This window comes from Neofelis nebulosa, chromosome 6 (assembly GCF_028018385.1).
Source record: "Neofelis nebulosa isolate mNeoNeb1 chromosome 6, mNeoNeb1.pri, whole genome shotgun sequence".
NCBI lineage: Eukaryota > Metazoa > Chordata > Mammalia > Carnivora > Felidae > Neofelis > Neofelis nebulosa.
The window spans coordinates 43,247,319-43,316,165 of record NC_080787.1 but is presented as its reverse complement, the minus strand read 5'-3'; the positions used below and the strand labels follow the sequence as shown (position 1 = coordinate 43,316,165).

The following is a 68,847-nucleotide window of genomic DNA, read 5'->3' as shown; positions in this document are numbered from 1 at the left end:
CTTTATATCACACTCCGGTGTGCTGGTGAACATTCTCCTCAGGTCACAAGTTAAAGCTAGCATCCCCCTCTCCTCTGGGTGCTGCATGCTGTCCTTGATGGATGAGAGAGGAAGGACAAGGTGCCCATTAATGACACTAATATTTCCTCGGGCGTGGGGAGCAGGGTGTCCTTGCTAAACCCGCGCCGGGTCAGGCTAAGGGGCAGAACTGGGTGTCCGGGCGCCCCACCCCCACCCCAGGGCATCTGATTGTATGAATTTACAAACGCCCAGGCCGGGATTTCTTCAGAGGCCTGGGAAGGAAGGGCCATTTCTGGTGCGGTTGCCCAGGCTGGAGGGAGAGACGAGACAGACGGCGTGACAACAGAGGAGGCTGTGGAATGTCGCTCTCGATCTCTGGTCCAACCTTCTCTGGAGGCTGCAGACAGCGATGGCCACGTCCCTCAAAAGCTCAAAGGCAACAGCGATGCAGGTGCAAATTCCTTTCTGCCCCATGGCGATGCACTTGGTGCTGTTGGAAAGGCCGCACCAGGCACCCTTTGCGGCTGCTTTCGCTCACAGATATAAGGTGGTAGAAATGTGCAGCTTTTCGGCAACACTGTTCCAGGCGCCTTTCTGGAGCTTCCCGCCCGTTGACAAGCAGGTTTGGCCGCAGCGGTGGCCTCTTCCTGATCCCTGGATGGCAGCCGTGGGGAGTGGGCTTGAACCCTGAGAGCCAGTGGGGCCTCAGCAGGGAGGAGCGCCCCGGGGGGTCCCCAGTGGCCACCTCCTCTTCTGGGAGATGCTCTTCTCCCTGCTTGGCAACATTACACAATGCCGGCAGGAGCCGTGCCTACTGTTTGACCTCTCCTCCTGGATGGCTTGTCTCCCCTCTGCACATTCCCGCTCCTCTCTCTTTAAAGCCTCTCCCCTAGAGAGCTGTCAGCTCCCAGAACGGTGGCCTCTATGCAGATGAGAAGGCAGTCTCTGGCGTTGCCGGAGCAGTGGACAGAGCATCCGGAGGTTGACAGCGTCGCCCTGGAGCTGCCATTCACCCCCGGAACAATTGGGAACATGTCATTTCTTCTTTGTGGGCCTCCGTTTTCTAACCTGTAAAATGATAGACGCGAAATGAGAGGTCCCTCCCAGCTTGAACCTACCATGATTCATTCCACAAACCTGTAATCGAGGGCTTGCTGTCAGACAGGTACCGGGCTAGGTGCTGGGGCAACAAGATGAGTGGGGCCTGTCCCTGTCCCTACAGAAGTCACCTAGAAGACAGGCAGACGGAGAGGCATGGAATGCAACACAGAGGGCTATGGGCTGCAGTTGAAAGAATCAGCGGGTCGTAGCAAACTTGTTAAGAAAAGCAGCAGCCTCCTGGCCTCTCGGCCTTCCCTTCCCACTCCCCAGGCATGGCCGCTCTGAATTTTCTAGAGGATTCCTTTGAGTCATCATACCTGTAGAAAAGAGACGTGCATGGCTACTTCTGGGTTTTTCAGTGTTAAGTACCAGTTAAGTTCTTCTCACTCTATAAGGTATAGATTTAAATTCTCTTTCAGCTGCTTTTCCCCAGTGGGAGAGCAGTGCGGAAGCAGGGGCGGCGAGGAGGGACACAGAATCCGAAGCAGGCTCCAGGCTCTGAGCTGTCAGCACGGAGCCCGACACGGGGCTCGAACCCACGAACTGCAAGATCATGACCTGAGCCGAAGTTGGATGCTTAACCAACTGAGCCACCCAGGCGCCCCAGGTTTGCTTAGTTTTCTTTATCCATGTGAGTGATTCACCCCCCAAATCTTTCCCAGTAGCATAGATTTTATCACAATATGCTTAAATTTCAGGCATCCTGTGCATTTTATCTTCTTGAAGAAATCTCTGCCTGAGAGAGCCCTTTGACTCTTCCTGGCAGACCCGGCTGTCCTCTGCTCCTGGGATGGGTCCCTAACCGCTCTCTGCTGCTGAACTTCTGTTCCTTTTCCTTGCTTTTGGTGGAACACACCCTCTCCCCTCCCACCGTGTCACCGGTAAACCGGAGTTGCTGCTTTTGGATAATTTGCATGTCTTGACACATTTTTATCCTACAGTTAATTAATAGTCTGGCAGGGTATGGAATTTTAGGTTGGAAATAATTTTCTCTTAGAACTTCAAAGGCAACAGATGCTCCATTGGCTTCTATTGCTGAACAACCAATGCCATTTTGAGTCCTGGTCCTTTAACGTGGCTCGGTTTTCTCTCTAAAAGTTTGTAAGATCTTCCCTTTGTCTCCTGCGTTCTGACATTCCATGGCCATGTGCTTTGGTGAGGGCACATTTTTACGCACTGTTGGGCCTATTCAGCTTGAAACTCACGCCATTCAATCCTGGGAAATGCTCTTCACTTACCTGTTCAGGGATTTTCTCTCCTCTGCTTTCTCAGTTTCTCTCTTTCCAGATTTCCTTTTGGTTAGATGATGGTCCATCTGAACCAGTCTTCTAGTTTCATCCTCTTCTCTGTTTTCCTTTGTTGTTTTGTTTGTTGTAGTTTGGAGAGGATATCTTTAACTTCCAGCTTTCCCGTTTGTTTCCATTTCTGTTATATATATAATTTCTTCCTTCCTTCCTTCCTTCCTTCCTTCCTTCCTTCCTTCCTTCCTTCTCTCCCTCCCTCCCTCCCTCCCTCCTTCCTTCTTTCCTTCCTTCCTTCCTTCCTCTTTCTTTCTTTCTTTCTTTCTTTCTTTCTTTCTTTCTTTCTTTCTTTCTTTCTAGAGATAGCATGAGTGGGGTTGGGGGCAGAGAGAGAGGGGGACAGAGGATCCGAAGCAGGCTCCACGATGACAGCAGCAAGCCCAAGGTGGGGCTTGAACTCATGAAACTTGAGATCACGACCTGAGCTGAAGTCAGTCACTCAACCGACTGAGCCACCCAGGTGCCCCTCTGTTATATTTTAATTTCTAAGACCTCATTTTGTTCTCTGAACATTTACTTTTATAGCATTTCTTAAAAAAATTTCATGGGTATATTATCATATTTCTCTTAGAATAAATGACTTTAAAGTTTTTTCCTTCTCTCTGCATAGCAGAGTCCTCCAAGTTGCTTTTGTTTGTTTTTTTTTAAATGTATATTTATTTATTTTTGAGAGAGAGAGAGGGCTTGAGTGCACAAGCAGGGGAGGGACAGAGAGAGAGGGGAAGAGAATTCCAGGCAGGTTCTACACTCTCAGTGCAGAGCCCAACGCAGGGCTCCATCTCACAAATCATGAAATCATGACCTGAGCCAAAATCAAGAGTCTGACACTTAACCGCCTGAGCCACCCACGCACCCCTGTCTGCTTGTTTTGATCTCCCCCATTCCCCCCGTCTCTTTTTCCTATTAGATACTTTCCTCGTAGGTCTATTGATCCTTGGATTTCTACTGAAGAATGGGACTCTCAAAGCTCTGTGCAGGGGGGTGGGCCTCTCCTGCCCTGTTCTTTAGAAATCTTGATGTCAGAGTCTTATACTTAATCCACCTGTGGTGTCCCTGCCTCAACTACATAAGTGTCCCCCGGTGCAAAGACCCCCCTGCCCCCCAACACACACAACCTCCCCACCATCAACATCTGGGCGCGTCTCAGCTCTCCTGGCTGCTGGCTCAGGACTCAGATTCCTGTGCCACCCTCTCCCCAACCTCGAAAAGTTGTTGCTGTCCTCTTCTGCTTGTTCTATTTGTTTCTACAAGTCCACGCCTTAAAAAAAAAAAAAAAAAAAAAAAAAGGCCCCCTACCAGAGTTTAGCCGGGCTTCGAGCTGACTTGAAGGGAAATGCATGAGCCCAATCTACCACCTTTCATTACAAGTTGCTCCCAGTGGATTTTCCGTTGTTATGTCAAAGCCAGCGTAACTGGGACCCATCCGTCACCTTCCGCCCCGGATAAACTCCTCCTCCGTCTTTCCTGATTTCCGCCCGGTGCCTCTGCTACCCTCTCTCGCCTGAGGGGGACCCCGCAGGGCCTCTTTCACACCTTTGTCTCCTGCCTCCAGCTTGAGGAGCATCCCACCTTCTTCCTACTTCCTTTCCAGAGGAAGCCAGCCACCCCCCAGATCGTCTGTCTCACACCCAGGCCTGAAGGAACAAAACAAAACAAAACAAAACAAAACAAAACAAAACAAAACAAACAACCTGCCATGCCTTGTCACTCTCTGCCCCAACAGATTGTGTCTAGAGCCGAAAGTCCATGCTTCTGAGTTGCTCAGGCAAGTTTCCACAATATGACTCCAGTTCGCCTCTCTGGGCTTAATATTCCGGCCACTTCTGCTGGGCGTGGTCACTCGGAACACACTGGCCCTGCTTTGACTCTCTTCACTTGGTCTGTGTACCTCTCAAGGCCCAGCTTAAACCCTGCCGCCGACACACCGCTCCCCAAGGAAGCGCGCCCACCCTTTCTGGGTCCCCAGACTCAAAACAGAATGTTGTGTTTGCTTACATGTCTGTCTCTCTCTTGGGGGTTCTTGCAGAGGGGAGGGAATGGGTCTCGTCTTCCAGGGCCCGGCTTGGTGCCTTGTGTGCAATAAGTTCTCAGTAAGCATTGACTGAATGATTGACTTTATAACTGGACTTCATTAGTTATCCATGCCTGTCTATGCTGCGGGCTTCACGGTCACTGTGAAATATTTTTAAAATAAAATATTTTAAAATATTTTTAAAATATTTTGTTTTTTATAGTTTTTTTTAAGTGTATTTATTTATTTTGAGAAAGAGAGAAAGAGCAAGTCGGGGAGGGCCAGCGAGGGAGAGAAAGAGAGAGAGAGAGAGAGAGAGAGAGAGAGAGAGAGAGAGAGAGAGAATCCCAAGCACGCTCTGCACCATCAGCATGGAGCCTGACGTGAGGCTCGAACCCACAGACTGTGAGATCATGGCCTGAGCTGAAGTCAGACGCTCGAATGACCGAGCCACCCAGGCGCCCCACCACCGTATTAATAATAATTTTATTAATTTCGATTTTTAGTAATTGAACTCCTTGAAAGTCTCCTAAGAAGGACTGTCTCCATATCAAGGATTGCTGACAGCAAGGGGGAGAAGAGTATGTTGTTTCACACGTTGCCTTATCTCGATTTCTTATTTTACTTCTTCATCTATCGGTGTTCTGTCAGCCTCCTGAGGGCAGGGCCTGTGCCTGGCTATTCAGCACCCAGCACTGGGCATAGAGGCACTCAGTAAAGATTTGTAGACTGACTGTGTGTGCTCCGGGTACGGGAAGAGAAAAGTGGGCCAGTTTGGGGTGAGTCTCTGGTATGGAGGCAAAATCAGGTAAGCCCCGCCAGGCCTGGGTCTGCCCCGGGGGTGGTAACGGCCTGTGGGAGAGGACGTCTGGGAACAGCCGGTCACAGCCATGTGTTCTTTGGGAAGCGGGGAGCAAGCGGAGGATGAGGAAGGTGTTAGATGGTGACAGAGAGAAAGGGGGGTGAGTGGCAGTTGGGTGAGGGTGGCGAGTGCAATGGCGGGAGGGCTGAAGTAGGTGGGAAGGCCTCCCTCCCATGGCTGCCTGGCCCCAGCCCTCCCTCCCACCGGCCTTCCTCCAGTTCCTCAGGACCTCACACCTTATAGTGTGCGTGGGGGAGCCACCCAGTCTTCCCTTCTCCCCCTGCGTGTCCTCAGTCCGGACCCAGACCTCAGCTCCAGGATGGGATGGGATGGGATTCCCACCCCCACTCCTTCCCCGGGCCGGATGTGAGCGCCATGATGGTTTCCAGACTCCCGTCTTCCTGAGCATCTGGGCCTGAGTCCTGGGAGAGCTAACGAAGACGGACAGTGAGCATCGGCTAGTCTGATGGAGGAGGGAAGGTGCACCCTCACACATACTCATAGGAATATCCAGCTTGATCCTCTCCTGCCCTCTCCCCCACTTAAAAATACAAAACAATTGAGGCGCCTGGGTGGCTCAGTCAGTTAAGCATCTGACTTCAGCTCAGGTCATGATCTGGCGGCTTGTGAGTTTGAGGCCCGCGTCGGGCTCTGTGCTGACAGCTCGGAGCCTTGAGCCTGCTTCCGATTCCGTGTCTCCCTCCCTCTCCGTTCTTACCCTGCTCGCACTCTGTCTCTCTCTCTCTCTCTCTCTCTCTCTCTCTCAAAAATAAGTAAACATTTTTAAAAATTTTAAAAATACAAAACAATACAGGGACCCCTGGATGGCTCAGTTGCCTGAGAGTCCAACTCTCGATTTCGGCTCGGGTCATGATCTCACAGCTTGTGAGATCAAGCCCTGTGTCGGGTTCTGCACTCACAGCACAGAGCCTCCTTGGGATTCTCTCTCTCTCAACCTCTCCTCTCTGCACCCCCCAAATAAAAATAAAAAACATTAAAAGATACATAACAATACACGAGATCATTACAGTTGAGAAAATCAATAAGAAAACCTTTTCCTGGCATTCCATGCTGTGTCCCCCTCCCCTCCGCCTCCGGGCGTCCCCTCTCTCCCCTGGCCACCAAACTCATCGAAAGAGAGACCTCACCTCTGCCTTCATCTCCACTCCACACACTGACTACTTAGCTCATCCCTGTCCTTGGAAACTGCTGTCCTAGGGGGCCAGAGGCTTCCCGTTGCCAAGTCCATGGTGGTGGTGGGAGGGGATCTCCCAGGCCTTGTAGTCCATGAGTCCCATCATTGCCTCGGGACTGCCCTCCCTCCTGCCTCTTCTTCCTCCTCGGCCCCGACCATCTCTGCCTTCTTTCACAGCCGTGCCTCTTGCCCTAGTGCCCCCAGCTCTAGAATGAATTATCAGTATACTTGAAGCCCCCTGAGTGCCCCTTCCCATCGCATTCCCCACCTTCCCCAGAGAGGCAGTGACCTGAACTTGTTATCCGTCTGTCCTACAAATTACTTAAATGTTTGCTACATGCACATACACCCTTACATGACATATGGCATTATTATGCCTGTTTTCAAACACTATGTAAAGGGCAATACTCTCTCCATAGCTTTCTTCCCCTTCCTTTTTTCCCTCTCAAATGTACCCCACGGATACAGGCAGGTCTTACGCATTCCCTTTCTCTGCAGTTTAATATTCTACGTGAGAATGTGCCACACTTGGAATAGACCTTTAGGACATACCCAGTTGAGGCCATTCTGGACCTTTCTTTCAGGCAACAACCCAGTCCCGTCTTCTGTTCTGCTGTTGTTCAAAAAGCCTCCTGCTGGCATTCTCCAGAGCACCCTCCCTATTTGGGACTTTGCCGCCTGCCACCTGCCAATACGGGTGGCCACCCGGTTGGCCCCCGAGCCCCAACATTTCACCCAGCCTATCCTCCCCACACCTACTTTCTCTCCAAACGGGACACGGATCCGTCACTACTTTGCTCTAAGCTCCTCCTGGGCACGCTGCCCCATGCCCCTGGCTTGGACCCCCAGCTTGGCCTGTGGGACCCCCTCACTGCCTGGCTCTCCCACCTTTCTAGTGTCATCTTCCAGTACCGCAGCCCCTGGGGTTTTCCGTCCTTTCCCCGAACATCCGAACCGGTCCCACCTCTGCCTTGACTCACGTATTGGCCTACGTGGCAAGCTCTCCCGTTGTCTTTCCTTCCAGGCTCCTTGTAAGCCTCATCTTCTCCAAGAGCCCTTTCCTGAACGCCCTTCGAAGACCAAGCACGTAGTGCTGGAACCACTTGGAAGCCTAGCCCGCTATGTGTTTATTTAAATACGAGACTGTCCCCCTCTGATGGGAGCTCCTCAGTGACGCGGGCCACCCCTTGAAGCTTCTTCGGCAACCTCAGCAGCGTCAGCACTTGCGGGATACGAACAGGTGCAAGCTTGGTGCGCATGCTTCGTATCCGCTGTTCCTCTTAATTCTCTCCTTAACCTTCTGCGAGGTCAGGGCTCCTCACCACGTTAGAGATAAGGAAATCCTGCTGCAATTCACCTGCCCGCGGCCTCGCCCACTGCCGCAGGATGTGGATGTGCCTCGGCAATGATAGTGGCGGGCTGGGCTGCTGGCGGCCCCCTGGACTCCCTGCCCCTGCACCTCCTGCCCCGATTGAACCCTTTGTCTCCTGCCACGAGAACCTTCCCCGAGCTCCAGCAAAGCTCCGCCGCAGACCTAAAACGTCGCTCCTCTCCCCTACATTTCCTCTCCCTACATCCCAGCCTCTCTGCCAGGGCCTCCTCCAGGAGCACTCTGATCCCCCTCACCCCCCATGGTGATTGGCATCCCAGACTACATTTTATTAACAGCTATTATGTGTCGCGGGCCTAATATGCGCCACTTTTCCTACACAGGAACAGCAAGCCAGAGATGATTATCTGGCTCCAGTCTTACAGATGAGGAAATGGAAGCCCGGCGAGGTCACGAAGTTTCCCAAAGCCACAGAGCCAGCAAGTAGCGGACGCGAGATTTAGACCCTCGTTGGGCTGACCCCCGCAGGACCTGAGTTTTCTTCCTTGGAACACCGGGCGCTCAGCCCATCTCCGTCAGGTTCTCAGCCAGAGAACCAGCTCTCTGAGAGCAGAGACCCCTCCTGGAGTTCTCTGGTGTCCACCCACCCTTACCCACCCCACACGCTTGGCCCGTCCTAAAGCCCAGGCAGTGGCCTGAGGTAGACAGTCTGAGCTCCCGGTTCAAGAGCGGGAGGGGCACTGACCCCTAGTGCAGCTACAGGCCTTCTAGTTCGGGCCGGAAGTTCCGGAGTGCCCATCCCACCTCTGCACTACCCCGCCCCCATCCCCAACGGCCCCCACCCCCCTGGCCCCGGCCCCTCCTGGCTAGGACACAGGGCCTTTCAGCCCTGGTTGCCGCCATGACCACCTTCTCGGGAGGGGCTGTTTTTCTAAACTTTTGATCCCAGGAGGGAGGCAGACTGCAGGTGTGGAGAGGTCCTGGGCCTGTGTGATGGGACGTCTCTGTGACTACCGTGTGGTATGTGTCCCTGCCCTGGGTGTCCACAGGCTTAATTGCAGGCTTTAGGGGTGGAAGGGACCTCTCGGTGTAAACATAGCTCGAGTAGAGAGGGGCACGTGTGTGTGCCCGTGTGTGTCTGCACACGTGCTCAGGTGTATGCTTGTGTGTGGTCGTCGTGAATCCCCCACCTCAGACAAGGGCCTCTTTGTGTTCCCTGCTCAGACTCTCTGCTCCTTCAGAAGGCCCCCGGTTGCTTATTTTTATAGGGCGTTCCAGTCCTTCTCTCTCCCGTTCCCTCTGTCCCACAGTGGCTATTCCAACAAGCCCCGACTTACCTCATTCTGCCGAGAGAAGAACGGCAGCTGAGGGGCTCTTACCTCAGTTTCCCCCTTGGGAGTCTCCAAGAAGGTGGCGGGGGGGGGGGGGGGAGAAGGCAAAGCAAATAGTGTCACTAAAACGCTGAGACTAAGCCACCGAGCCTCCCACCACAGTATTCCTCGTTCTCAATGCTTTGTCTGTTAATCTCTTTGATTCCTGGGTCTCAATGTCCTCATCGGTAAAATGGGGGTAATCATGGCATGTAACTCAGAGGTGTTGCGGGGGGATTACAGGAAACATAAAGTGTCTAGAATTGTGTCTGGCACACGAGAGCCCATTAAATGTTAGCAATTACCATTAAACATCTTTATTGAGCCTGTCTGCCCGGTATACTAGTCTTTAGAGATGACTTCCTTCTAGATCACTATTTCTCTTGCCTTCTCCCATTTCTGTTCAGGAGACTGCGTAGGTCACCAAGTTGGAGAGGTCCGCGAAGTCCCCACTCAGCGGACGGAACCCTTTTCTGCCCTGGGCCAGAGGGGTGAAGGGTTGTTGTTCTCACCCTAGATAGAGCCCGTCCTCCCCACCTCCTCAGACCCGCAAGTTTGCCCAAAGGAGGAGCCCAAGGTCGGCTTTGGCTAAAGCGCCCTCTGCTGGTTGCTGGCAAAAGACCTTGAGCAGGGGTGGACACTTCATGGTAGAGGCAGAGAAGAGCTTTCTGAATGCGAGGGGGACTTCTGTCCAGTGCAGAGCCCAGAGCCCTACCTTCTCATCTCCAAAATATCTGGCTTGGGGTAGCCCTTTTTTGTTTGTTTGTTTGCCAGCCTGAGAACGGGCTCAGCAGATAGCCTCCCCTCTCCCCACCAGGGCAGAAATGCTAAGACCAGGATAAGCTGCCAGCCAGCTCTGACCACCTGCTCCCATCTCCCCAAACAGGAGGAAGGAGAGACAAGACCACACACACAGGGCATCCTGACAGCAAAGCACAATGAAGGGCTTAGGGGGTTGGTTCTTCTTTTGAAGAAGGTAATGGGAGAGGGCCCCACATGGAACCTGGGAGACTAGAGAGAAAATGGGTTATTGGGTTGTAAGCCCAGTGCACTCAGAAGGTGGTGGCCCACAGCTGTCTCCTGTTGCTCATATTGTAAGCCCCTCTCCTCCTCAAAGCCCGAGATAGATCCTCCCTCCATGTCCAAGTGCACTGGCCAGACCTTTGCTGTACCTCTGTGGGGGGGGGGGGGGGCGGTGGGAGGGAGGAATTAAAAACAAAAAAGCAGAAGAACACAAGTTAGACTGCGGGAAGGACTGTCCTGAGAGCGAGGCTGGGTGTAGTCTTGTCGCTTTAGTCTCTGGGGCTAGTTTGGAAGACAGAGACCTTGGTCTCCCAGGGTGGACTAAGGGAGCTGGGAGCTTGGTGCAGACACCCCAGGATTCTCTGGGGCTTTGTAGGGGGTTGGTGGGTCCCTGAGGGGAAGCGGCCGCAGTGAAATCGTAGGGGATTGTTTTATTACATTGCAGGGGATGCTGCTGTCCCCAGACTACACACGCAGCCACTTCTCCTGGGCTGGCAGCCTCCACAGAGGGCAGGGAGGGCCACACGATGGCACATCGCACTGCTGCTTCTTGATACGGTGCTGGTGGGCGAGTCTGTGGGTGGAGGGTTCGGGGGGGTGGATTCAGACTCCAGGCCGAGCTCCCCTGGCCTGACCTGCCCAGGCCATCTTGAGATGCCGGGAGGAGGTACTGGGAATTCACCCCCAGGCTCTATGCAAGTGTCCAGGGGATTAGGGCAGGGGGAGGAGGTGGCCTGGACAGCAGTGAGAGAGAGAAAACAGGGGGAGAAAGAGGCAGAAGGTGACAGACAGTGGTCAAAAGCACTAGGAAAGGACAAGGCAGTCCTGAGACAGAGAAGTCAGCGAAGACTCCCATTTCCAGATCCTGTATCCTTTCCCGCCCCACTTGCTCCCCCACCCCCAGCTTCGTTTTTGGAAAGTTCTAGCAGTTTGGTGGCAAGGGCAACAGATTCCAACAGGGTTGCTTTCTCCACACCTACTCCTCTACCTCCCGGCTTCCCCCCCGCCCCGCCCCCGCCAGGTACACACATTCTGGGGGCTCCTGCCCCAGGACAGAGGTCTGGGGGCCTTGCCCTCAAGAAGGAAGCGTTTGGAAGGTGCTCGAGGTGGTGGAAGAAGGGAACTGGTAGAGGACCCCGGTGGGTGCTGGGCACTGAGAAGGCCAGAGGGGGTCCCCCGTTGGGGAAGGACCAGAAGTGCTACGGGATGGAAGGCCAAGGGAGGTGTCAGGACACACGTTCGGGTTCACAGCTTCGATTTCCTTCCCTCCCTCCTCTAACCATCGAGGGCACCCCTACCTGTGGGTCAGGCTAACCCCCTTTCCTGGCAGAGCCAACCAGCACTACAACACGGACAGGGCACACAGCGGCAGGCCTGCACCCACTAACAGCCACCCCCCCCATGCATGTGTACACCCAGGCCCCTATCCAGGCCCCCACGGAGGCCGAGTGATGGGCCCAGAAGGGCACCTGGGCCTGCAAGCACAGGTCTCCAGGGGTGGTGGTCCTGCAGCAAGGATCATCTCCATCCCCGGAAGAAATCTCCCTGCTGAACCTACCCTTGAAGGAAGGGGTGGGGGCGGGCAGGAAGGAACAGTGACTTTGGGAGAAAAAATGGTGGGGAGACCTGGTTTGAAAGAAAATACCAGAGAACACCACCAGGGTGACAGTGGAAGAGGCAGGTGGGAGCTGCTGATAGGTTCCCTGCCCCGCCCCCCCCACAGCCCCCCCACCCCCATGTCCTGGTCTGCTCATGCACTCCCAGAAAGCACCCCTAAGGAGCCCCCATTGTCCACAGGGCCTCCTTCCCCCAGCCCCTCAGAGCAATCTTTCCACTTCAGTGCCTTTCCCCCCTCACCCTGGTGACACACGCAGGGCCCGGTGAATAGAGGACGTTTAATATTTCTGTGCTGGTCAAACAGAACACAGGTGGGGAGTACATAGGGGAGGGGGCGGAGGGCCCCCTGCCTCTCAGGAGGGGTGGCTTGTGAAGGGGTGTATGTGGGGGGTTCTTGGGAAATAGTCCAAGGAGGTCTTCTCAGCAAAGGGGCCTGGCCTGGGGTATCACGAGCATCCAACACACCCAGTCCATGGCCTGAGTCGGGGTCCCCCATAGGGGGTCTGTGGAGTCTCACTTCTTTTCCAGCTCCTTTGCTGGAATCCACACTCCCAGTGTGATGGGGGACTTGGTCCTAGCGAGGGGTCTGGAGAGCCCCCAGGAAGCAGCCCAGGGTTGGGACTGGGGCTCAAGGCCCACTGCCCGAGGAGAGGAGAGCCCCTCGGGATGCTGAGGGCAGCACACCTCCTTCCCTCTGCCCTCGGACCTTCCTCCTGGCTGGCCAAGAGCAGAAGTGGGGGTGAGCAGGGCCCCCAGCCTCTACTGAGTCCCAGGGTCCTCAGGGTGGGGTGGAGGAAGGGTGGAGAGAGGGTCTGGGCCACCAACAGACACTGTAAACTTTGGTTTAAAACAATAACTTAAGTGGAGGGAGGGCTTCCAGCCTGGGGCTAGGGACGGGGAGCAAGAAGGGTGGGGGTGGGGGTGGGAGGCCACAAAGGAAAAAGCCAACAAAAAGTTTTGGTTTTTGCTTCCGGCATAAGAAAGGTCTTTGGTCATCGGTTTAACTGGGGGTGGGGAGGGGGACTGAGGAGGGGTGAGGGAGGACTACCATGAGGGCACCTGTAGGCTGGGGGTGACCTGTTGGGTCACAGCAGTCACCTGTCCCTCAAGCCTGGTCTCGGCCTGGCCTCTCCCGTGACAGAGGCAGGATGCTTCCTGGGTGGCACTGGCAGCTTCAGCCTCGAGGGCCTCGCGGCTCCCCCTCCATTGGCCCACCCGGCACAGACCTCTGCGAGGAAGCCAGCACTGGGCCTCTTCCTCTGCTCCCTGGTGTGTGGGGGGCAGCCGAGGGGCACCCAGTGAATGGGGTGGAGGCCCAGTTCGGCCTGGGTTCCTGTCCGGGAGCGAGGCAGCCTTGCTCTCGCAGACCCCGCAGGGCAGCAACACCCCAGCTGTGGCTCTTGAGTGGGCACAGCTCAGGGGGCCCGTTTCTTCTGGGGATGGTCTGGAACGTCAGCTTCCCCCCGCCCCGGCCCAGGCCGGGGCAGGGAGAGGAGGTGGGGGCTGGGGAGATTTCTTCACAGTACGGAAAAGAAGGTGAAAGGGGGCACAAATTAGGAAAGTGGGGGGGGGGGGGCTCTGGCCAGAAAACACTGCCAGAGCCAGGTGCGAGGGGCCCTGGGTTTGAGAGGGGTGGCTTAGCCCCGCCTGCGGGTCTCCATGGCGCTGAGGGGCCCTGTAGGGGAGAGCTGGTGGGGGAGGAGGGCCCTGCTGCTGGTGGTTGGGGGGAGGCGGTATTCAGATGTAGGGGAGGGTCTGAGGAAGGGTCTGGGCCCTCCGATTCCTCTGCCGGTCCCAGACCAGGGGTTTGGTGTCCCCTCGGGGGCAGGACCGTCGCTGCCCCCAAGCGTCTGTCAGTCAGGTCACGTTGGGAGTTGCTGGCCCAGCCTCCCCCACCCCCCCATCTGAGTCCTGGAAGTGCCTTGAGGTTTGGGTGGGGCTGAGGAGTGGGGGGGGGTAGGTGGGGCCTGGGTTCCGGAGGGAGGGGTCTCACCCCTGCCCTGCCTGCCCCTAGAGACCCTTAGGACAGTTCCTCTCCTGGCAGCTCCTCCTCCAGGTCCCTGTCTTCTGGAGGCCCCGCGGTGCTGGGGTTGGGGGGGCCCAGGGCGGGGCCTGGCCGCCGGTCTTCCTCTGCCTCGGCCGGCTCCTCTTTCACCTGCACCTGGTGGCTGTGACAGAAGGGATCGTGTGGGCACCCGGGGTGTGTGTGTGGGGGGGCTGTTCCCCGGCCTCCACAAACACCCAGAATTTGGGGGTGCAGTGGGGTGCCCGCAGCTCACTCCCCTAGGACCGCATCATCCCTGAGCCACTGGCGCCTGACGTCTTAGGTCTGATCTCCCCCAGAGCTCTCCTCCCAGGAAGGGGGATGTTGGGCTGGGCAGCGGTCGCCTCTGATTGGGGAGAAGACAGAGAACAGGGGGAGAGGAGGAAGGAGAGGAGGAAGAAAGCAGGAAGGAGGGAAATAAAAAGGAAGCGGAGAGAGGAGAATGAGAAGGGAGAGGGGAGGAGAGGCACCATGGGAAGGGAGAAAGAGAAGTCACTTGTCTGGGAAGACAGGTGTGTGTGGGGGGGTGTAAGAAGATAGAGACTCCACCTGCAGTGGTGTCTGAGGGGCCCCGGGGGTGGGGGATCCGTGCTGTGTGCTCACCTGTACTGGGGTGGGGAGAGGCGAGGGGGGCTGCTGCTACCATTGCTGGGCAGCGGCTCCACGGAGGTGCCCACGTCGTCGTGGCTGAGTGGAAGGAGGCTGCTGGCGGAGCCCGGGTTCAGCATGCCAGGGCTGTTGAGGAGGGGGAAGCTGCTCTCGGCCAGGGCGGCCTGGAGGGCACAGGGTTGGCCCCGTCAGCCAGCCCTATCCAGGCAGGTGCTGTCCCTTCCGTGTCCCTAGAAAGCCTCCAGGGCGTCCTGTGCTGGCAGATCTATCTTGGCAAGTCCCCAGCCCAGGCTCGGCCTTTCCCACACATCACCCCTCCCCTCCCAAGGCCAGACTGTGACCCTGACCCACTGCCTCACAACATTCCCGGGAACCTGGGAACGTGGGCCTGACCTATCCCTTCCCAGGAGGCAGAGGGCCCCGAGCCTGACGAGCCAGAGAAGGGGACACAGCTGATTATGCCGACCTCCCTCCCTGCTTTGGTGCCCCGAGTTGGGGTGGGGCAGAGGGCTGGGGTTTGGGCCCCTCGGAGTGGTCTTCCCCCTCCCAAGCCAGATGGGAGCTCTGCAGGGGAGAGTGGACGAAGGGCAGTGTGTGTGGGCAGGACAGCAAGGGGGCAAGAGGGAAAAGGGCTCCCGTCAGGGCACACTCACCTGGTAGCTGGCGTTAAGTGCTCCGTAACTGAGGCCCGAGATCATGTTCTTCACCAGGGTGGGGCTCCTGGAAGACAGAGAAGGCAGTGCTCCGTTCGTTCCTTCAGGCCTTGACCCTGACTAGGTAGGTCCTAGGTCGCCTTGCACTCGGCGATATTCCATTCCTGATGCTAGGAGGCTACGGCACGGTCAGCAGCGTCTGCCGAGCCCTGGGCGGGCTCCATCGCCCTCAACCCTCACGCTGACCCGGCATGGCATGGCACGTGCTGACAGCCCCCTTCCCGGGCCCTGGGCAGTGTCTCAGAGCTGGCAAGTGGGAACGGGGGTCCCTCCCGATGCCTGTCTTCACATCATGCCACCCCAGCAGTTTTTCTCTGCTGTCTCCATTTCCCAGTGCTTGGCGGACCCAAGCTAGAGCCCTGACCTCCCCAGTCTGTAATATCCACGCTATCTTGCCATACAGAATCGTGGGACATCTAATAACCCAGGGGCTTGGCTTGGCCTGTCCCCAGGTGCTCCACGCCAAAGGCTTGTCTGCCCAGGAAGGGGTTCAGGAGTTGGGTCAGGAAAAACCATGGCTCAAGGCTGTCCCTCTTCCATAGCAATTAAATCCCCTACCCCCCATTTACAGAGCATCTGAGGGAGGTTAAGGAACTGACCCAAGCTCACCCAGCCAGTGAGAAGCAGAGGTGCATCTGAATCCAGGTCTTCTGACCAAGTGGGTAAAGAGACGTAAAGATAATCCCCCCATGTTTGGAGGGGGGCACTCAGAAGGGGATGGCTCTCCTTCCTTTTTCCAGGCCCCAACCCTGCCCAGCCCCCACAGCTGAGTGGGGTAGAGAGGCTCTTTTCCCAGGAGAAAGATCTTCGAGGGCAAAAGGCATTCACACAAATAGATATCCACCTACTTGCCTCACTTCTCTCCCCCTCCCAAAAGGCCTCTGGCCCAAGAAGCACGGGCAAAGGGTGGCCCACGTGAGGGACATCTGGGGTGGGAAGGCCACTGGGTGTTGGAAGGGAAGCCGCGGGGAGGTTTCGACCCGCCCCCAGGTTCCTCAGTTTCCACTGAAAATGCTGCATGCTAGAGTGAACGCAAAAGGTGGGAGTTCAGAGACCCAGCTCTGCTGTGAATCTGCAGTACGGTGTGACCTTCCCCCAGCCCCTTGCCCTCTCTGGGTCTCCTTTCCCTATAAAACACAGAGGTGGGGCCTGGGGTCCTCAGAGATCAGCTCATCCTGTGATGAGATAGGGGAGTACGACTCTGAGGCTGACAGCCCCCTCACCAATGGCTACCTAGCTGGCATCTGCCCATGTCCCAGCTCCAGCCATGGCTACTTTGGGTCTCTGTCTCTGGTGCCAGGTCCCCCTAGGCTCCTTCCCCTCAGCCAGAAATAGGGACAGAATAAGACATACATGTCCTCTTTCTGATCACCTGTCACTTCCAGATTCTAGGCTCCCCACCCCCGAAGTGGGAAGGACTGGGTTCACATGGGTGTCCTGGAGAAAAATGGGGGGTGACCCGGTCCATGCCCCAGGCAGATGCCTCTGCTCGGGGCTGGGCCAACATACCCCGTCATCTTTGGCGGCCTCCGTTTCTGATACTCGCGCTCATCCACGGTCCACACGGCGCCCTTGACGTTCTCCACGCGCACGAAGCACTTGTGCAGGCTGAGGTTGTGCCGCACGGCATTCTGGGGGTGCGGAGACAGGGCGGGTGCTCAGAGGCCCCTTCCCCACTCAGGCAAGCACACACAGCAAAGTCCCTGTCCCACCATGTCCCACCTCCCCTGGCCCACGGACAAGTAGGCTGCCCCAGGGAGGAGTCCCAGCCAGGGGCGAAGGCAGGCCTCTCTCCCGCCCTTGACCCAGGGACTGCCAGGGTCCTCAGAGCCCACAACCCATTTTACGATCTGCCCCCTTCTCCCTGCCATCTTTTGGAAAACGCTGTCTACCAACTAAATGCTATCTAGGTAGTAATAATTTGTTTTCCCGGCAGCATTGATCAGACACATGTAGCTGTTACTTGGGGCTCCTGATCACCAGGAGATCACACTCGGGCCCTGGCACATCAGTGACCTGTTATCTCAGGTGCATGCAGAATTTCCACTAGGCTTTAGAAGTTCTGGACATAAATCAGGAACCCTCGCTGCAACCTTCCTCAATTTCTAGGAGTGTGGGAACCATGACTTTGAGAACAGACAGCTTATTAAGAGCATGAGGTAAACAGCAGGCCTAATGCATACTTGTTGAAATACACGGGGAGAAAGGAGAGCACGGGTTTAGTAGCTGGGAGGCAGGAAGAGGAGAGAGAAAAGAGGAAAAGTCACCTTGTCGCTCCCACCTCCTCCTGGCAGGGTAACTTCAGGAATTGAGGCCATCTGAATTGTAGGACACTTGGGTGAGGGCGGGGGTGCTTGGCCCAATTTCCCCTGGGGCGGGGGGGGGGGGCTAGACGAGGGCCCTAGCCCACCCACTCCCCGCATGGCCCTCAGTCCCGTCTCTGTGCTCTCCTCTCTCGGCTTCGCCCCCCAACCCCCAGCCATCCCTGTCCCTGTTACCTGTCCTCCCTCTGCTTCCCCCGCCTTGTCCCCATCCTTGTCTCCTCTTTACATTTCTAAACGGGGAAGAAAGCCGGCAGGGCGGGCAGCCCGTGCCCCTGGAGATCCCCTCTCCCTCTCTCCCTTCCAACTCTTGCCACTTGCAACTGGCCCGATTTCATTACCAATTTTAATTTGCCTCTAATTAAATCCTGTGTATTTTTCCGACTCGCTTGCTAATCCACGAGGGAGGCGGGCGGCTGGAGTGGAATCTCTTGGAGCGATAATTACAAAGGGCCTAATCACGCCGGGGCTCCTGCCTCGGAATAAATTTGCCCGCATTACGGGGCTCCGATCCTCCGCTTTGCAAATGAGAATGACCCCAATTTCCGAGGATGGCCTCACCGGGGCTTTTTTCCCTCATTTCGAAGCCTGATTCGTGATGAGAGACTAATTCGTTACGCTGAAACATTAACGGCAATTTAAGGGGTCTGGCGGGGGGCTGCGTAAACAAAAAGACGGGCCCACAACACGGGCCCTGAGAGGGGATGGACACAGGGGGCGGGCTGGTGAGGACCACTGGCTTGGCAGATGGCAGCTCTGTCCCCGGATGAACGGCAGCTGGCCTGGCCCACGCTGGTGCCCGACCCTTCTGCCCTGGTCTGAAGTGGACAGCAACTCAGGGTGTGGGCCAGAAAGGGTAAAGAGGGAGGAGGGGACGAGATACAGTTGAGAAGAGGCGGGGCCTCAAGGGGCAGACGAATGGGTGGAAAGTGGAAGGGGAAGAGTTGGGTGTAGACAGGGTATGTTTCCTGAGGAACAGGGATGAAGCCTGGCTGCAAAAGTCCTGAGGGTGAAAGTGGACCACGAGCAGGGGCAGATTCTACTGTGCCACAGGTAGGGAGGGCACAGGTAGTGCCCTAAGTGGCAGAAACAGCAGCAGGGCACTAACTAGGAAGGTCAACTGCTCCCCCAGCTCCCGGTGTCGCACTGGGACCTACACTAGGTGAGGGGGGTGGAGGTGAAGACCTGGGAGTGAGAGACACACGACTGGGATGATCCTGGCTGGGTGACGACTGAAGGTGGCATGGGAGGCCCAAGGCACTGGGCTAAAGGGGAGAGGCTTCAAGATGGTCATTGAGGGGTTTCAGGAAGTCCCCCAAACCAGCTCCTTCTGATCTCAAGAAAGGACAATGGGGTGATACAGTTAAGAGAACAGGAAAGGAGGGTAGGTGGCTGAATGACACTCTGCCCCCAGAAGGAGGTTGTCTTATGAAGTGAGGCTCTATAGTCTCACCCCCAAAGACAGAACATTACTCTGCATCATTAACATAAACGTTAGATAAAAACTGTAGTGATCCTTTATGTTTGCATAGAACTCTTCTCATTTATAAGACCAGGCATCCAAACTGGCCTGGAGGTTGGAGACCGGGCTAGGTGGTCCCCACAAGGCCCTGCTGGCTCAGGGAGAGGGCAGCACTGTGGTTGGCAGGAAATGACATCATTCACAGCCAATCAGAGCAGCTGTCCCAGCCCAACAGCCTCTTTCCCAAGCTTTGGGAATTGGGCACAGGGATACAGAAGGTCATAGAGCAGTGTCTCCTGCTGCAGTTAGCACATTTCGGGGCAGAGGAGACCGGGCCCTGTGCAGACCCCACCCAATCCGGCACTGGTGGGGAGGGGGCCTCAATGACACTTGTTGAAACCTAGAGGGGTGGTGGGGAGGTAGCCTGTTTTGCTGCACTTTCCAAGATGGCCAGCAGGGGGACTCAAGAGCCAGGGATCCAATTAAGGTTCTGAGACCCAGGGACTCTTTCCCGGGTGTCTAACTTTCCCTGCAGGGTGCCAACAATCCCTTCTCCTCTCCCCTCCCCCTTCCCAGTTTAGATATCACCTCCCCACTCTGCTGCACAGACCCTCATACTCTCACCCATCTCTCTCTCTCTCTCTCTAACACACACACACACACACACACACACACACACACCCCTCCTGGCTATGGAAAACCAAATAGCTGAGTGCCCCAGTCCACATCTCAGTGTCCCATTTTTCTAGGGTCCCTCCCTTCCCTGCCTCTGGTCCCCTGAGAACACTCTATGGCTGAAGGTGCTGAAATGACTAATTGGATCGAGACAATTTATCTTCCTGCCGCCATGGCAGAGCTGGGGAGAGGGTGTGAGCGCCTGTGTTTGTGCCCCAGCACAGTCTACGGGTCTTGCTTGGTCCATCCACGTGTCCGGGCCTGCACACTGCCCACCCCACCCTACGCTTCTGAACATGTACCTTTAGCCAAGATACCTAGACCCTTAGGGTCTCTTGAGGGTGTAACCTGGTTCTTCCTAACAGGCTTGGGCGTTACGGACTCCTGGAGGCCCTACTTCATGGGGCTGGAGTCTCTGGGGCCTGTCGGGGAGCACTCCAGAGAAAGGAAACTTTCTTCCCAGAAGGAAGGCAGCATAAGGCTGGAAAGGAGGGGCTATTAAGAAGCAGTTTGAGAACATACTATATAGCCCATGCTGAAGTGGGGGTGGAGGGGCCCATGGTGCGGCCTGGGCCCTGCTGGGGCCATTTTCGTAGAACTGCTCCTCCGAGGGGACTAAATGTTATGCACCCTTGGTCTCAAAGGGAGGTGGACATGTCCAAGGGTGACTGGGGCCCTTGGGAAGGAGGAAGGAGCATGCCTCACCTTCCAGGTGGCAGTGTTTCTCCGGAAATAGGCGAACATCCTGGTGAACCAGTTATAAATCTCATTCAGGGTCAGCTGCCTGTCGGGGGTTTCCAGAATGGCCTATGGGCAAGAGAGAAGCAAAGAGACCCTTAGTCTGGGCCTCGAAGGGTCACAGGCCTGTGTTCTCTCCCTTTTGCCTGGCCCAACTCTCACCCCGAGGAGAGAGGACACCCACTACAGAAGCCTGTGGGACAAGAGGACTGGTGGGTGCCTGTCGGTCCCCTGATGGGAGCAGGGTGGTTACAGCCCAGCCAGGGGCCAAAGAAAACACGAGCCTCAAGGGCTACGCACTTGTGCAAGCAGCACGTGACTTCCTTCTGGAGGGAAACTGGTTTCAAGCACCCCTGCCCTGGAGTGGCAATGAAGCAGCGTTCTCAGGAAAGAGATGTCCTCGGGGTGGGGGCCATTTGGAATTTATCCTAATTTTGGCAGAGGGCACCCAAAGCATAAGATGGGGTATGTATGCAGCACGTATGAGAATAAGTGTGAGGATGTGTGTGCCTGCCTGCGTGTGGAGATCAGAGCAAGCGGACGTACATGTAAACGTACGTTAAGCATTAAGGACATGAGGGAGGGAACACAGGGGTGTGTGTGTGTGTAAGAGGGTTGGGGGGAGGGGGAGAGGGGGCAGGCAGACAAAGGGCAAGCCTATGAGAAAATAATCTCCTAGAAGTGTATGTACATGGGAGTGAGAGAACGATTGACAGTGGGTATGAGCAACAAAAAATAATGCATGTGCCCCCAAAGACATATCTGCACCAGCAGGTGCTGAGGCAAAGCCTATGCCAGAGGCCGTACGGCTGGGAAGGAAAACCCATGTGCCAGGACAGGACAGGTGTGGGAGGGGAAGTCTCTCCTCTGGCCCTAGGACCCTCCTGGAGGCTGGGGCACTGAGGGTGTGTGTGTGTGTGTGCGCAGCCTGTGTGCCCTTCCCACCCCCTGTACCATCCACACTCACCTGGCGGATGAGGGAGGCATAGGTGAAGGGGGGCCTGACGTCAGCGTTCTTGTAGAACTCATGATTCTGGGCCAGCTCTGGGGGAGACAGGCAGAGGGTGAGGTAGCCAGCTGGGGAGTCCGGCTTGCGGGGGAAAATGACCCTCCCGGCAGTCCTTACCTGAGGAGATGGGGGAGCAGAACTTGTCGCTGCTCCTCCGCCGGGCGGGGCCCCCGCTGTGCAGGGAGGCAGAGCTGAGGCCGGGGGGCCGGAGGGGGGTGACAGGGGCAGCGGCCGAGGTGGGGGGGTGCACGAGACCATCTGGGAAGGAGTCTGCTGCAGACACGGTCACCTTGGAGAATGAGGAGGAGCCAGGGACCGGGTTCAGCTGTGAGCAATGGGGCGGGTGCTGAGACCAGCGCCAAGGGTGGGGGTCCCGGGAGGGCCGCAGGGAGGGGTGAGTCACTCACCGGCTGGCTGAAGGGCTTGGGCTCGGAGGGCCGCATGTGCAGGTGCGCCATCATGGCCTGCAGCCTCTCACTCTCCTTGGCGAGCTGTGAAGAGGCGGGAGGTGGACAGGGGCTGAGCCCCAGGGGCCTCCAGTCCTCTTACCCCTCCACCAGACACCCATGAAAACCCCTATTCCCACCACCCCTCTCCTCCACACCTCAGCGGTCCCCTACTGCTGGAAAGCCTCAGCTCCACCCTGCCCCCTCATACCCTCAAGGCCAGGGCCTGGGGCCGCCGCCCACTGCATAAAGCCCCCCCAGCCCTTCCCCTCCACACTGTGTGTCCCAGGCTCAAGCTCAGCAAGCTGCTACAAGTCAGGAGCCTCCTTCCTCATGGCACAGGCCTTTTCTCCCCATCGAAGGCAGAGGCTGTGGTTGAACAACACCCAAGTTCAGTGGCACTTGTGTGTGAGAGGGTCCTCGCGCAATGAATGGAGACGTGGGAATGGATGAATGATTCATTCACCCCCATTCATAAATTCAATAGATCTTTCACAACTGCCCTCTCATGGCAGGGCGCTCTGCTAGGTGCCGGAGGGAAATGGGTTTATGCTGACTGGCTGCCTGACGGACTGCCCTGAACGGGCTTCAGAGTGCACGCTCAGGAGACAGACTGCCTAGGTTCTAATCCCCGCTTGGCCACCCACTGGGTGAGTGACCAGAGGCAAGTTTCTTCACCTCTCTGGGCCTTAAGTTTCCGTATCCGTAGAGTGGGGATGGTAATAGTACCTGCCATATGAGGTTGTTTAGAAGATTCCTCGAGTTACACAGGTAAAGTATTTAAACCAGCACAAAGGGCGTGCTCAACGTGTTAGCTGTTAATGTTTTTATTGTTTTTATAAGGATGGCACTCTTCTGGCCACCGCCCCACCCCGGATTTGCTCAGAATCAGACTGCGATCACCTCGTGACCTTGGCTATCAGGAACAAGAAAGCATAAGATGACCCTTCCACGAGACCCTCTAAGCCCCTCCTGGAATGTCAGTGCTGTAGGTGGGGCAGGGCCCGGAGGTCCCCGGGTCCCTGCAGCGCACACCTGGATCTCCAGCTGTTGTACCACCTGCATCTGCACCCGGCACTGGGCTGTGCTCCGGTCATCCAGGGCGTGCTCTGTGTTGAGGTGTCTTGGGGGAGGGGGAGGGGGCAGAGAAGAGAAAGTTGGGCCTGGCTTTCCAGCTGCTACTACCACCACCAACCCCCCCCCCCCCCGCCACCGCCCCACCGCCCCATGCTCTAATCCCACCCACGGCTTGGAAAGTAGACAGACCAAGGGATACAACGGGAAAGAGGTGGGAAAGAAAAAAAACACCAAACAAAACAAAACAAAAAACGGGGCAACGGGGCAACGAAGGAAGCCGCCTTCTCGTCAGCCTCCTTTGATGTCTTTGCTAAAATCGCAGCTACAGAGAGATCTAATTGCAAATGAACTAATTAAGTAAACCTCTGACGAAGCGTGAAAACAATTTGTTTGACCCTGATGCTGCAAGGGTCTGGGAGACAGCGGAGTTAATCAGTCAGTGACAGAGCCTGGCACGGCTGTGGCAGCTGGCCGCCTGCTGCCAGCCGCCTGTCGGCCTCCCTCCCTGCCTGTCCACCGGCCTTCCGGCCTGTCACCAGGCCATCAGTCTCCGGGGCTGAGTCTGTGGGGAAGCTGGGGAGGGTGGTGGGGGGCGTCCTCTCCTGCTCCTCACACCCCCACCCTGCTGAGCTCTTGACAGCCTGGGGATGGGGTACACAGAGGCTGCAGGCCCTGCGACATACTGGAGGGGGGAGTGATCAGGGAGCTGGTGGGGGCAGGGAAGGAGCTAGGTACCCCAGGCGTGAGGACAGCAGGACAGCTGGCGGCTGGAGGCCCAAAGAGGGGCAAGCTAGGTGGCCGGCTGGGGAGTCAGGGGCCCCACGGAAAGGCTGCTGGGGGTGACACCTACTTGATAAACTGGCCAAGGTCTTCACACAGGGTCTCGCAGCCTGGCCACTTACACTCTCCGTGTCCGTAGAGGGGGTGGGAGCCTGGCGTCTCCTCATGGGAGGAGCTAGGAGAGCAGGACGGAGGCAGTGGTCAGGGACCCTAAAGACTCCAACAGCCCTGGCTCCCCCCGGCAGTTGATGTTTCTGTCACTACTATGGGTTTCCCAGAAGCCGGGAACAATTTCGTGTGCCCTGGGAGAGGGGTGAACATCCAGAACCCAGCTCCGCCTCCCCACCCAATCCCTGGGGCTCCAGGGGCACCCCGGGGGCAGGGGCAGGTGTGCAGCACCCTCTCCCAACCTGGGCCCCGCACCTGTCTCTCCGAGGTGTGAGCACAGTGGGCTGTCCATTGGGCAGGGTGTGGTGGGAGAGAGGGGGTGAAACTTTGGGGGGGGCGGCAAACGAGGTAGCGGTGGTGGCTGAGCCAGTGAGGTCCAGCCCCTCCTGCTTGACGCTGTCCTCGGCGGGCTGCCCAGGGGCACCCTCGCCCTTCCACAGCTGGGGCAAGTCCGTCGGGCACACGGCTGCTGCGGGAAAAAGAAAGGCGGGAGGCTGGCAGGGCCCCCGGAGAATCCACGGGGCTTCCCACCTCACCCCAGGGGAGCGGGGGTGGGCCAGGTCAGGCGCGGGGGGGGGGGGGGGGGGGGCGCGCACTCACCTTGCGGGAGGGTCTGGAGGGGCCCTGAGGCTTGGCTGGGCTGCAGGCTGACCAGCCCCTGTCTCTGCAGGTTGAGCAAGTGCTGCTGCTGCAACTGTTGCATTTGCAGGAGCTGCTGCTGGAAGGCCAGCTGCTTGTTCCCCAGTGCCTGGTGGGGGGCCCGAGGGGGCGTGCAGAGAGGGGTGCCATCGGCCGAGGGCGAGCCGTCTGGCCCCCACCCTGCGGCGACCCCCTCCCAGGGCCTGTCAGCCCCCGGAGCTGTGGGAGCGGCGTCCGCGGCTGCCGCCTCTCTGCTCCCGGCCCAGCTTCCATAGGGCTGCATGCCTCCTCGCAGTAAACACACGCACGCACGCACGCACGCACGCGCGCAAACACACACAGCGGACCCAGACACGCAGCACGACGCCCTCCCTGCTCCCGCCCCCCTCCTTCCGCTGCCTCAGCTCCCCGCACCGCAGCTGTGCTCGCCTGGAAGGGGGGGGGGGGCTCTCATCACAATGATCGATGAGCCTGTCAGACTCCGGGGGCCACTCCCGCCTGGCGGGCACCCTTCCCACATGCCCGGGTGCCCCCCTTCTGCGCTGAGGAGGGGGCCTACCCCCTCCAGCTCCTCTCCTCTCCTGCTTCTTAGATACAAGGAATCAGAGTCTGACGAGACTTTCAAAGATCGGCATCAGCTGGTCATTGGGACCCAGGCCCAGGGAAGAGCCACATCGCTACTGCTCAGTGGCACGCTTGCTCGCTGTATGGGAGCTCTGCTCTCTCCCTCTCTCTCTGCCCGCCCCCCCTCCCCCCCCTCCCCCCAACTCAGTTCTTCACACAGGCACTGACAAGTCTGGCCGTCAGCAAGTCTTTTCTGAGTCCCAGGAGCCAAGCAAGTCCTGGGTGCTTGGGAGGCAGGGACGGCTCTGCCTGCCTGCCCGCCCTGGGGGTGGGGTGGGGGGCTGGCTATTCAATAAACCCAGCCTAGAGATAATGCAGAGAATGCAACAATTACAAGACTGTTGAGGGGGAGGCTGCTGGGCTTTGGGAAATGACTAGGCATCACCAGGGCAGCCTTCTGGGAAGAGGCAGCTCAGGACTTGGCTGTGGTTTGGCCAGCTGAAGGGGAGGCTCATGTCTAGGGCATGGAGGGAGGAGAGCCAAGGGGCCTGGTATGGAAGCTCAGGAGACGCAGTGGCCCAGATGAGGTGAGGGGATGCAGGCTAGGGAGTTCTCTGGAGGGGAAGGGCAGGATATGACAAGTGGCCGAGTCTGGGGCAGGGCTGGGGTGGGGGGGGTGCAAGTGGGTAGGAAAGGGGCCGACAACAAAGCAACCGGTCATGAGCAAGGACCGTCGGACGCTCATACACACATCTACACGCCCGTGTGCGAGGAACACAGCAGGGCTTAGCCTTCTGCTCTCATTAATCCAACAACACAAGGGCACAGCCAGCCCTGTCCAAGCCCCTTACCTCTTTGGGTTGCTGCTTCCCAGCCTGCTGTTGGGTGAGGAGCTGTAAGTGGAGCTGCTCTTGCTGCTTCTTGTAATATTCCTGCAGCTGGGTGGAGGGTTGGGGTGGGAGCGGGGGGAGGGGAGAAAGGGGTGGCAGGGGTGGGAGTGGGTTACCACGGGTAGGGAACTGATGACCCTACAGCAACCCCAGCCTGCTGTTAACTGGGCTCCTGGAGGCAGAAGGAGGGAGTCTCACTGGGGCGGTGACACAGACACCCTGCAGGGAGATGTCTGCTCTCCTTAGTGGGCTCTGAGGGTCCCCAGCAGGGCCTGGATGGAGAGGCGGTGGAGAAGGGAGAGGGGGCTTCACCCACAGCTGTGAGCCCTCCCTGCCTCTTGGTGGGTCTCCTGAACAGGTCACAACAAGGTGCCAGGAGGTTCCAGTACTCTGCCCTTCCCTGGGGTTCTGGATATAGAGGTGGGGTCCGTATGAGGAGGAGTCTGGGGGTGCTGCTGTGGGACAGGCCTGACCTCTGACCTGTCCCCAGCGGCCCTGGAGGAATGCAGACCAGTCCAGCCTGAGCAGTCTCTCTGGTTCCTGCCACTGCTTTGGCCAGCAGTGATGTTGGCAGTAAACAGGGTGGGAGATGGGAAGCCAGCACCTACCCTGCCCCCCCCTCCTCTCTTAGACTTCCCAGCTGCCCCGGGGCCCGACTCACCTGCTGGAGCATGAGCGCTTGTTGCTGCTGGAGCAAGGCCTGCAGCTGTGGGGGTGACAGGATCTGCTGCATCTGTTGGGGGGTAAGCATCTGCGGCGACATCATGGCCACCGACACAGGCACCTGTGGGATTTGGCCCCATTAGCCTGCTCACCTCGATCCCACCCACAGTATGGCGGCATGGACTGGAGTGAGACTGCCTGGGTTCAAAATCTGGCTCTGCCACCTGCCAGCTGTGTGTCTTGCGACAAGTGACTTACCTCCCTGTTCTCTGTTTTCTGGTCGCTGAACAGGAAGGAGCGGTCAGTAGAACCCATAATGCTTCTCCCCCGGGGGACAGGCCACACCGGGCCCTTCCCAGTTCTTGCTCAGTCTAATCTGACAGCACTGTCTACAAGCTGGGCCTGGCCAGGAGGGCGGTCTGCAGCTATGGGAAGAACTCAGAAAGTGGCCCACATGGCATGGGGACTCTGGCTCTGATCGTGGACATGTCACAGACTCTCACATACCTGTCTAGATGGCACACACAGGTGTAGTTAAGTCAAAGGGGGGGGGGGGGGGCGGGTGGAAAGAACACCAGGCAGGGAGTTTGGAGGCACGCTGCTGCTAGCCCTGGAATGAATTTGCTGTGTGACCTCTAGGCAAGTCACTTGGCATCTCTGGGGCGTCAGTTTCCTCAAATGTGAAACAGGGATTGAACTACAAGAGAGGACTCCCAGTAGGAACGTGCAGGAGTCTCAAAGTAGAGCAGCTTTCTATCCCCTGCCCTGGGTTAGGCCTCTGTGGGAGGCCTGCAGGACCTAGCTACCAGCAAGAGGTTCCTGGAAAAGCAATAACATCATTCTTTTCTCAGCCCCACCTCCCTGAAATCCCCAGGCTGGGGCAGTCATCGCCAGGGAGGCCCAAGTTGCAACGTTGTCTTCTCCCGTTGTTTTGGCAGGGCAGGTGCCCTGATGGGGCTCTATGCCAACCCCACCGCTCTGAGCCCGGCTTGTCTAATCTCCCCTCCCACGGCCAAGCCCTAGAAGCGCCCCCACAACCCCCCCTTTCCCACACACAGCAGGCACTGAGTGTTTGCACCCCTGAGCTGAAATACCTTCCCCAGCAGATCAGAGGCCCCTCTGCCAGCCCAGGGGTGGGGAGGGGTTCGGGCAGCCCAGTCAGGGAGGGGTATCCTGCAGGGACTTGTCCTGGGCAGGATGTGACAGGTTATGTCCTCAGGGGACTTGTGGCCCTGTCACCTCCCCCTCGCCTCATGGGTGGGGCAAGGGAGAGGAGTTGGTTCCCTTCTGGATCCCTGGCAGGGGCAGGACTCAGCCTCAAGCCACCAATTAGGGGCTTCCCTGACAGAGGAGCAGAAGGGGAAGTGTGGTGGATCCAGGGACATCGGGGAAGTCCCAATGCCCCCAATTCTTCTCCCCCACCCCCCACCAACAACTAGTGGCTGAGCCCCGGCCCTGGGCTTTTCTCCTTTATCCCAGTCATCTCTGTGCCAACAGCCTGGGGTGGGGCACACCCTAGCTCTTTAGCTGTGATGCTCTGTGTGAATGAAGGCTCCCAGGGGCCTCTAACGAGGAGCCTTAAATGGCAGGGTTGGGATTCACACCCAGGTCTGTGAACTCCATGGCTCCTGGTGTTTCTATGTCCTACACTGCCTTCTCCAGCCCAGAGCAGGTCTTGAGGAAGGTCTGGAAGAGTATGTGGAAACTGAACTTATCCAGGGAGCTGAGGGGTCAATGAGGCTGGAGATCCAAAGGCCAGCCTCCCTTTTTACAAGCATATTTGGAGGAGACTCTAGAAAGCCAGGGTGTAGGGGTCTTCTGGTCCTCACTCTCAGAGGGGCCGGGGCCGAGGGGGCAGACAATAGCACAGACCCACGCCCCTTGCAGGCTGTCCCCAACGCTGGGAGGTGGTTCAGCTGTCCTTATTTTCCTCCTTCCATGGGGGTGCCCACCATGGTGGTACTGAGCTCAGTCCTGGATTCCTGGGGCAGGTGACGTAAGTTCCTGTCCCTGACACTGACCATCCTTTGTACCCCATCTCATCTCCTACCAGACCTCCAATTGCTAATTACATGCCTTTAGGCACCCAGACCCTAAGTTCTACAAACTTTTGAAGCTGGCTCCTTTGTGCATATTGTCTCACAAATCTTTACAGAACCCCGAGGAAGAAGGGTCTAATCCTCATACTATTTTACAGATGAGGAAACTGAGGCCTAGCGGAGTCAAATCACCTGCCCTTTCCTCAAAGGCACAATGGGAGAAGGGGTAAGTGAAAGTGATTTGTAGGCCATCAAATTCCATACAAATGCAGGGAAAACTACTTTTAAAAACATTCTGGGTTTTCCTGTTCTCTTTTCTCTTCTCCCCCTTTCCCTTTCTCTTCACCATGACTGCCCCTTAGGCCCGCCTGGAGCCCCGGAGGGTACTGCATGGCGAGGGTCCCCAAGGACCAGAGTTTGGGGCCTGTCATTCCCAGGGAGGACTCAATTTAGAGCTGGACATGGCCCAGGCAGGGAGGCAGACCAGACACCAGGGGATCTTTCCAGCCACTAGGGTTGTGAGTCACCGTGAGTGGCATGCAAGAAAGGATGTGGCATTTCCTTCCTTGGGGCTTTCCTACTTGGACGCAGGGGAATGGAAGAGATGACCTTGGAAGGCCTCCCTGGCCTCTGCCATTCCTGCCAAGTGGCCGAATAGGCGGAGAGGAACTGGCCGGAGAGGCGGCTGCAGAGATGTGGACGGATCACCTTGTGTGTACTTGTCCAGTGGGGCCAAGGGGGTCAAGAAAGGTCAGCGAAGTGGCTGCCGCATGCTGAGCTTCTGAACTGCCTGACCCCATCCGCCTCCTCCCGTGCCCCTTAGGGTCCTGAGAACTGAGTTAGAGCTCCCCTGGTGTCCCCACTGACCCCTCACCAGGCTAGGATGTGTCAGGATAGGCACTGTCAGCCTGTCAGCTCAGCAAGGCCCGTGAGTCACTATCTGGAGAGTGGCCAGGACAGCTAAATGCTTACTAAAGCCCTGGCAGTGCGAGCCCTGGGCTAAATGCCGCCAGCTGCCTCCAGCCCTTCCCTCAGGGACCCTGCCCAGGCCCCCGAGTCCTCCACCCACCATGACTACAGTGTGCTCGGCTGGGTGGCCTGACATAGAGGCAGCTTATCTGGGACCTGAGGGTTGGGAGGCTGTGCACCCCATGGATGCGATTTGGTGCCAGAATCAAGGACCCAAATTCAACCTCTTAAGTGGGGTCTAAGGTCCTTGGCTCGGTGGAGACACCAGGCCAGACAGGCCAGACGGGCCAGAGCTTGGTCTAGGTTAAACTCCCTTGCAAATGACCAGAAGGAAGTCCGCAGGCTAGCTCTGGGCTGGAGCTGCAGCAAGGAAGAAGTAAAGAAGTGGTGGGGCGCCAAGATGAACTTCCAGAAATTCTGGAGAAGATGATACAGAGGCTGGACAGAGCTAAGGGGCCTGGCCCTAGCCTACCATCATCCCCTCCACCCCCCAAAACTCCCAGCTACCTTTGCTGCCTTCTATAATTGACCCCTCCCTGCCTGGGGGCCCAGACTGGGGCACAAACTAGGCCATCTCCAGGCTAGGGGTAGAGACTCCAATGGTGCTAGAAACTTCTGAAGCTGGCTGCAGGAGAGGGGTCCTGAACATGGTGGGGAGGTGAGTGGGCAGCCAATCCTGTCTTGAGATGGGGAACAGAGCAGTGTCATGTGGGGGCCACTGTTAAAGGGCCGCCACCTATCTCCTTCTTTTAACCATTTCACTCACAGAAAAGCTATTTCTAGGCCCTGCGACCCAATCAGACCCATTTCCTTAGAGATGATGAACCTAAGGGTAGAGGGAAGAGGCAAGGAAGGTATCCAGGGTTGGGGGAGAAGGAGGATCAAAGTCAGAGCTCCAGGCTCCTGGAGAAGTACAGACGTGGCCCCATGAACCCCATCTCCCTGAGCCCAGAGAATCATCCCTGGGGACTACTGGTGTTCACTACTGTGCAAAGCACACACAATGTCACAGTGTTGGCATTTAAGTTTAAATTCTGGAGCTAAGTTGTTTGGGGTCAAATCCTGGCTCTGTCCCTTATTAGCTGTGTGACTTTGGACACGTTACTTAACCTATCTGGGCCAAAGTTTCCTCATCTGCAAGACGGCTAATAATAATAGCATCTGTAGACCGCACAGGGTTGTGAGGATAGAGGGAGACAGAGGACACTCGTAAAGCACGTAGCGTCTGCCCCATGGTAAGCACTCTGTAAATGTTAGTTTCGTCAGCACTGAGTAAGTATTTGATGAATGGATGACTCAGTCAGTGATTAGGAGGAGGAGGCAAAGAGAGAGGAGGCCTGAGAAAAGGATCATTTGATCTGTCCCTCTGACCAAAATGTCTGCCATCCAGGGTCGCCCTTATTTGGCGGAAGGGGCCCTTCTCAGGAAGATTCCATGGTCTCCCTTCCCCTCTTAATGATTTCAGATCTCCTATGCCTCACGGCCAACGGTAAAGTCCTTTTTGATGCCTGACCTCGGTCTCTCCAACTACCATCTAGCTCCTTCCTTCTTGCCTTTGGGTCAGCAGGTCTCCTCTAGCTGGGGGAGCATTCCTGCTCCCCAGCCCACCCCTCCCTGTTCTTAGAAGGAGGTGGGAGGCTGGGCCCAGGGTGAGGACGACCCAGAGCAGTAGCCTGAAGACCACTTCAGACCCAGGGAATATGTGGGGGGTGGAGGGATCCCTAATTCAAAGAGACCCAGTCCGGATATCACACGAGCATGAGAACCTTCTACATCATTGCAGTGTGAGAACTTTCTCCTCTGCCCATTACTGACCTTCCAGATTTTGTTCTCACCTCCCCACCCAGACCACTACCCATCTTGACCCAACTCCTCCCCCTTGAGGGCTGTCTCATTAGGTTCAAGACTTTAAAAGAGGGCCCCTGCTCAGGCCCCACATCTGTCAGTCACCTTGAACTTCTTCAAAGCATTTTCCGGAACATAAGCTTGTTTGACATAAAGCTCAGATACTCCTCAGAGCACCAGAATCTTCCCCCCGCCCCCCACCCCCACAAAGTCTAGTCCTGGGTCCTCCAAGCACGGTGCACCCCACCCCTGCTTACCTCCTCACTTTCCTCCTTCCTTCAGCACCCCCTCCCCAAACTCCAGAGCGATCTGTGCTCACCCTTCCTCCCCTGGATAAACTTCCTTTCAAAGCCCTGCTTAATCCTCTCCCCAATTCCAAGCCTCCCCTGCTGCTGTGGGGAGGGGTAGGGGAGCCTGGAAACAAGGCTGCAGGGCCCGGGGGAGGGGAGCTGGCTGCCCGAATCATGACCCACCCGACTCAGACCGCAATTCTCCCAAGTTCTTTGTGACACAAAAGGTAAACAGAAGGCCCGGCTTCCCTCCCCACCCCCCCACCCCCCCCCACCTCCCACAGATCTCCCCTCCCCCAGCCAGCCAGATGGGCCGGCAAGCTGGGGGAAGGGAGAGGGGAGGAAAAAAGGGCAGATTGTGCAAAGGAAAACAAAAGAGACAGAGAGACACCAAGAGACAGGAAACTGGGGGAGACAGAGTTGGTGGGTGAGAGATGGGGAGCAGCCTCTGAGAGAGAGCTGGGGAGAAAGGGACAGGCTGAGTGATTCACAAGGATGGGGAAGCAGAAAGCTGAGAAGGGATGGGGACCCTGAGGGCAGAGCCAGGGAAGGGAAGCCAGGGGAGAGAGAGCTGCAGCGCGTGGCCACAAACTCCGAGCCACAGACACAAAGAGGCTGAGCTGAGGAAGGCCTGGCTGATCAGGTGAAGCCAGAGAAAGAGAAGTTCTTCCATCCCACGCCTGCACTGGCTGCATTTGCTTCTGGAAAGCTGCGCATTTTGTGGCAATGGGGACTGGCAAGAGCAATCCTCCTGCTGGCCCTACCCCTCCCTCCGGGCCCAGTAACCCCCTCCCGACCTGCCCGGCCCCAGCCCACACCCTTCTCCTCACCTGCACCGCAGACTGCTTGCTGTCATTGCTGCCCGGGGAGCTCAGGCCCGAGGCCTGCTGCAGCAGGAACTGCCTGGCCACCTGGAGAGCCTGCAAGATAGGGGCCTGTCAGGGCAAGGTTTCCCTGCTCTAACAAAGGCCTGAAGGGCCCAGAGGGGGGTGGTCAGGGGTCAGTGCAGGACCCGGGTTTCAGGGCGAGGGGGGGCGGGCAGCAAAGGGGATGAGGGCAGGCTAAGGTGGAAGGTCCTGGGGGTGAGTGAACAGGTCCCAGGGCCCACTTAGGCTTGGAGGTAAGGCCCAAAGTAGGAGTCCCTGAGAGAAGCCGCCAGGGCATGGGGATCAGAGCCTTTAGGTCCTGACTCTAGGACCTGAGAGGTTTGACTGGGACTCAGTGGGGGCAGCAAATGGAAGGGACAGCAGCCACGAAAGGACTCCAGGGGAAAGTGCAGCATTTGGACCCTAGGTACTAACAATAGGTATACTACTTGCTGAACATCTATTACGAGTCAGGCCCTTCACACACAAGACCTCGTTGAATCCTTCCTGTGAGGCTGGGAGCCAGGGATTGATTATCTGTTCCATTCTACAGCTGAGGAAATGGAGTCTCCAGGAGGTAAAGGGACGTGCCCAGGATCACACAGCCAGGTGTCAGAGACAGGATCTGAGCCCAGGAAGCCTTGGCTGGGTGGCCGGTCTGGAGGCTATGGGAGGGGCATTTACTCGGAGTCACTGCACAGAGTTGAGGGCCACGAGGGCGGAATCTCAGGGTCCGAGCACTGTGTGGCTTTCTGAGTTGGGGGATCTGGGTGCAGGCCGTCGTGGTATGGGGGAATTCGGTCAAATCCTCAAGGGTGTGCCTGAACTACCAGCGAGTAGCTCCGACCTCACTGTGGCAGTCCGGGCTCAGAGGCCCTGGTGGCTTGGACAGGACTGTGGGCCGGCAGGGTGTGGAGGCTGCAGGCGGAGCAGGTCCGGCCCATCCGTGAGCCTGGAAGGTGAGCAGCGAGAGGTCTGGTGGGAGAGTGGGGGGTCAGGGAGGCAGCCGTAGGAAGTTCTCCATCCATAAGGACGGCCAGGCCCTCCATTGCCAGACTCTGAGTCACTATGTGGGGGGGGGGGGGGGGGGGGGGAGAGGGGGTAGAGGCAGGGGATGTGGGGACCTGTCCTGAATCCACATTCCAGGAGCACAACACCTGTCTCCCCCCACATTCCACAAAGATCTCCTTCGACACCCCAGGCAGTTGGGTCCCGGCCTTTGATAGGGGGCTCTGGCACCAGACAGACCTGGGTTTGAACCCCAGTTGTGCTGCTTCCCAGCAGTATGACCTCGGGCAAATTACTCTCTCCCTGGGCTTCAGTCTCTTCTGCGAAACCAGGACACTACCCATTTCTGAAACACCAGGGGGATGAAAGGACCCCTGCCTGGCATCAGGGTGGCATCACGAAGCGTCTGCCCCCTTCCCTTCTCGGGAATCTCGGTTCTCTTCCTGGGCTCTCTCCCTTGGCTCCTTCGGCCAGTCCCCAGCACGGCCTCCTGCCCAGCGCACTTATGTAACGAAGCATGCTCACCGCAGCTCCCTCACCTCTATCCACCCACACACTTGTTTGTCCCCGTGTGGACTTCTGCTCTCTGACCTCACCACCACCAAGGCAAACCTTACGCAGTGCAATATGGACACGCTCATACACACTCCCCACCCAGCGAATGCTCACGGGGGGCCCACTGCACGTATATACGCGTCCTTCGCGGCCCCTTCTTAACTGCCATTGAACAGCTGAGCCACCCTCAGGCTTAAGCCTAGCTCCCCTTGGCACGGTTTCCAAATACTCACTTGTGTACCTCGGGGCACATGCCCCCCAGCAAACCTGGAGTTCAGATGCCTTCCCCAGCACCCCCTCCATTCCCCTAGGGAGGTGGCCTGGGCTTTCTTCTCCCAGATTAACTTCAGAAAGTAGAAATCTGACCTGAGTCAAAAGGCTCTGAGGGGCTTTGAAAAGAGGGAGATGGGGTGAAGGAAGGAAGGGAGGTGGCCACGTGGTCATCAGGAAAGAGTCCCTGCCTCTATCTGCCTTAGTGACCTCCTCCAGGTCTATGGGAGTCAGACAGATGCTCTTTGTCCTCCAAAAGTGGAGGTGGGGTAGAGAGGTAGGAGGTCACAGGTCAGGGGGCAAGCTGGGGGAAGAGGAAGGCTTGGAGAAGCTGGCCAGCCCAGGCAACCCAGAGTGGTGAGAGGGGAGCTGCAGGGGAGGGGCTTCCAGGGGAAGTTGGGGGGAGTTAGATTCACTCCCCACAGACTCTCTTGCTTTGTGGTCCCCTGGAGCACGAAATTACAAGATTTGTAGGAAAAAACGACAGGCCTGATAGTCTCAATCGGTGACAGGCCCTTCACTCGCCTTCGTGCCCTCCTCCCACTTGGGGCCTCCCCTGCAGGCCAGGTGACAGGGAGCCCAGCTACAGCCCCACTCACTTCTTCGTTCACATTACTGAGCGCCTGCTGTGTGCCAGGTGCTGAGACACACAGAAGCCAACGCTGGCCTGCCCCAGGACCCGTGGCTGCGGGGCTGTGACGACGGCCGCCCCTCAGAGCCTGAGTAGAGGCGAGCACAGGGCACCACAGCCCGGAGAAGGCAGCGGCACTGGCTGCACTGCCTGGATTCCCGAAAGGCGGTCTCCTCAGGAGGACAGGAGGCTGGCATAGCGACCCCCGCCGTACAGAGGAGTGAAATGGCCCAGCAAGTCCCGGGAGCTTGAAACCATTCCTGGGCTGGCAGCAGGAAAGGCTGGAGGAGCCCACAGGGGCCCTCAGGTCATTAGGGTCAGAGTGCCTGCAGGCACTCCATTCATTCATTCATTCATTCATTCATTTGTTCATTCAGTCTCTCACATTCGTGGCCACCCACCTTGCACAGGCCCTGTGCTCAGAGGAGACAGGGAAGTGATGGTACACAGGGTTGTCTTGTGCAATTTGCTTACAGAGCTCAGCCCTGACCCAACTGAGAGTGGCATGGGTACCATCTAAAAGTCACACTGTGCGTACCCAGGGTTAAGGGTGATGGGCAGACCCTGGACTTGGGGCCCAAGCTCCCCTCCCCAGATGGCCTGGACAAGGAAGGCCCTGACTGCTGCGTCCTCCAGTGTTGCTCCATTCCCCACTCCCTGCCACCGTCCACACATCCAGAGCCCCAGCTGGGGACAGCACTCTGGAAACTAGGGGTTCCCTCTGGCCCAGGATTCCCTCCTCCAGGGCGGTCACCCAAGGGATCAGGTAGAGCTGAGACTTTCTAAAGCCCCACCTGACTCCTAGCCACCACTCTGACATGCCAGGCATCCTCAATACTGGCTGCTGGCCCTGAGGCCTCATGACATCACCACTGCCTGCTGCTGAGAGCCGTGGGCAATGATGGCCCCCAACTCTGGACAGATCTAGCCCCACCTTCTCTGCTGATGCCAACCAGGTCATAGCCCCCGTGAAGACACCGATGTTATGAAATGTACCTGTGAGCCCCCTCCCCAGCAGCAGGCACACCTGCGAAATTCACTTTGGTCTAGGCTGAACAGGGTTGGCAGGGCAGGTGGACAAAGAGCTAGCATCGGTATAGGGCCTTCTAGATCTTGCTGAAGCACGGGTCACTGTCTCCATCTTACAGACAAGGAAACTGAGACCCAAGGTCCTGCGGCCAGGAAATGGAGTCCACACACCTCTGATGCCCCAGCTCCCTTCACCCACTGGGGGGCCTTCACGATGCTGTGCATGGTCTCTCAGGGCCTGTGAATCTCTCCCCTAAGCCTGTGTGCTTTCCGCTGTCTACGTGTGAAAGGGAGGTAAAACTGGTTCAGGCCAGTAGACACGACCAAGGCAGGACTCTTCAGAAAGCCAGGCTCAATGTCCCTTCCCTGAGGGCCAGAGATATCCGAAGACAGCCTTGGGTGGCAAAAGGCATTCAGAATCCCACACCAAGGAGGAGCCATCATGGCAAACCTAGGAGGGAGGGAAGGAGAGGGAGAGGGGGCTCAGGGGCAGAATAGAAAACTGGGAGTCATCTGGCCTCTTAAATCCCCTCTCTCCACCCCTTGGACCTAAAACCTAATCTTTAGCTCTGGGGGACTTGGGCGGATAAGGTCTAGTTTTCCTCAAAAGGAGGCAGCGGTGGGCCATTCAGTTCATGGACGCTGGTGGACATCTGGATGCACATCCCGGCTCCACCATACACTGGGTGACCTTGGGTAAGTCACCTCACCTCGCTGAGCTTCAGCTTCTGTCTCTGCAAAGTAGGAAGAACCCTGTCCTTAACCCCCAGGGTTGTTGTGAAGCGTACACGAGGCACACGGTAGTACTTACCACAGTGCCTGGTGCCCAGCGGGCCCTGAGCGGACATCGACTTTTGTCGTTACTATTAATCTGCCACCTTCCCAGGCAGCTCCCGGTCACTTGTCCAGTGCCACCCAGCAGGACTTGCTAACCAAACCCTCCTCCGGGCTACACCGCCCCCCTTTCCCCCTCAAGCCTAAGAACGGTCTTGCTAATGAAGGCGAACTCTCCTCCCCCCACCGCCCATTCAGAAGTCATTAGCAGGATCTCCACAATTAGGAACAAATGGCTTATAACGGACAGGCATCCAGGGAGGGCGGCTGGGATGGAGGGGAACGAAGCCGGAGCTCTGAGGGCCACGGGGGCCCGCTCTGAAAAGAAAAACAAGTCTCGGAGCAGTAGGGTCTCCGATCCGCAGGATGAGACCACACCCTCATTTCTGTCTCTGGGAATTCAGCGGGGAGGGACAGGCATCCTCTCCATGGGAGCCAGGTGCAGGGCTGTTCACTGGCCCCTTCCCCAGGCTGAGGATTAGGAGGGCGGGGATGGGGTGCTCAGAGACAAGCCTGAAGGGCTGAACTTTGAGAATGGAGCGGCAGAATCAGCCAGACCTGGCAGGCTGGAAGCGTGTTTTCTAAACTGCTGGTCATGAGCTAATGGTGGGTCATAATATCAATGTAGGAGGTCCAAAAAATAGGGACACATACACCAGTATGTAAGAAAGCATCAGAGTTATTAGGGTAAGCATAAGTATTGTTTCATGGAATGGTGTGTGCTAGGGCTCCACGTAAAATGTATCTCTTACAGTAGCTCTTAAGCTAAATGGTTTGTGAAGCATAGCTGTGGTTTGCTTCATAGAGGTGGCGATGGAGATACAGAGAGGGGCAGCGACATGCCCGAAGCCACACCAGAGCGGAAGCAGAGCTTGAATGGGCTCTGTGCAGGGAAGAGGAACCAGGAGCGGCCAGGCAAGATGGAGGACCTTCTAGCAAATTCTGGTTCCATTTGGATCGTGGTGAGGGGTGGCCAAAATAAAATCCAAACTTCTTTTGTCTGCATATAGCTAATTTGGGCAAAACTGAGAGAGAAATTATCTTGATATAGTTACTTTCAATTGGGGCTGGCTAGATTTAGGGGAAGGGGCATGAGGAGGTGATGGGGGGCGGGGGGGGGGGTGGGTTAGCCTATCCCAAACCCAAAGAGAGCCCCAGGAAAGCCCATCACCTGTCCCCCGCCGCATGGCCACAGTAGGACTCTCTATTCACTTATCGATAATTCAGCGAGTATTTGTGAAGCCCCATGGGGCACTCACACTGTCCTAGACACCGGGGACACAGGGCATTTGCTTTAACGGGGATTACATTCTAATGGGATGAAGCATATACTAAAGCAAAGCCAAACGGGTGAAGACATGGTGGTTAGCGTCACACAGAGAGGCTGGCTGGCTGGCTACTTACGTCATGCGGCCAGGGAAGGCCGCTGTGAGGGTGGGGAGGGAACCCTTTCAGGAGACAGTCTTCGTGGTGAACAAAAGAGCCCTGATGTGGGACTCAGCTGGGAGCATTATAAACTATGAAGGCCAGTTCAGCCGTGCTGAGTGACCTAAGAGGAAGTCCCAGAGGTGAGCAGGAGCCAGATCATGGAGGGACCGTGGTTTTCTTTCTCTCTTTGAAAACATTTTTTTAACATTTATTTATTTATTTTTGAGAGCGAGAGAGAGCACGAGCACAAGCAGTGGAGGGGCAGAGAGAGAGACAGAGAGAGACAGAGAGAGGAAGACACAGGATCCAAAGCAGGCTGCAGGTTCCGAGCTGTCAGCACAGAGCCTGATGCGGGGCTCGAACCCACGAACCGTGAGATCATGACCTGAGCTGAAGTTGGACGCTGAGCCACCCAGGTGCCCCATCTTTCTTTCTTTTTAATAAAAAAAAAAAAAAAAAAAAAAAAAAAAATATATATATATATATATATATATATATATATATATATATATATTTTAGAGAGAGTGTGTGTGAGTGGGGAAGAGGGGCAGAGAGAGAGAGGGAGAGAGAGAGAGAATCCCAAGCAGGTTCCACGATCAGTGCGGAGCCCTACATGGGGGCTCGATCCCATAACCCTGGGATCATGACCTGAGCCGAAATCAAGGGTCAGATATTCACTGCATCTGGGCAATACTTCATGCTTGAGGAAAAAATGCCAGAGGATTTTAAGGAGGGAGTGATATAATCTCTGAGGGTAGATACATAACCCACTCCTAGTAAACAGTAGGTGCTTAATAAGAACTTGTTGATTTGAATTAAATAGGAAGCATTTTTTGGTCTACTGCTTGAAATGCAAGTCCTCTGAGGCCAGAGAGTGGAGGAAAGGGGCCCAGGGAGAAGGGTCAGAGGTCAGTGGTCCCAACCACTAAAGGTACTGACCTAGAGAGATCCAGGTTCTCTACCAGCCCTGCTTTGTCCTCCAGCAGAGACATAAAAATTAAATGACACAGAGAAGGGGGGCAAGGAGGATGGGGAAGAGAAGACCATAAAACCCCCGAAGTGATTCTACACCTTTTTCCCTTGGAAAAAAAAAAAAAAAAAAAAAAAAAAAAAAAGCTTTTTGGAAAGGCTGTAAATTTTTTTTACACCAACCTCGTAAAAATGACATCGGCGCATTCTCAAATTAGAACCATTAAAATGAAAACCAGCAACGCACTGATACAAGCAGGCCCAGCCCACGTGGGTGGGAGACTCGGAGCCTGGGTGCACAGCTGGGTTTCAGGCCCCTTTTCTCACCAACGCCAGGAATGGCCGGCCTCCCACCTCCGGGAGATGAGAATTAACAAGTGACCCCAACTGCTCTGAAGCGGCTAAGGGGCTCCTCTGTGGCTCCCTCATTCCCTCCTGGCTCTGCGGGGGTGGCTTGATCGCTTGGGACGCCTCCCAGACCCACAGCAGCTGTGGGGTCTTTGGAAGTGGGTGTCTCTCCAGGTCTGGGATCAGAGCCACTGTGCGCCAGCTGCTACCCTCACACCAGTGCTTCTATAGGGAGCTCAAGTGTGGGGCACAGAGCGGGACATGTAGGGGCATGCGAGTCCCTTCCCAAGGACTCTCACCGGGCTTCTCAGAATAAAGGGGCTCCCCTGGTGCAAAACTAGCTGGCCCACCAAGGGGTGGCCCTGGGATGTGACCCTCTCCACTTTAATCTTTCACACTCAGAAGAGGAAACATTCAGCCACCACTCCCCCAAATTCTCCCTTCTGTCTCCAAATTCCCAATGAGTAAGGACAAGAACCCTGGGGTTGGCATGGGAAAGAGGAAGTCTCAGAATTCCATACCAGAAGGGAAGGCTAGCGGTAGAGTGGGCTGGCTCCCTCCCAGTCCCAGCAAAGCAAGGACCTGGGCCCCTTTTCCTGGGCCCAGGGCCTCTCCTCTGCCTTTTCTACCCTTCTTGCCCTAGCACCCTCCTGGGGACTTGGAGGCAGACACATAAAACAGGGTGGCCTTTGGCTTAGTAACCCAGGAAGGATATAAGAAGGGGGTTAAGGCCTTCTCCCTGCACAACCCCAAAGAATGCCTTCCTGCTGGGCCCTACTCACCGGCCCTCTGTTCCAGCAACGGTGGGAAAGTAGTTTCCACATGCTATGCTACAGCTGTTGGAGAGTCAAGGGCTTCACTGACAAGTTCCTAAGTCTCCTCTCTGGGGCGCTGGGGCCCCAACTCTCCCTTCAGGCCCCCCGCCCCCGCGCCTCCTGGGGAGGAGCTCATTCTACCAAAAGAAGAGTCCAAAAGGTGTGGGACCAGAGAGGAAGAGTAAATCTGGGGCATGAGTCCCAGGGAGAAATGGGCCCCAGACCCGAAGGCTGAAGACCACTGAGGACTGTGTGTGAGGTGGGGGGTGTCTGTGCTAATTCACCCTAGAAGGCTCCCCTTTCCACCCCATCCCCCTAAGTAGCCTGGGCAGAGGACAGCCAGATGGGGGAAGGAAACAAAAATGTCTTCCATTCTTCTTTTCCTCCTCTCCCTGACGTCCCCCCACCCCGACCATCTCTTAGGAGGGGGTGAGTTAAAAGCCCATTAATGTGCAGAGCCCCCCAACGTCTTTGAATCTCCTCACAGGATGTGAACAGGGTGGGATTTGGCCTCGGTTGCCACAGCAACTGCGGTGGGAGTTCCCAGACGCTAGGCAACCCTCCTGTGACCCTCGCTGACCTGTCACCCCCGAAACCCGAGGACAATGGAAGTGCAGGCTCCGGAGGCCCAGGACGCCTTTCAGCGCAGCCGCCAGCAGCCCTGCCAGCCCCCACCCTGCCTGGCCCAGCCCTCCCGGCCCCAGGTCCAGCTCTCCTGGGCCAGAGCGGCCTGGCCCGTCCCCAAGGCCTCTGTAGGCCCTCCACCTCCCACACTCGTCCCGGCCCTCACTGCCCCCCATCACAGAGCTCAAAGGGTATCCGTGCAGTCCCTGGGGAAAGCCCCCACACACTGGGAACATTTCATACAGGTGAAGCCAGAATAGGAGGAAATGCAAGGGCAACCTTCAAAGAAAAAAGCCATCAGAGGGAAATAAGGGAGGAAGGAGCCATGAGGAAGGAGACTCTGCCTTGGTGAAGGAAGGGGACGGGAACGGGAGGTGGCTGGCAGGTCTGTTGGGTCCAGGGTATTCTTTAATAGCTGCTGGGGATCATCACCTCCAGCTGGCTGGCCAGCAGGGTGCTGGTATAAATAAGGTTCGATGCTTGTTTGCTGAATGAATGCACACTCCAAGGCCTTCTTCTCGGGGAACGTTCTCCATAAGGGAGTGAGATTGGAGACCCCACGAAAGCCCCAAGGACAGAGTGGAGGTGGTGTGGCTCTATCACTCATCCATAAGCGGGTTGACAGGAGGGAGCCGGAAGCTGGGGCCTTGACGGCTGAAACGGGGCAGCCAGCCACGGACCCTCTCTCTAGTCAGATGGGGCCTGGCAGCCACGCCATGTCACCCCCTTACTCCCACCCCCCAGCCTCTGTTTAAACAAGCTCCCGGCCTGCTGTTGCATGGAAACGAGTGCCTGATCTTGTTCCAAAGTGATGCGGCCACCGTCTCTAGTACTGTTTGTTTCACCCTGAAGTCCTGTCACTGGCCTGACTTCTGACTTGCCCTGTTTATCTCTCTCTCCTCTGTCAACTCATTACTCCCAAAGGCTAAGACTGCATTTCCAGGGCTTGTTTACCTAGAGTGGAGGGACAGAGACCAACAGGCAGATGGAAACAGGGAGAGGGGCTTGGCGGCCCAAGGAGGCGGGATGGGACTAATGCACAGACTGTACACCCACCCCCAACCTCCCTCTACAGTGGCTCCTTAGGGCCGGCAGTGTTGCTTTTGTTTGTTTATTTTAAGAGCTTTTAGGGTTGGGAATAGAGTCCTCTCATACACTCACCAGCAGACGTTTAATTTAGCACCTACTATGCTCCCGGCCTTACTCCCTCCACTTCCTACAAGGGACTGTGTGAGGTGGCAGCAGCCAAAAGGAGGCTGTGTTGAGCCCTGAACTAGGAATTGGGAGACCTGGGGTCTAGCTGCAGCTGTTCCTGTGTCACCTGGACCAGCCAGTGCCCCCCTCACCTGTGAAATGGGAATAATAGTAACACCCACTTCCCAGGGCTGGGGAGGCAGTTAAATGACACCATGTAGGAGAAAGACCCAAAGCACCAAACAGAGGCAAGGTATTTGTTGGTTTGTCCTCAAAGGACTTCCTGGATGGGATGGAGGAGAGGGAGGAGGAACCCGTTGGGCCAGGCTTTCTTCCCTAGTTATTCTACTCCACAAACAATCAGGAACATTTGTTGTTGGGGGTACCAGAGAGTGTTACCCCTGAAGCTTTCCTCAAAGCCTTGCTCGTACGGGGGTAGAAGGACCGTCCACAGACTTTCCTTTTAATTGAAACATTTATAATTGTAATTTTGCAGGGTTCTCTCATAGTTTGGAGCCAATAGAACCTTTTTAAAGTCTCAAATATTTTCCTTGGCCCCAGGCCCCAGGCCCATAGTGAGCCCAAATGGATAAAACAGCCGTCCGCCTGCCTCCAAAGCTCCACCCCAGTTTATTTGTGAAACAGATATAGGATTTTCCAGGACTTTAGGATAGTCCCCAAAACAAACAGGAATAACTAGAACGTGGAATATAGATGGCAAAACATGGCTTGTATGCAATGCAGAATGAAGAAACCTGATCAGTACAGACAGTTCTGTCTCTCCCTGCCCTACACATCTCCCCAGTTATAGAGATGTCTGTGTTTACTCTGCAGTTTTAAGTAATTGTTTTAAAAGACGCTTTCCAGTTTCAGTATTCCCCCCACAGCCCATCCCCCACCACATTCAAATCTTTCCTAGCTCTGTGTGCATAGAGGTGAGGGAGGGGAAGAGGTGGCTGTATAAAATGGGTGGCCTTGGAGACTTCCGGTGGGGTGTGTTTGTTATTTTCCTAAGGGGTAGGTTTTGCCCTTTGACATTCTGTCCCCGGTAGGTGGCACAGACTCTGAGGGTCTCTTCCGCAGAGATCCTGCTTAGGAAGTCTTGGGAGATGCCAGCAAACTCCCCAGGGCTATCTCCCCAGGGAAAGGTGACAGGTCCTTCCTGTTCCCGTGTCCGTAGTCTGCAAGAGGAAGTGATTTCTAAAGTCCTCAGTTCGGTTAGTATCCACATCAACCACACACTGTGTGCAGGGATCTCACACTCAAATTGCACCTGATCCTAAAAACCCTGTACTTTAGGGTGTCAAAGAGGCCAAGGCTCAGGGAGGGCCCATGACTAGGTCAAGGTCACACTGCTGGTAAGAGGCTGGCTGGGACTTAACCTGGGTTTGTTCAGTTTGTGTTAGTGGTGGCTGAGCAACTCAGTACAGGGTGCTGGGCTTCCAGTCTGACCTTGGGTTCCACAAGTGTGGTGGGAAAGGGCCCCTTAGGGGCTATGCAGTTGAGGGAGGAGCCCCAGCGTGAGCCTGGGAGAGATCGTGAGGGCAATATGGGTACACACATCTGTGCACGCTTGAGGCATGGGCGGGGACTACATGTAGACCCAACTTTTCCACATTCCCAGCAGAGCCCCCAAGGGGCTGTGCCGCCAGTGTGCCTGGCTGAGCAGTCAAATGAGAGGAGAATCCCAAGGCTGAGGCTGGCTGGGCCGGTTCTCCTGAACTTGTCAAGCATGATTCTCCATTTTTCCAGGGGTGGGGCCATGGGGCCAGGGCCTGGGGCCCCTGCTCTGTCATCATCCAACCAGGCTCCCCACCCCAGAGCCTCTGGAACGTCAGCAGCTGGTCTTAAACTCCTGAACTCTGCAGTTGAGGGTGGGAATGACGAAGGGGGGAAATGGGAAGGGGGACGCAGATAGGGATCCCCAGTCTGAGCCCTAAAAATGGAGGCCTGACTTTGCCTGTTGCTCTTGGCCTTTTCCTAGCTGCTTTGGACTCTGGTACCTGGAAGTTTAATTTCTTCACAGCTTGGGTCAGGGGCCCAGGCAGACATGGAGGTGGGGAATGTTTTACAATACAAATAAAGTGAAGACAGTGTATACACAGCCCCCTTCCTCCAAGGGGCATGCACCTAAAGTGGGGTCTCCCTCTCCCAACGCTGTTCACTTAGCCAGTGTGCAGGAGGAGAGCCCAGGCGCCCAGCCATCCCAGACGCACACTCTCCAGCCTACTGCCCAGGCATCTGTCTTCGTGGGTCTTTCTGAGATTGCCCTAAGCTCCCTGACCTCGGGGCCTCCTGGGTCCCACTTCTCCTGGGAGCCCCCACTCTCCCTCTGCTGCCCCAAGGTGGCCACTAGAATTCGAGGGAGCAGGAGTCCTTGGAGGGCTGGCCCTTTTCAAGAAGGTTGAAAGTGAGGCTGCTGGGCAGTCAGCCTGGGGCCCACGTCGACGTCAGGAGGGAGAGGGAAGAGGCCAGGCGAGCCCCCTCTCCTCCTGGTGGCCGGGAAGGGGCGGCTGCTCCTACCTGTTGCTGCTGGAAGTGCAGCAGCTCCGCGGGGCTCATCTCGCCGTTGCTGTCGGCGCCCCCAGCCGCGTCCCTGCCCGCGCCGCCTCCACCGGTGCCCGAAGCCCCGGCCCCGCCGCCGCCATCCGCCTGCCCGGAGATGCTGCCCACGCCGTTCTGACCAGACGGAGCCGACCTGATTGTCTCCGAGGCGGATTCCACCATCATGTCGCTCTAGCGGGACCTAGTGGGGGAGGAGAGACGTGGGGGAGGGGCTGAGACTCCAGGCTGGACAGGGTTCTACCCCAGGGGCGGCCACCGAAACCCCTCAACACCAACAAAAAGCCCCTTAACCACTACCCCCCCTCCCCACCCCGCAACATCACACTACCGCTATCCTCTCCAGTCCTAGGGCATCGCCTCCTCCTCAACCTCCTGGAAGCAGCTCCTGGGAACCCTCTTGGGGGGCGGCCCCCCCTCCCAATGTCACCCTCTCCCCTCGGCCCCAGGGAGGGGGCAGCTTCAGGCTGAGGCCACCCCACTGCCCTCCTCCCCCACATTTTCTAGACTTCCAGGAGACCTTGGCAGGGAAGGGGAGGAGGTGATGCTTTCACCCCTGCCCCTGGGGAGGGTGGCATCAGAAACCTGTTTTGGCCTCTCCCTCCAGGCCAGGGCCGTGGGAAGCTAGGGTCCAGCTAGGATAGCAAAGGGATAGGTTGCACCCCAGCCCCACCAACATGAATGACCTCTCTGTATGTTCCCCATAGATAGAGACCAACCAGGGCAGGGCCTCCTTATAGGGTCTCCTTCCCCAGGACCCAGAAAGGCTCTAATCTATGTTTGTTCCATAGTAAAAATGGTTGCCCTTTTGCCCAGCACCTACTGGGAGCCACTCGGGTGGGCCTGGAGGTGTGCAGGGAAGGCAGCCAGTGGTCCCACGTCTCTGACCTTCCATTCTAAAGCCCTCAGCCCAGCACCTGGCCAAAAGTAGACACCCAATAACGTTCACTGTTTCTATAAGCACCATGGTTCCTTCTTTTACAGATGGGAAAACCGAGAGTCCAGAAAGGTCGCGGCAAAGAGTCAAGGTCTGAATCCTGTGCCCTCCCTCCCTCCCTTCCCTAGCTGCTTTTCAACGAGTGGTGGAAACATTCCCAGAAAGAGAGGGAATGTTTGGAGCGGTCAAAGGTAGCCAGGCAAAGGAGGAGGCCCGAGCTTCCTTCTACCACTCAAGGAGGTTCCCACATCTTTGGGGCAGGGGCAGGGGGCATGTAGGAGCACACTGTGACGTAGATAGGGGGCTTTAGCATCCAGGGCTGCTTTCAAAGTCTGCAGTGTCCCCAGTCCCCGGCTATCCCCAAAGCCATAGTCCCTTGAGAGGAACGTGGATTGCAGTTAAAAGGGACCTGGTTGGTACCCATCACTGATCTTTGACTCAGGTCTTAAACTCCCTTAAACCTCGGGTGCCTGGCTGGCTCAGTCAGAAGAGCATGTGACTTCTGATCTCAACGGGCCCCACGTTGGGTATAGAGATTACTTAAAAAACAACAACAAAAAACTCAGCCCTAACCCTCAGTTTCTTTGTCTGTAAAAGTTATTAATTTCAGCCTCTTAAGAGTTCTGTGAGGAGTAAATACAACAGTACACGTAAACCACTCAGGGGTATCCACTCCAATCCACCCCTTCTCCACCTGCCCTATTTGTAAGGCTGAAGACTCTCAGGCTTAGAGAGGCCAAGACCACATAGAGCTTGAGGAGTCTATGGAAGCCAGCCAGTGTTCTTTCTTCCCTTCTTGATCCCTTTTTGGCCTAGGCAGACCCACAACCACATGGGACTCCCCACAGGTAAATGGATGAGGGCCTTTGCAGGAAGCAGACCAGAAAGCTGCTGGGAGAGACTGGATTATTTCTCTGGATCTCTCTTGGCCCGAAAATTCTCTCCCTTCACTCCGGAAGAACTCTTTTCCCTCGCTCTGCTGGGCCACTTGCTGTTTTTGTCCCTGCTGGAAGCAGAGTTGGGAGCCATGTGAGGGTATTGGAGGGATTGGTGGGGGCGGGGGGACGGAGAGGTGCTAAGGGGTTCACGGGGAGCCCACCGGTCACGTGTGCCACATCGCTGCTCTTGTGGCCCCTCTCCATCTCTGACTCTAGGTTTCTTTGTCCTAGTGGATGGATCTGTGTGGCTTCCTGGGTGACCCTGTGCTGTTAGCGTGTCCCATGTTTGTGCATTTCTGTGTGTTTCCAAGGGCTTGTCTCCCCAGCGCCCACCCCCAGTGGCCTCTCCCACTCCTGAGTTCTGAGAGGAGGTGGGCCAGGGGCGAGGGTGAGGTTGGGGGCGATGGTTCGGAAGAGATTGAGCACTTGGTCCCAGGCCTTAATGGCCATGTCAGCCCGAGGGCCAGTGGCTGCCAAATGATGGATGGGGTGGGCGCCATCCTCCACCCATCAGAGCACAGGGCCCCAGCCCCCTCCTCCGAGCCACCCACCCTGATCCCTGCCATCGGCCTACAGAGCACCTTCCCCCACTCAGGCCTGGGCCCCAGCTACACATCAGGGGGATGGGGAGACAGCAGAGGCCCACTCTGCTTCCTCTCCCCCAATCCTGGCCCTGCTCAGGGTGGAGAGCAGCTGCCTGCCTTGATTCCAAGTCTAGCTTCTCTGAGATCTGAGAACTCCTGGGCCCCAGCGGACAAAGACTAGAGCCTCAGGGGTGTGTGTGTGTGTGTGTGTGCAAAGGAGAAAGGAAAGAGAATCCAGCACTTTCCCTGGGGTAAAGAAGAGTGCCCCCCCTTCCAACACTCACGCACACACACAGTATAAAGTTGTAGATCAGACAGCAAGTTTGGAAAAAGGGAGAAAAAAGGAAGGAGGCTCCTAACAGAGGTGTCCCTTTCTTTTCCGTCTTTTTATGGGGGGGGTGGGTGGGTAACAGAGCGACACCCAGTGAACAACATAATTGCTGCAATGTGGCGTGTAATAATAGCTATTCAGGGGCCGATCATTCATATTAAACAGGGTGAAGCAAGCCTCTCATTTGCATGCTTGAGATTATATGCATTTGAAAAGTCATTTCCGCAGGGTGTATGAATGGCATTAATTCCCATGTGGCACGCTCTGCCCTCTCCCGGGGCTTTCACCTCCTTCCATGCTCCCACCCGCCCACCAACATACACCCAAACCTGCACGTGTTCCCTGTATCTCCGCAACCTTACCTCCTCTACCCTGGGACACCCTGCCCTCTGAAGATGAGCACACCAGCAGCCTCATGCCTCCTGCCCATCTCTCCGCTGGGCATTCCAACAGCACTGGGGTGTTCCCTGCACGGTGGGTGAGCAGGCTCAGAGGGCCAGACAGCCAGGCACAGGGTGCAGACGCAGGCCTTTACAGCAATGCCCAGAGAGCCCGGACTCTGGCTAAGGAGAAGGCAGGGGCCTGGGCTCAGCCACAACCAGCTGTGAATCCTTTGCCTTCCTCCTCCTTTGGGGCTCAATTTCCCCCTCTCTGCATGGAGAGGTGGTCTTGAAGGTCTTATCTAACTTTGAAGCTCCAGGAGTAAAACTCCCTCTTCCAGCAGGTGCACCCGAAGCCACAGTGTTCTAGGGCCGGTGGGAGCCACCAAGGGTCCATTTGAATTACAGCTGTGGTCCCTCGCCCAAAGAAGGGCTCCACCCAACGTCGACCTGAGCTTCCTCCTCTGGTAATGGGGTGGGGGGGCCCCCTCCTTTTTTCACTCTGGCCCTTCCCTCTCTCTCCACACACTCCTCCCCCAGTCACCTGTTTCCTCAGCAAAGAGCAGCAGACACCTGCAGATGAGGAGAGAAGCTCTGGGAAGGAGACCATCTGGTTTCAAGGGCCAGCTCTGTGACCTTGGGCAAGTCACTGCCCCTTGCCCAAGTCACTGGTTTGGTCTTTCTTCCTTCGCACAGCAAGTAAGGGGGAAATTAGATCTTTCTAGGATTCGCTAAACATGGGGCCCTCATCCCCCACCCTCTGCCTTCCCTGACCCCTCTTCTACCACGTGTTGGGGGCAGGGGAAGGCGACTCAGGCTGGGTTGTTTTATGTGGCCTAGGATTTCTCTCTGGTTCTCTAGTCCCGCCCTTAGGCAGCTCCCTGTCTCCTTTCTCTCAGGGAACCCCTTGGGGAACCCAGGCACCTCAGCCTGGGGCCAGGCCCCGAAGCTCCCGCAGACATTGTCGGAAGGAAGGAAGCTGGGTCAAAGCCGCAGCCTTCTCTTCCTCTCTGGGGGAGGCAGCGGGCCGCTGGGGGCTCCCACTTCCCCTGAGGCTCGTGGCCCTTCGAAGAACCCCAGGGGGCACTTAACAAGGGAGGCCTCCTTGTAACTTTTCTGGTCCGCCTTGTCCCCTCCCAGGCCGGAAGTGACGAGTTCTACCCACCTTGCGGCTAAAAGGAGAACCCAAGGACTAGGGTGTTTTGGGGTGAGACGAAGAGGGACGGGGAGCCCCACACGCGGAGAAACCTTTGTGCCTTTCCCGGGCACATATGGTGAAGGGAGTATTAATTACCGTAGCTTTTTAATTAACAATCGCTTAATCTGAGCGGTAACATTTGCCACGACACCCTGTGCCTCGCCGTGAACCCGCGCCGCCCGCCCTGCCAACTCATCAATTAATTTTTATTGACGTTTTCTTCCCCAAACAGGCACAATACCAGGGTTTTCCAATTAACACCTCCGCGATCTCTAATTAGTGCAATTAACAGACTGATGGATGCCCGGAGTTTACCCGCGAGGGAGGGAGGGAGGGAAGGGGGCGGGGCAGACCTCAGCGCACACGTGCATGCGCGCAGCTGGACAGCCCTAGGAGGCACTCCTAGCTTTAATCGGAGCAAAGCCGGTGGGGGCGTGACCACAGGTAACCTGTACCCATAGCAATGGTGGCGGTTTGAGATGAAATAAGTACACACGGTTTCCAGCGCTCCGCAAACCCATAACCTAGGCGGAGAGACAGCTGAAAGCCTGAGACTGGAAGTTGGGAAACCCGGCATCTTAGCCCCAGGTCTGTATCACCAACTTGCTGTGTGACTTGAGCCAAGTTCATTCCCCTCTTTTCTCCTCTGTATAACGGGGAAAACGAGACTAGATGCAGCTATCTATTTACAATGTACACCCCTATCAGCTTCCAAGGAAGGCCAGGAAGCAGACTGCAATAAAAGGCGGATGAAGCTTCTTAAAATACAATGTCACTGGGTAGTAGAAAGGGAGAACGAATGGACCAAAACCTTAAGCCAGAGGATCTCAAACTTGAATGCATCAGAATTACCTTGGTGGGCTTGTTAGAACACAGATTACTGGGCCACAGGCCCAGAGTTTCTGATTCAGTAGGTTGGGACCCAGCCTGAGAATTTTCATTTCTAAAAAGTTTCCACTTAAATGTTGAGGCCGCTCATCCAAGACGACAGGTGTCCCGGATGATGGCCACTGACTTTAGTTTATGAGCTGCCTGGTGGCCAAAATGAGATGATCCATCTCCAAGGCCATTTATTCATTCAATAGGGATTTAGTGCCTGCTTAAGACAGACACTGAGGGCAGCACCTGGCTGGCTCAGTTGGTGGAGCATGTGACTCTTGATCTCAGGGTGGTGAGTTCGAGCCCCACAATGGGTAAAGAGCTTACTTTAAAAAAAAAATAAATAAAAAGAAGACAAACAGTGAGGATCTATTTTTCAGGAAGGAACCTGGAATTTGGTCCCTGCCCTTTGCAGGTTTAAAAATCTTGAACAAGGGGTGCCTGGGTGGCTCAGTCGCCCGACTTCGGCTCAGGTCATGATCTCATGGTTCGTGGGTTCAAGCCCCACGTCGGGCTCTGTGCTGACAGCTCAGTGCCTGGAGCCTGCTTCAGATTCTGTGTCTCCCTCTCTTCCCCTCCCCTGCTCACGCTCTCTCAAAAATAAATAAATGTTAAAAAACAGTTTTTAAAAAATAAAAAATCAAAAATCTTGAACAAGCCGGTACAGTAGTGGCCAACACAGTGTCCTAGATGCTTCGAGGGCAACTTGTAATAATGGGGGTCCTACTCCCCGCACCCCTCTTTACTAGGTAAATCTAGCATTTGTCTTTTTTTTCCCAGAATTTCCCCTTCTTTTGTTTTTTTAATTTTTAAATTTATTTTGAGAGAGAGCATGAGATCATGACCTGAGCCAAAATCAAGAGTCGGACCCTTAACCAACTGGGCCACCCAGGGGCCCCAGGCATTTGTCATTTTGAACATTTAGCCACTAGTAGAGTTTTGGCCGTGAACAGAGTTCTTCTTCTCTCTCTTCCAGTGGATGGCCTGGGGCGTATTTCACCAGCAATGACCCTCCATCCGTTCACTGGTTCCACATATAGGTAAACGCCTACAGCGCGCCATGCTCTGAATATGCAGACCTTCTATGCTGGGGCTTATGGTTCCCTTGAGGGGAGGCAGATGATAAATAAGGACGCAAATAAATAGATAGGCTCAAATAAAGTAGGTTCTATCAAATGCTGAGTACAGGGAATAAACAGGGGAATCTAATTTAAACGGGGCGGGGGCGGCGCAAGGAAGGCCTTCTTTTTAAGGAAATGGCATTTATGCTCAGAAATGAGAGATGAGTAGGTGTTGGCCAGGCGAAGTGTACACTGAATGCAGGGGAAACAGCATATGCAAAGGCCCTTCTTTTATAAGAGAGGTTGCCAGTTTCAGACTTCTCCAGAGCTACAAGTCCTTGAAATGGACATACTGCTAGATTACATAAAAAGACGTGGGTACCACAGGGAACAGAGCATGAAGACAGCTTATATTTCCTTCTTTCTTTGCCTTTTTTTCTAGCTGTCCTACTATCAGATCTTACTTGTGTCAGGGACATAAAGCAGAGGGCTTTTCAGAGCAATAACCACTGACCTTACAAGTAACTGAAGGATGCCTTCCCAATTTGTCATCCAAAGGCCCCGGGATCTCCCTCCCTCATTCAGCTCAGGCCCCCAAGGCCTACTGGCTCAGGCTACCGGAAGAGCTGAGGGTTTGTTCAGGCGGCAGCCACCTTTGGCCTTGGCCCTCCTTTGCTAGCCACTCATTTGCCATCCTACCTGCTGGCCCTTTTCTCGTCTCTTATTATCTTTGTAATGAGAGCACTGAGCAGTGAGGTCACCAGTCTGAGCCTTGGTTTCCTGATTTGGGGCTAATACCAAGAAGCCTTCCTTTCAGGGTTGCTGTGATATCAAATAAAATACACTGCAGGAAGAAGGCATTCAGAGAAGGGTAGTTAGTATAATTATGGGGGCCCAGAAGGACCTGCTACAACTCAACTCTGAGTGGGCTATGGATTATGAGCCCATCCCCTTACCACAGCTCTTGGTTCAGCATTTGAGGAAAGTGAGGTAGGGCCCATGGGTGAGAATGTCTCTATAGTTCCAAAATGGGTCCCCAAACCAGAGAAGGATGATGTGAGTCTCATCACTGCCTGGCTTTCTGACTAAGCCAATTCCCCCCAAGAAGATGGGGGCTCTCCTGGGTTCCAAAAAAAGCTTAACCCCTCTCCAAGCCCATGTCCTGCCTGTACTTCGCGACTCTCCCTAAATGACACACTAGCAGCCACCTGCCCCAATGTTAGCGACCATTCAACCTCTCAGCACAAAACTTCAGGGCCCGAGGAGCTTCGTGCAGGTGGCAGGGTGAGGACATGCCTCTCTAAAAGGCGGCAACGAGCCTCTGTGATTTGGAAGGTGAGCTGCCATCCTGGGCTGTTCCAAGTTCTCCGAGTTTCAAATAACTTTATTTCCCAATCGTAAAAGTAACAGACAATTTGGTAGAAAATTTTGAAGAGGGGGGGAAAAAAAAGTACAAAGAAAAAAAAGTCATACCCATAATTCTGCCACCCAGGGAGCTGGCCTTTTGGGATCTACCCCTTCTCTTCGTGTTCACCCTCTTTGGCATATAAACATTTAAAAAGTGAAATTGGGGTCATAATCTGTACATGGTTTGAATTTTCCTATTTTTCCACTCACCACTTACTATCATAACCATTTCCACATGACATCAAATATTTTAAGCAACAGTTTTTAGTGGCCACATAGTTGCTCGAATGGGCTGCGTGTTCCAGAACTTCTTTAGCCAATCGCCCAGAGTTGGATATCTAGACCGTTACCAATTTTTTTTTTTTTTTTACTATGACTCTGCAATAAACACCCTTCTGTGAACGGAATACTCTACATTTCTAACTATTTGTTTACGATACATGTTTAGGTAGAACTGCCTCTTTTTAAGGCTGTTCATGCATTTGTTCCCCACTTGATGTCCAAAAACTTGGTACCAATTTTATCCTCCCTTCAGCAATGCACCCATATCCTGGAGGACTTATAAGCCCCTCACCTTTTCAGCATTTTCCCTCCATTTTCCTCAGGTCTGTCTCCAGAAGACTCTCAGATCCTGTATAAAGTTCTCAAAATGCAACACTGTCAAGTCTGGGTGAGTTTACAGGGTACAGCTGGCTGGTGGCCCTCTGAACACAGGGGGGTCTGGGCATATGGAGGGAAGAAAGCACAGCCCTTGCTTTTGGGGGGCTTACCAGTTGGTGGAGGAGAAAGGGAGACATGCAGGCAAACAGGGTGTTAAAACAACAACAACAAAACAAAAACAGTACCTAGGCTCCACCCTGGATCAATTAAATTGGACTCTGGGGTGCGGGACCCAGGCGTGGATAATTTTAAAATCTTTTCCAAGTATTCTAAACTTCAACTGAAGCCAGGGTTGAGAACCTCTGCTCTATACAACACACAACTTTACAAATGTTATGTTAAATTGACACGGGGGGGGGGGGGGGCTGGCTATGGGTGCCTGGAGGGAATGGGGATACTCTGGGAAGGCTCCTCTGGTGGGAGGTGACTTCTAAGCTGAGTCACAAGGAAGTGAAGCCTGGGCACACAATTTGTGACTCTATTTTATTTTAATAACAACCATTCCACTCGCAGAGTCCTTGGAAGCCCTTTCCCACACCCCTGTCATCTCCCCTCTTCATACAATCTGGCATGCATTTGATGGACGAAGGAACCATTCTTTGAAGATGCCTAGTGACTTGACGAGGTCACCTGGCTGCTAGAAGTCTGAGCCAAACTGAAACCCTACAGCTCTTCTGACTCCCAAACCAGTGCTCTTCTCCTGACTCCCACCTCAGAAGCCGCAAGCCTCGCTTGGGGCAGTCACTCTGCAACCTCCCTGGGATCTGAACCTTTCCTCACCACTGCCACCCACCCACCCCTGCACAGTGGACTTTCTCCCCTGGCTCTGGCCCTAAAATGCTTCCACCAGGCCCTAGCAAGGTGGCCTCCCTCAACACTCCTTTCTACAACCAGACCAAGAGGAAGAATTAACAATGAAAAAAAAAAAAGGAAGAAAGAAAGAAAAAAGAAAGAGAACCAAAGATCCCACTCCATCTCATTAAGAAAGTAAACATAAGAGCCATCTAAGTGTCTAATTAAGCTTCTAATTAGTCCCTGCTTGTTACTAATGCAAATTAGATTACTCCGCTTAACTACAGCATGTCCACAACACCCTTGTTAATTGCGGCCTTTTGAAATTAAATTACTCCCTAATTAGCATATCAAAGCCATTGATTCGGAGCTGGGAAAGATGAGGGCAAGAGAAGCCGAATGCCAAGTTTGGTTAATCAGAGATGGCTAATTAAATAGTGACGTCTTACATGGGGGGGCCTGCTGGTTAAGGGGTGGAGGCGACTCATCCAGGGCCTGAGTGGCCATCTGGAGCCTGGTTCTGGTAGTGCCCTTGGCACCAGGGGGCTCCCGTGAGCAAAGGAGGGGCTCTGGCCAGCCTGGGACAGATCACTGGTCTGGCCCTTCCTGGGGCCTTGACTGCTTTAGGCCTAACCTGTCCCTGACAGGCCCTGGGCCCTCTCTCTGTCTCCCCTCACGATATTTAGGTGTGGCATTTACAGGGATCTTGGGTACCAACTCAAGGGGCATCTAAAACACAGCCACATCCGAATACATAAGATTCAGCATCCTTCCTCACCTCTTTCCCTGTTCCAAATGAGTTCCAGAAAGGTGACTTATGTGTAGTTCTTCTCTAGTCCCCACCTGAGATTCCATTCTTGGAAGATAGTCTCCCCTCTCCCCAACAAAAAGTAAATAAGTTTGGGGGACAGGGAAGAGGGTGATGATGACTTTCACAGACAGGCTCACCTGGGCAGGGATGGGCTGGTTTTAGCTTCAAACAGGCTCCTGGAGACACAAGACCCTATAATTCCCGCCATGGTAGAAAACAGGACAATTGTCCCCCACCATCCGTTTTTAACAGGTGTGTGGGAATTCGATTGGGGTCAGGGTGTCCTTAAAGGTCTTCTCTGAGCTCTAGTAGAGAGCTTGCAGAGTTTCGGAGACCACCCCCCTTCCCCCAGCTCTTCCTCGAAGAATACTGAAGACAGATGAAATCTCCAAGACAGAACTACAGAACTACTAACCAAAATGCCCTCAAGGGCAAGGCTGGTCACCTAGGAGGGCAGGTGAGAAGTGCAGGGCACTCAATCCCAGTCTGTCCTTACCACACCCAGAAATGCAGGCTGACTGTTGACAGGGTTCTGGTTTTTCAAAAGAGGCTAAAGTGGGGATATTTATGTGAAATGTGCTGTTGTAATAAACTTTGTGTGGGCCAACAAAAAACTCATAGGGGGTAAAGTTAGTCAATTTGTGACCTCGGCCCTTGTGGCCAGCATTCCAGAGAGGCAGGTTCCAGGTAACTATGTGGCCCTGGGCAAGTTACATTTCCACTCTAGCCCCGGGTCCCTCACTCGCCAATTGAGAGTAACGCGTATCACTGCCTAGAGGATCTCTCAGGGGTGTTATAAGGATCAGAACAAGAAAGTATGTGAAATGGCAAGGCCCGGCTCCTCAGTCAGGGTCTGGTGACCACTTAGTTGTACCCTGTACCTGCCACAGCCCCCTCCCAGATCGGGATGTCTTCTAGAACCTTCCTCCTTCATCTTCCATTTACCTTCTTGTTCCTTCAGATGCCTGCCTCAGCTCTTGGGCAGCCAGGAGGTAGCACACATCTGTGCCCTCGCCCCCTACAGTGATCGGCTCTAGCAGGGGCAATAGCTCCTAACTGCCTCTTCTAAAAAAAGATGAATGAACAAAATCCTGATGGCTGACATGTCCCTAGCCTGGTCCTCCAGTGTCCCCTCCCCCATCTAGGGTGTGGGTGTTTAGTGGGAGAGGCTCCTTGGAGTCTGTCCCTAGTTCTCCCTCCCCAAGTCCTCCTCTCCAAGTTTCTCACCAGCAGCCCCTGGAGTGCACAGGGTCAGGGTCAGGGTCAGGGCCAAATTCCCAAAGGGTGAGGTTTTGTTGATTTAAGGAGGGGTGGAACAGGGCCCAGGAGAGAGGACCTATCCCCCTCCCCAGCTCAGAAAGGGTGAAGCCCAGGGAGTGTCCAGTCCATGGGTACCATCCAAGCCAAACTGGGCAAAAGGGTTCCCAGCGGTGGTTTTAGAAAATAAGTGGAATAAAAGCAAGGCAGAAACAGAGAAATGGAGGGGGGGGGGGGGGAGAGGCTGTCCTGATGTGAGGGGGAGGGCAGAACAGCGGCATACAAGGGCCAAGCTGCAGCCTGCCTTGCTGAGCTCTCTCTCCCAACGAGATTCAATTAATTGATAACAAGAGGCATCAAATTAATTTCTGGAGGATGTGAGATTCTGATGAAGGGAAATCTCGTCGATGGAGATCGGGCAGGAGGGGGGGCGGGCAGCACCCCCTTTTAATCAGGCTCCGCTGCCTAATTGGGAAGGAGGAGACCTGGCTGGGCCTCGGGTCGCCTGCCCCATGTTCCACAGCGCCCCTTTTGGGAAAGAGTGGCAGAGGCAGTAGGCTCCGGGCGCGGGAACAAAGGGGGAGTGCACTGAGACCTTCCAGTCTCTTCTCTGCCCGATGCCCAACCCGCAGTTTCGGCCTGCAGAGGCCCGGGAGAGGAGCCCACAGGTGATCGATCCCTCGTCCTCTGTGCAGTTAGGAAAGCCGAGGCCCAGAGAGAAGTTGGCCATGCCTAAGGTCTTAGAATTAGGAAACTGGTAGCAGTGTGACCACTGGTGAATCCAGACCTTGTTTATCACCCAGACCTGCGAAGTCAATCGCCAAGAGAGTAGAGTGCAGCACACGGGCACAGGCCGCCCTCCCAGTGGCTAAAAGACAAGCAGCCCCCCTCCCAACGTTCCCTAGACCCCCAGGCCCTGGGTGGAGTGGGCCCCGTGCCCCAGGCTCTTTCTCCATGCTGCATCCCCGAGCTCAGGTCTAAGAGATTAAGGAGCTTCCTGCAACTTGCACTGATGCGCTCGCAGAAGCTCAGGAAAAGGCTGGGGAGGCAAGCAACCCAAAGCAAGCGTGCTGAGCTGGGGCGGGGAGACCAGTAGCCCTGGCTCTCAGGGGTTGTGGGGGGTGGGGCGGATATCCCGGAGGCTTCCTAAAGGAGGGATTCTCCCAAGAGGACCAACTCTACATCCTTAACAAGACCCCACCTTCCCAAGCGCCTCCTGCTCCGATCCAGTGGTGTGGAAGCCTTGAGAAGATAGAGAGCTTCTCCAGCGCTCCGGCTTTGCTCCCTAAGTGCTTACAGCTGCAGCCACTCCCTGGGTGTCCCACAAATCCTGCCATTCAACCTCTCCCCCAAATCTCTCCCCAGATTTGCGCACACCCTTCCTTGCAGGGTGCGAATGCACATCTGCCCAGGGCACTTTTGAAGGAAAGGAGGAAGTACACTGCTACCCTTTTTTTGGACCACTTTCTTTCAGCCTCCGTCTCCCGGAAGGGTGGGCTCCAGAGCTGGGGGACCCAATCGGAGGGAGCTCACTGGGTTGAGGAAATAAGAATGGGCGCACCCCTCTCCCACCCACCCCCACTCCAGTTCCCCTTCACACAGTGCAGCCCTCCTGAGGGCTCTCCCAGGCCAACGCAGGCAGCCGGCTGCCCCTGGGGGGCATCAGGGCCAGAGCACAACAGTCCCTATCTGCAAGATCAGCCCTGGGGCACCTGCTCCATTTCTGATTTTCCAAGTTGCCACGGACCGAGTCACCTCTAATTAAACCTCTTCCCCTCGACCCTCTTGCTTGCCACTGCACACAGTAAGTGCTCCACAATGTTTGTGGAGTGGAGACCAGGACTCCCTGAGTCACCTGCCTTCTTAGTCACCATCATTTGTCCCTCCTTTGCTGTCAGTGAGAATTCTAGGTAACTTCCACCTACCTTGAACAAATGCCAGAGGATCGCTATTCTACCCACTCCACTCTTACTGTCTGAGGAAAACCCACCGTCTTGCCCCCATTTGCCCGGCAGCCCAGGTCAGGTGCCACTGGAATCAGTTCTGAGTGGGAGAGAAAACATTATTTACCTCTGTCCAGTACCACCAGTGAGCCCAATGGCCCTCAGGTCCCAGCTCTAGAGGCTCCAGCTGGGCAGAGAATGGGCACAGGATGACCGGTGAGGTCAGCAGAGCTACTGAGATTCTGGGCCCAGGCTGCATGGTTCTGGTCAGGGTGGGGAGAAGGTGTTGGGAGGCCCTGGACTGAGGGACAGCCTAGCAAAGGCCCAGAAAGGGGGAGATTTGGGACAAGGATCGAGGGAAGGAAGGCCTCCACGAGACCCAGGCCTGGATGGCCCCCTCAAGGCACAGGATGCTTGGTCTCACAGCCCAACATCCCATGGCCCTGTCTACATGTGCACTTTCTGTGCTGGGAGCTCTAGATTTCTAGCTCAGGCAGGCATGCCCCGAGCTCAGACTCCTGAGGGACCTGCCCAGACCACTGCATCGGCAGCCACAAGGTTTGGAGTCACAGGGTTCCTTCCTGCTGTGATCCTGGCAAGGTGGGACTGGCAATGGGTAAAGAAGGTATGCGTTCCCATGGACAATCCAGTAAGGCAGTGCAAAAAGCCAGAAGCTTTAAGTTGAAGTTTCTTTTTGCTTCTTTGAGATGATCCATCCATAGTAGGTCCCAAATTGATCTCAGATGGGTGGCCAAACTTGCCTTCCAGAAGACTGTGTAGGCTAGGGTTCCAAGCCCCAGAAGTCTCCCTTTTTGGAGAGAGATGGTGCCAGCCATTTTTCTTCCTCTACACCCCGGGGGGAATTCTCCCTCCTGTTTCTTATTTGTCTCTATGAGCACCTTAAAAGGGCATGGTGGGGGGTGGGGGGTAATGTATGACTGGACTGTTCCAGGGTTGTGTGTGGGTGGGAAATGCCAGATTCTGAACCTAGACCCTCCCCGCTTAAAGGGAAGGCAGGAGAAGAGAACATAGCCTTGTCACCGGAGGGGAGAGGGGCGGCCCAGGCCTGAGTTTGTAAAGGAGTGAGGGGGGAGTTGACAGGCCCTCCGCATCCCCTCCTTTCTCCCTTCCCCACGGCAGAGCCCCAAGCTGTACTGGCTGCACCAGGAGTTGGGAGCCCCATATTTTATTGCCAGCTTCACCACTAACTCGCTGTGGAACATCAGACAAGTTGCTTCTTCTCTCTGGGCTTCATTTTCCCAGCCCATGAGACAGAGGTTAAAACTCAAGCAATTCCAACATGCTGTCCGCTGTGCAGGCTGGCGGTGCTGGGAATCTAATGATAAAAGTCACCGTTGGTCAGCGCTACCATGTGCCAGGCACCGTGGTACAGACTTTACATACACTCTCCCGTTCGACTCCCAAAAGGATCCTCTAAGGTGGATATTATTGACCCATTTTACACATAAGCAAACTGAGGTTCCAAGAGCTTAATTGAGTTCCCCAGAGTCCCGTCACTGCTGGCCAGTTCCAAAGCCTTTTCCACTCTGACCCATGGTCTGCCCTGGGCAGGCCCTGAGTTCCTTGCCCTGGGATCCAGAGTTCTGGAACCAAGTCCAAGGAAACCATTTCAGCCAATGGAATCCTGTCAAAAGTGGCATCTGCCTGGCCTTGGTCTAGGGAAGCTGGGAGAGTTCTAAGATCATGAAGGGACATGGCGTGGAGCTCCTTGGGTAGAAGAAATTAGTATTTTGCACAGTTGAGGCTAGTAGGAAAGTAAAGACGCTGTGCTCAGGATAGGCGTGGAGGGGCCTGGATTTCAGCTGGAGAGACAAGCAAACCACCAAGGCGGTGGGGTGGTGTAGTGAAGGGTTAGGATGTAGGAAAGGCGGGTGCAGCCATTGCCAGACCGGGCCGCTGGCGGAGCAGGGAAGTCTTCTTGAGGAAATGACCCCTCCTTCCCCTCACGTCTCACACCTCTCCTCTGAAACAGACACCCTGCTCCCACTCTCCTCTCCCTGATGTGATATCTTACCTGTCTCTCCTACCCTGACAAATGAGGATCAGAGAGCAGACCCCAGCCTTCACGGCTTGGGCACTCTAGTGCCCAGCCTGGGACCTGCCGGACAGAGTAGGGGGGCTCAGCAAACACTTAGGGTATTACTGCATCGAAGGAAGCCCCCCACCCCCACGTCCTCCGGCTTTCTTCCCCCTAAGGAAGAGGTGTGTTTGGAGTAGGGGCCCAGCAGGATATGCACATTCCTGGCAAGAAGGGACCTACCTGCCGGCAGCCAGAAAGGAAGTTTCTGGCCAAAGGCGGAGGAAAGGGGGTGGGGGTGTTGGTGTGTAGGTGTGAGAAGGGCACCCCCACAAAGGGACAGGGGCTGTCACAAGTTGAGCCCAACCTGCCCCTACCCCTGGCATACCCCAGCACTGGTGTCAGACCTTTCTCTCCCCAGGACTCAGTGGTTCCCCAATTCTATAAGTCCTGGGAAACCTGCCCAGGATTGGAAGAAGGATAGAAAACCCCACCCAGAGACCCAATGGCTTAGTGCCAAAGGAGAAGGTTCCTGTGGTCTCCCCTAACTTAGTGCTAAGGCTGGGACCAGGGTAAGGTAGTGGCCGGAGGGTCTGGGAGGAGATTCAGATCCTATTGGGGTCCTGAGTATGTCTGGGGGACAGGGCACCCACAGCATCGCTTCCTCCCCATGCTACCTTGCCCCGTTGACAAGAGTGGTTAACACCCCATAGGGAATCCACCCCCCCACCCCCCGCCCCAGGGCACATCCCTGCTTTTGAGAGGCTCAGATCTAAGGTAGCCAGAGCAAGCAAGCTGTTCAGGTGCCTACAACAGTCTCAGGACCCTCCCTCCAGCCTCCAGGTGACGAAGAGCCCCAGAACCCTGGGCAAGACAAAGTTTCTTAAGTTTAAAACAAAACAAAGCCAGCCTGCAGACTTCCCCCATCCCCAAAGCAATTTTCTGCGGGGGTAGCATGCGAGGCTTGTCTGGGATAGGGGCTGTCTGAAGCCAATGTCTCTCTCTGGGGGGCATTGGAGACACTGCCATCCCTGCCTTCCGGCCCCTGCGCCCACCACCCGCTAGCTCACCAGGAGAGACACTCAGGGGCTTGAAATGCTCAGCATGGAAGTGTTCAGTCCCAGTTCTCTGCTGAAAGTGAGTTTCTGGGTTCAAGCCTGGGTTACCCACTCCGTTTGCCCGGTGGGACTGGTCAAACCCTCTAGCAGCTACACGCCATATAGACGGCAGGCTGCCCCTTCTTCCTGCGTGGGAGATGGCGCACCCTGGCCAGTCTCTGGCTCCAACCCCAAGCTGCCCCTCAAGCTTCACTCCTGGGGCCTTAATCCCAGACCCAACACAGCTCACCCTGGGACAATCCAGGTGGTGCTTTAAACCGGGGGATAAAGATGTTGAAGTTCAAGTAAAAACCCGCATTGGCCAAAACGCTCCTGGGCTTTCTCAGGAACCCCCCACCCCCACTGCGTGACAGCTTCATACTCCGGTTTGCTCTTTCAGGTCCCCACCTGAACCCCTGCTCCAGCCTCCGCGGCCAATCCGCAGGGAGACCCGGTGCTAGGGTGCGAGGCACGCGGTGATCTCCAGACGCCTTAAACCCCAGGCGCCCAGTGAGGGAGGAAATCCACCAGGCGGGGGTTGGCAAGAGAAGCGGGGGGTGCAAAAGGGATGAGCCGGTCGCTCTGCAGGCTCAGGGGGGCCGCATGCCCATATCATCTTCCCCCAACCTAGATAGTCTGGGTGAGACGCGGACGTGTTCACGAGGTGTCCCAATTGTAGAGAAGGAATCCGCAGCTGTTAGGGCCTCTGTCTCAGAATCCGCGTCCCGCGAAATCACACCGTTCTTTGCCGGGGAGGCCGGGACCCCGGGTCGCTCAGGGAGCCCCGCATTCTAGCGCCACAGGCTTTGCCCGGGCTCAGCTCCAAGTTAGTTTGTTTGGCGTTGATGGGGAGCGCGAGGCCAGAGCGCCACGGGGTGACCGCCGGTCAAAGAGAGGCGTCCGTGGGGGGTCGTCCCGCTTGGGCTTGGTCACTTGGGAACCCTCTTCCCTGGAAAGAACCCTGCTGCCATCCTCCCTTTCTCCCCACCATGGTGAGGTCGAGGGGGGGTGGGGGTGGTTCTCCCTAAATGCGGTGAATAAAGGTATCTGCCGGGTCCGTCCCCCGCCCTCCAGCACAGGCGCACAAAATCACGGGGGCCGTTTCCAGACGTTCTCAAGTCCCCAAGAAGTTTTCCGCTCAATCTCCGAGCTGACCGAGCGATGGAGGAAAGGGGTTGACTGGCCCCGGAGCCTCCAAGGTGCGACCCCAAGAAAAACAAGTCTGCCTCTCACTCGAGGCGACGCGGCGGGTGCCACCGAGGTCCCCCCCCCCCCATCTGCCTCCGGCGCGTCTCGGGGAGTGCTGGACAGACTGGGGTTGGGGGAGCTGGCGCTACCACTTCCCTCCCCAGCTCTGGAAAGTCCGGGCCGGGAAGTACTCTTTGTTTGACTCGGTCGGGGGACCGGGGGGGGGGTCGCGCCCCCTTACACCCCACTCCCAGCGGCCAGGCCGGGAGGGGGCGGGGCCCAGATTCTGGGGGGGAAGGGCGGGCCTCAGTAGCCTTTCCAGCCAGCACCCCCGCCCCAGTCGACCTCCGGCTGCCCCCACCTCCCGCCGCCGCGCAGCAGCCCCCACCTGTTCCCAAGGCGGCTCTGGGCCGCGGGGGCCCCGGCCGGGGGCGGGGTGTGGTGGCGGCGCGGGGTCAGGGCGCCGCAGCCGGCCCCGGCTGGAACAAAGTGCGCCGGCCCGGGCCCGGCTCCTCCCGGCGCCCGGCGCGTCTCCGGCGGGCAGTTTGCAAACACAAAGTGAGCCAGTGAGCGGGGAGAGAGTGCGCGAGCTAGGGAGTTGGTCTGGTCGCCAGCCCAGCCCCCACCCGCGTCCCCGGGCTCGGCCCGCCACCTACCTGTCCGGCCCGGCCGCTCCGTGCGGGCTCCGGCCCGTCAGCCCGCGCGGGGCATGGGGCTCGCTCGGGTCGCAGCCCGGGCCCGCCGCCGCCCGCTGGGGCTGCCCCTCCGCGCCGCCCGGCGCCGCGCAGCTCCCGGGCGTCCTCCCTCCGCGCCGCGCCGCGCCGGCCGCCGCGCGCCTTAGCCCCGCCGGGGCATCGCACTTTGTGGGCAGCTCGGCTCGCTCCGGCGGTGCTCCTCCTTCCCGGTCCTCCCGCGACGCTCGTTCGCTCGCTCCGGCTCCAGGGCTCCGGGACCCCGGCGTCCCCGCCCCCGGCCCAGCCCTGGTTCCGGCCCGGGCTCCTCCCCGCCGCGCCGCCGCCGCCTGCGCCGCGCCCTCCTCGCGGGCTGGGGGCTCCGTCCCGGCCGCGGGCCGCGCTGTCCGGTCCGCAGGGGCGGCCGGCTCTGGACTCCGAGGGGCTGCGACTGAGCCCGGGCTGCGAGTGGCTGCGAGCGGGCGGCGCGCGGGCGGGGCGGGAGGGGGCGGGGGACGCGGGGTGGAGGGGGAAGGAGGGAGCGCGCGGAGAGCCGAGGAGGAGGGAGCGAGCGAGCGGCGGAGGGAGGGGAGACCAACTTCTAGCGCTACCATAATTCGCCTAAAGCAGGTGCAGCCGCTTTCACCCGGCCAGGCCGCCGCGGCGGGCGAGAGAACACCACGTGGAGCGAACTTTAGGGGAAGGAAAGTGGGGACTTGGGGAGAAGACACGGGACTGCGGACCTGAGAAAGGCGGGAGGTGGAGAGACCCCAAGGATCCTCTCTGCCCTCGCGAATCCTGTGGCGCGCTTGGCAAACCCCAGCTTTTCCCTGGAGTCTGGAGGTACGGCCGAGCCCTGCTCCCACACGGTTCATTGGTTCCCAGCGGGCTGCGCTCGGCGCGGGGAGTGGCCGGGGGCTCGGAGCCCGGGGCCGGTGTCGGCCCGGGTTCTTCCTGGCCTCCTTCCTGCTCGCCACTGCGTGGGGGCTGGAGGTGAGCTTTCTGACCCGGGGGTGGGGGAGGCGGGGAGGCTCCTTCTGGGCTTTGTGAACGCTCACCCCCGGCGAGCGCTGACTCCCTTTCCGGAAGGGGAATTTCCCAGAAAGTGCTCTGCGAACCGGTGAAGAAGGGGCCCAAAGCCGGATACACGCGGGAGAAGCGAGGTGCAAAGTCGAGGCAGTTATCCGGGCAAATTAGATTACAAACAAAGCTCAGCGCAGAGCCTTTGCCTGGGGGGCTGGAAGGGTGGGGTGGGGGGCTGGAGAGACAGTGGTGGAGGCAGTGGCGTGTGTTGGGTTTCGGTGGGGGCAGGGATGGGGTGGGGGGAGTCCAGATGGGGAAAGGCCCGAATTCCAACGCAGAAGGGTTTGCTGGTAGCAGCCGCTCTGCTCAGAGACCCGTGGAAATCTGAATAAATCTTCCACCCCCCAAACATCTCCTGTCTCCGTGTTGCGCGTGGGGAGAGGTGAAGGACGCCCCCAGAGATCTTCAAGGAGTGCCCGTGAGCAAGGGAGGGAGGGCTCTGCTGCGGGAGGAGGGCAGGAAGACGGTGGTTCTTGAAGGCTCTCCTGGTCCAAATCACAGGAGGCAGGTGGAGATAGGGCAGGCACATTGAGGCCCCTGTGGAATGTGAGCTGGGGGTCCTCAGGGTGAGTCAGTCCTGTGGCCTGGGGAGAGAAGGATTTCTCGGAGGAGAAAGTCTTCCCAATGGGGTTTGGAAGAAAAGGATCTCAGGAGAGGAGGCTCCCTTTTGGGTTGTTCATCAATTATTCCATCCCTCTTCTGTTGGGTACAAATAGTCAGAAGTAGTTGTAAGTTAGTGGTGCCTGTCCAGGTCCAGAATCCTATGTATTTGCCTTGCTTTGTGGGCGTGATGGGCATATTTAGGTCCAGCTGGAACCATCGGGTATCTAGGTGTGAGATTGTTGGAAGGAGTGTTCTAAGGGTCATTCATGTGGGCGCCACAGTGTCCTTCCCGGCGCAGCCATGGCAGTAGCAATAACCACAGCAAACGTTCGAGTCCTGCCACAGGCCAGGCAGAAGACATGTGTCATCTTCTCAATAACCTGATGAGGTGGATAGTGCCGTCATGCCCGTTTTACAGAGGAGAAAGCTGAGGCATGGAAAGATGAAGTCACCTGCCCAGGCTTACAGAGCTGGTAAGTGGTGAAGCAGGATTCCAACCGGAGCCGCTTCCATGAGGACAGGGAAGAACCTCACGGAAGCTTCTAGAACAGTACTGCTCGGGTCTTACCTGAGGAGGAGTGCGGTTGCGGAGGAAGGAAGCTCTTGATAACATGATCCAATTTATCTTCCATGGGGAGTCAGCTCTGGTGGGAGTCAGGATGGGTGGACAGGTCTGGGCCAGGCCTGGGGTTGGCAGGCCCTCGTGTAAGCCCAGCTGGGCAGTGGCCGTGCCCCTCAGGGCTCCTTCTCATCATTTTTGCAGAGGCTTGGGGTGGGGTGACATCTCAGGACTTTCAATGGAAAAGAAGGGATTTTTGCAGAGGGGAGGTGGGGTGGGCTTCTCCACCTCTTTTCTGGCTCTCAGCCCCAACAAGTCCTTTCCACATGGCTTTCTTGCAGCAGCCCTCTGTACCTCCCACACGGGCTCCCTTGCCCCAACAGAGTTCCCTGGGTTGTTTTGGCTTTCATTTCAGGTTACCGGTCATCTCCAGGCCAGCTCAGTTTCCAGCACCCTGTGAGTCACATTAGGGACACGAGAGAGGCAAAGATCCTGTGTTATCCTCCCCTAAAGGGCATTTTGGTGAGGAAGGCGAGGCCTCACCAGAAAAAGGTACAGAATTAACACCGTGAAATCAAAGCAGCCAGTTCAAAGCTTTTCCTTCTGGTACAAGAGCTCTGAGAAAAGGTTCAAAAGAGTAGTCCTTGGGGGCGCCTGGGTGGCTCAGTCGGTTAAGCAGCTGACCTCGGCTCAGGTCATGATCTCACGGTTCGGTTCGTGGGTTCAAGCCCTGCGTCGGGCTCTGTGCTCACAGCTCAGAGCCTGGAGCTGGCTTCAGATTGGGCTGGTGTGAGGCGGCCTTGGGTTGAACTTCAGCCTCTGTCTTTGCCAGCAGTGTAACCCGGGCAAGTTACGTGATGTCTGGGCCTTAGTTTCCTCGTCCACAACACTGAGAGAATGGCTCCTTAGGTGGTTGGCAGGAAAGGGCACGGGCAAATCATCCAGCTTTCCACAAATGCTCCCTTTCCCTTTTGTAAATCCCAGTTTCCTCACCTACAAATGCAGAATTCCGACCTCACAAAAATGCACATCATGCATATAACAGCCGTTGATCCTTACTAGCTGCTGGCTGCATGCCAGCCACTTGACTCACATGCTTTTGACCTCTATCACCCCAGATATGGTGGCTCTTCTCATTTTATAAGTGAGGGACTTGAGGTTCAGAGAGGTCAAGCAACTTGCCCCACGCCACACAGCTGGGAGGTATTGCAGCAGGGGTGGGCTCCCAGATCTTCCTGCTCCCAAGCAGAAGCTCCTCCCCCGGGGTCCACTGCCTCCCTGTTGTGGGGATGAAGTGGGCTAGTGGGTGAGCTCATTCCTCATACCAGCCTGACGCTCCTGCGTGGTGGTGGGTGTGTGTCCAAAAATAGTATTCTCGTTAATCCCACAGTCCCAACACATCTAGGCCCAGATACTTGATGTTTCCGTTCATCTGACCGACTGGGTCTTAACTTTTTTTCCCTCAGCCTTATTGCGGAATTAAACTTTCCAGCCTAACACGGCAACTCCAGTCCTAAAATGCAGACATGTTCACCAGAAGACGTACACAAGGATGTGCCCAGCAGCACTGCGATAAGTAGACGTATCAGGGTATTCTCATACACGGGCGAGTACTTGGCAAGGAGAATGAATAAGCCATCGCCACGCACAGCACCGTGGAGGAATCTCATGCACAGAATGTTGTGCATAAGAACAAGACAAGCCGTAAGAGAAAGCAGCCAGTGTGAATCCATTTATCTGAAATTCAAAAATTGGTCGGATTGATAACATTAGAACTCAGGAGAGAGGGGACATGACTGGGAGAGGGTACAAAGGGGTTCCGGGGTGGGGGGGTGGGGGATCTGGGCATGGGCATGTTCTGAGTTTGTTTTTTTTTTTTTTTTTTTATGTTTATTAGAGAGAGAGAGCACGCGCGAGTGGGGAGGGGCAGAGAGAGAGGGAGACACAGAATCCGAAGCAGGCTCCAGGCTCTGAGCTGTCAGCACAGAGCCCATCACGGGGCTCAAACCCACACACCGTGAGATCATGACCTGAGCCGAAATCAAGAATCGGAGGCTCCACTGACCAAGCCACCCAGATGCCCCTGTTCTGGGTTTTTTGGATTTGGGAGTTGGTGGCACGGTTCTGTTCACTGTGTGAAAATTACTTGAGCTGATGTGTCCTTCTGATTTGTGTGCCTTTCTTCATGCTCAACTAAAAAGCTTCAGCGTTGTTGCTGTTAGAATTGAGGACCTCTCCATATCCCTTTTAGTCTTTCTCTATCCTTCCCTTGCCAGAGGTAGCCACTTCCTTGCAGTTGGAGGGATCCCTCCCAAATTAAGTTTTATACTATTCATCATTTAGTGTCGCTTGGGTATCATGAAATTTTAAATAGAAGGTATCTTTCTGCTCCTTGCTTTTACTTTTTGTTCTTGGTGTTTATTACTGAACTCCATGCTGGGGAGATTAATTTAGGTTTGCTACATGTATCTCTAGGTCAATCATTGAAAAGGCTGGTGGAGAGCATTCCACTCTAGCAGGTGCCCTGGTTTCCCTGCCCAGCCTCCCAGTGATGGACAGTTGAGTTGTTTCCAACCTTTGGCCATTGTGGTCACACTGCAGTGGGCTTCCTTCTGTGTCCACCTCCCCTCCCCCATCCCACCCCCAGGGCCTTCTGTTTCTCTTTCCTCCTTTGCCTCCTGCTCAATCAAGTTGTTCCCCTTTCCGCCTGTGGTTCCTCCACTCTGGAATCTTCTCCCCTCCTCATTTCCCAGCTGCTCCTCCCCACCCTGCTTCCCAGTCTTTCTGACTCAGAAAGACCCCGGGTCTGTGCTGGGTGGAGGTGGGGGAGGGATGGAAGGGGGCAGCCTTTTCCTTTGCCACAAAGGCCTCTGTTCCGCAAGATAAATGATGATTTAAACAAAGAAATATTTCATTAAGGGTTGATATCTTAATGAACTGTGCCAGGAACCCTCAAGACACTCGCTAGACACACACACACACCCCTTAAGGGAGGCTCCTAGCCCTGGGGGGGGGGCGGGGGGAAGCTTTATCAGTTTACCATATTGCCCTGAGTAGAGGACCATGCACTGTGTGGGGAACCATCCCAAGGGGCTATGAGGTGGAGGGCACTTAGGACTGGGGGCGGAACCCAGTTGCCCTGCTTGGTGCTAGGCTGGCCTCGTGCCTGGGCCCTGGGAGATATTTGTAGGGCCCCCTGCAGTCACTTTTAGGGACTCAGAGACTTGGGCCTTGTCCATAGGGTGGCGGGCATGGGACTCTAGGCTAATTGGTGGAAAATCAGTCATTAAGGACCAGGAAATGAGCAATAACTTGACAAGCAGTGGACAATTTTCCATCAATTAGAACACAGTGTCTTTGGGTCAAATGAGACTTCTCTGTGGAGAGATTTCCCTGGAGGGATAGAGCAGGACACACACCAGGAGCACACCCATTGCCCTTCCCCTCCCCTGTGCATGGCACCCTGCCATTCACAGAAGAAGGGGTGTGCCTGGCGACAAGGCAAGGAGCAGGCTCAGAGGACAG

General features: G+C 56.1%; 1 protein-coding gene and 2 long non-coding RNA genes across 11 annotated transcripts; 2 read left to right on the top strand and 1 right to left on the bottom strand.

Moving 5' to 3' along the window:
* Positions 1-12,090: 12,090 nt before the first annotated feature.
* On the bottom strand, positions 12,091-63,424 carry FOXP4 (forkhead box P4). Of its 9 annotated transcripts, none has more exons than XM_058733887.1 (18): positions 63,063-63,424; positions 44,867-45,089; positions 32,603-32,692; positions 26,628-26,750; positions 25,928-26,014; positions 24,474-24,621; positions 24,129-24,342; positions 23,776-23,880; positions 22,884-22,971; positions 21,810-21,893; positions 21,520-21,727; positions 21,361-21,437; positions 20,361-20,462; positions 17,465-17,515; positions 16,707-16,828; positions 15,138-15,204; positions 14,479-14,648; positions 12,091-13,999 (listed from the first exon to the last, which is right to left on the bottom strand). In XM_058733887.1, the coding sequence occupies exons 2-18, from the start codon at positions 45,071-45,073 to the stop codon at positions 13,852-13,854; spliced, it is 2,091 nt and encodes a 696-aa protein (XP_058589870.1). In that variant the 5' UTR covers positions 45,074-45,089; positions 63,063-63,424; the 3' UTR covers positions 12,091-13,851. The 9 variants fall into 9 exon arrangements, with proteins under 9 accessions (XP_058589870.1, XP_058589871.1, XP_058589872.1 ...); XM_058733888.1 differs by having other exon boundaries at positions 24,129-24,339; XM_058733889.1 differs by having other exon boundaries at positions 25,928-26,008.
* Positions 35,329-37,970, top strand: LOC131514189 (uncharacterized). Its single transcript, XR_009262977.1, has 2 exons — positions 35,329-36,827; positions 37,771-37,970. It is a non-coding gene; the product is annotated as an uncharacterized LOC131514189 (long non-coding RNA).
* Positions 63,425-64,405: 981 nt separating the features above from the next.
* Positions 64,406-67,143, top strand: LOC131514188 (uncharacterized). Its single transcript, XR_009262976.1, has 3 exons — positions 64,406-65,236; positions 65,738-65,874; positions 66,789-67,143. It is a non-coding gene; the product is annotated as an uncharacterized LOC131514188 (long non-coding RNA).
* Positions 67,144-68,847: the final 1,704 nt, after the last annotated feature.

Excerpts from the sequence above, each read along its gene's own strand:
- FOXP4 (XM_058733887.1), bottom strand. The coding sequence starts at position 45,073 with ATGATGGTGGAATCCGCCTCGGAGACAATCAGGTCGGCTCCGTCTGGT. Across the intron at positions 23,881-24,128 it reads CTCACACCTCGGAGAGACAG|CTCCTCCCATGAGGAGACGC; the intron begins GTGCGGGGCCCA and ends CTGCTCTCCTAG. Across the intron at positions 14,649-15,137 it reads CACTTAACGCCAGCTACCAG|GCCGCCCTGGCCGAGAGCAG; the intron begins GTGAGTGTGCCC and ends TGTGCCCTCCAG.